The sequence below is a fragment of the Haliotis rubra genome, unplaced genomic scaffold (genome assembly GCF_003918875.1).
Source record: "Haliotis rubra isolate DU_JTF1 unplaced genomic scaffold, ASM391887v1 Scf762, whole genome shotgun sequence".
Lineage (NCBI taxonomy): Eukaryota > Metazoa > Mollusca > Gastropoda > Lepetellida > Haliotidae > Haliotis > Haliotis rubra.
In genome coordinates this window covers 788-72876 of record NW_025767482.1, presented here as the reverse complement: position 1 = coordinate 72876, position 72089 = coordinate 788, and the positions used below count along the sequence as shown (strand labels likewise).

General features: G+C 44.4%; 1 protein-coding gene and 2 long non-coding RNA genes across 3 annotated transcripts; 2 read left to right on the top strand and 1 right to left on the bottom strand.

Annotated features, from left to right (window-relative positions):
* Positions 1 to 28925: 28925 nt before the first annotated feature.
* On the bottom strand, positions 28926 to 29426 carry LOC124260420. The gene is made up of 3 exons (XR_006894068.1): positions 29312 to 29426; positions 29252 to 29253; positions 28926 to 28982 (listed from the first exon to the last, which is right to left on the bottom strand). It is a non-coding gene; the product is annotated as an uncharacterized LOC124260420 (long non-coding RNA).
* Positions 29427 to 31720: 2294 nt separating this feature from the next.
* On the top strand, positions 31721 to 57308 carry LOC124260431. Its single transcript, XR_006894078.1, has 3 exons — positions 31721 to 32044; positions 46260 to 46266; positions 57298 to 57308. It is a non-coding gene; the product is annotated as an uncharacterized LOC124260431 (long non-coding RNA).
* Positions 57309 to 58645: 1337 nt separating this feature from the next.
* LOC124260432 lies at positions 58646 to 60399 on the top strand. Its single transcript, XM_046694745.1, has 3 exons — positions 58646 to 58733; positions 59619 to 59906; positions 60114 to 60399. Exons 1-3 carry the CDS (start codon positions 58671 to 58673, stop codon positions 60231 to 60233), a joined length of 471 nt encoding a protein of 156 aa, XP_046550701.1. The 5' UTR covers positions 58646 to 58670; the 3' UTR covers positions 60234 to 60399.
* Positions 60400 to 72089: the final 11690 nt, after the last annotated feature.

The window sequence follows — 72089 nt, the reverse complement described above, 5'->3', positions numbered from 1 at the left end:
TGATTTTACATTGAAGGGAGCTTCAATTAGGGAGATACAAGTGTTCCACTATGTTCGCAAGAAGAAGAAGACAAGCAAAAGAGCATGAGTCAGGATAAGGAAAAATATTAAAAATTTAAAACAATTTACTTACCAGTATTGCTTCACTCTCTCTTTCAGAGAGCTTTTCTTCTACCTGTGTGAACTCATCTTCAGTCCTCATTGGGAGATGAAAGTTCTCCCTTACATGGCCCGGAGACAAGACTGCACTCTGCTTGGCATGTAGGCTCTTTAATATAATGTAATATAATATAATTTAATATAATAAATGTCCCGTGAAATTTTAGTTGACTGGTCATGTAATCTAAATATAGTTATCCTGCCTAGTTGCTCATCTGACAAGATACTGGCCGATAAGTTCAAGGACGTCTTTACTGACAACGTGGAAACTATCAGGAACAGTATTCAGTCTGATTCTTCAAATCTTGTCTTACATGACTTGGAAGGAGCTTTCATGATGATATTGCAAATTTCTGATTCAGTAGTAGGTGAAAAATCAGACTGACATTCTCCTTGGAATTCAACATCGGCACTCAAGGTAGAAAGATTTGAAGAATCAGACAGACATTCTCCTTGGAATTCAACATCGGCACTCAAGGTAGAAAGATTTGAAGAATCAGACAGACATTCTCCTTGGAATTCAACATCGGCACTCAAGGTAGAAAGATTTGAAGAAACAGACTGACATTCTGCTTGGAATTCAACATCGGCACTAAAGGTAGAAAGATTTGAAGAATCAGACAGACATTCTCCTTGGAATTCAACATCGGCACTCAAGGTAGAAAGATTTGAAGAATCAGACTGACATTCTCCTTGGAATTCAACATCGGCACTCAAGGTAGAAAGATTTGAAGAATCAGACTGACATTCTCCTTGGAATTCAACATCGGCACTCAAGGTAGAAAGATTTGAAGAATCAGACTGACATTCTCCTTGGAATTCAACATCGGCACTCAAGGTAGAAAGATTTGAAGAATCAGACTGACATTCTCCTTGGAATTCAACATCGGCACTCAAGGTAGAAAGATTTGAAGAATCAGACTGACATTCTCCTTGAATTCAACATCGGCACTCAAGGTAGAAAGATTTGAAGAATCAGACTGACATTCTCCTTGGAATTCAACATCGGCACTCAAGGTAGAAAGATTTGAAGAATCAGACAGACATTCTCCTTGGAATTCAACAGCACTCAAAGGTAGAAAGATTTGAAGAATCAGACAGACATTCTCCTTTGGAATTCAACATCGGCACTCAAGGTAGAAAGATTTGAAGAATCAGACAGACATTCTCCTTGGAATTCAACATCGGCACTCAAGGTAGAAAGATTTGAAGAATCAGACAGACATTCTCCTTGGAATTCAACATCGGCACTCAAGGTAGAAAGATTTGAAGAATCAGACTGACATTCTCCTTGGAATTCAACATCGGCACTCAAGGTAGAAAGATTTGAAGAATCAGACAGACATTCTCCTTGGAATTCAACATCGGCACTCAAGGTAGAAAGATTTGAAGAATCAGACAGACATTCTCCTTGGAATTCAACATCGGCACTCAAGGTAGAAAGATTTGAAGAATCAGACAGACATTCTCCTTGGAATTCAACATCGGCACTCAAGGTAGAAAGATTTGAAGAATCAGACAGACATTCTCCTTGGAATTCAACATCGGCACTCAAGGTAGAAAGATTTGAAGAATCAGACAGACATTCTCCTTGGAATTAAACATCGGCACTCAAGGTAGAAAGATTTGAAGAATCAGACTGACATTCTCCTTGGAATTCAACATCGGCACTCAAGGTAGAAAGATTTGAAGAATCAGACAGACATTCTCCTTGGAATTCAACATCGGCACTCAAGGTAGAAAGATTTGAAGAATCAGACAGACATTCTCCTTGGAATTCAACATCGGCACTCAAGGTAGAAAGATTTGAAGAATCAGACAGACATTCTCCTTGGAATTCAACATGGCACTCAAGGTAGAAAGATTTGAAGAATCAGACAGACATTCTCCTTGGAATTCAACATCGGCACTCAAGGTAGAAAGATTTGAAGAATCAGACAGACATTCTCCTTGGAATTCAACATCGGCACTCAAGGTAGAAAGATTTGAAGAATCAGACAGACAGGAATTCAACATCGGCACTCAAGGTAGAAAGATTTGAAGAATCAGACAGACATTCTCCTTGGAATTCAACATCGGCACTCAAGGTAGAAAGATTTGAAGAATCAGACAGACATTCTCCTTGGAATTCAACATCGGCACTCAAGGTAGAAAGATTTGAAGAATCAGACTGACATTCTCCTTGAATTCAACATCGGCACTCAAGGTAGAAAGATTTGAAGAATCAGACAGACATTCTCCTTGGAATTCAACATCGGCACTCAAGGTAGAAAGATTTGAAGAATCAGACAGACATTCTCCTTGGAATTCAACATCGCACTCAAGGTAGAAAGATTTGAAGAATCAGACAGACATTCTCCTTGGAATTCAACATCGGCACTCAAGGTAGAAAGATTTGAAGAATCAGACAGACATTCTCCTTGGAATTCAACATCGGCACTCAAGGTAGAAAGATTTGAAGAATCAGACAGACATTCTCCTTGGAATTCAACATCGGCACTCAAGGTAGAAAGATTTGAAGAATCAGACAGACATTCTCCTTGGAATTCAACATCGGCACTCAAGGTAGAAAGATTTGAAGAATCAGACAGACATTCTCCTTGGAATTCAACATCGGCACTCAAGGTAGAAAGATTTGAAGAATCAGACAGACATTCTCCTTGGAATTCAACATCGGCACTCAAGGTAGAAAGATTTGAAGAATCAGACAGACATTCTCCTTGGAATTCAACATCGGCACTCAAGGTAGAAAGATTTGAAGAATCAGACAGACATTCTCCTTGGAATTCAACATCGGCACTCAAGGTAGAAAGATTTGAAGAATCAGACAGACATTCTCCTTGGAATTCAACATCGGCACTCAAGGTAGAAAGATTTGAAGAATCAGACTGACATTCTCCTTGGAATTCAACATGGCACACAAGGTAGAAAGATTTGAAGAATCAGACAGACATTCTCCTTGGAATTCAACATCGGCACTCAAGGTAGAAAGATTTGAAGAATCAGACAGACATTCTCCTTGGAATTCAACATCGGCACTCAAGGTAGAAAGATTTGAAGAATCAGACAGACATTCTCCTTGGAATTCAACATCGGCACTCAAGGTAGAAAGATTTGAAGAATCAGACAGACATTCTCCTTGGAATTCAACATCGGCACTCAAGGTAGAAAGATTTGAAGAATCAGACAGACATTCTCCTTGGAATTAAACATCGGCACACAAGGTAGAAAGATTTGAAGAATCAGACTGACATTCTCCTTGGAATTCAACATCGGCACTCAAGGTAGAAAGATTTGAAGAATCAGACAGACATTCTCCTTTGGAATTCAACATCGGCACTCAAGGTAGAAAGATTTGAAGAATCAGACAGACATTCTCCTTGGAATTCTCGGCACTCAAGGTAGAAAGATTTGAAGAATTCACAGACATTCTCTTGGAATTAAACACTCAAGGTAGAAAGATTTGAAGAATCAGACAGACATTCTCCTTGGAATTCAACATCGGCACTCAAGGTAGAAAGATTTGAAGAATCAGACAGACATTCTCCTTGGAATTCAACATCGGCACTCAAGGTAGAAAGATTTGAAGAATCAGACAGACATTCTCCTTGGAATTCAACATCGGCACTCAAGGTAGAAAGATTTGAAGAATCAGACAGACATTCTCCTTGGAATTCAACATCGGCACTCAAGGTAGAAAGATTTGAAGAATCAGACAGACATTCTCCTTGGAATTCAACATCGGCACTCAAGGTAGAAAGATTTGAAGAATCAGACAGACATTCTCCTTGGAATTCAACATCGGCACTCAAGGTAGAAAGATTTGAAGAATCAGACAGACATTCTCCTTGGAATTCAACATCGGCACTCAAGGTAGAAAGATTTGAAGAATCAGACAGACATTCTCCTTGGAATTCAACATCGGCACTCAAGGTAGAAAGATTTGAAGAATCAGACAGACATTCTCCTTGGAATTCAACATCGGCACTCAAGGTAGAAAGATTTGAAGAATCAGACAGACATTCTCCTTGGAATTCAACATCGTCTGATTCTTCAAATCCTTCTACCTTGAGTGCCGATGGTGAATTCCAAGGAGAATGTCCCTATCATGGCCCTATCATGGGTTCAGTCCTATATGTTAAACAGAACACAGAGTGTGGCAATAAGATCTACAGTGTCTGAGTGTGCAGATATTCATTTCGGTGTACCCCAGGGCTCCGTTTTGGGACCTGTTTTGTACTGTCTGTGTTCAAAGCCGATGAGCAACATCTGCCAACAACATGATCTCTCCTATATGGTTGATGCGGATGATCAGCAGATGATCAGCAGATGTACAGAGTGTTCAACCTGGGATTTCTTGGACGCCCACTTCGAGAGCATTGGAGGCCTGTGTGTCAGATGTCATCGACTCGACAAGCAACAATATGCTTAAAGTCAATCAGGAAAAAACTGAATTTATTATTTGTCAGTCCCAAGAACCCTAAAGTTGACACTAGTGACATGCAAGTACAAGTTGGAGACAGCTCTGTTAAATCAGCTGATTCTGTGAAGAACTTTGGTGTTCACTTCGACTATTGTGGATAGCGAACCCTTTTATTTGCAAGATGTTAATATTTAGCACCAAAGGTAGGTGGAGGAGGTGGTGGTGAAGGTTGAGGGTGAAAAACTGAAAAGTACAAAAGGCCAAATTAGTCTAAACTGACCTGAATATGGTAAGTATTACATTCCATAGCACTAAGTCATTAGCCTAGGTATGCCTAAATATGATATCCAAAACTGTCACAATGATAACCTAAACTGGACATGCAACTACAAAATACATTGGCAATAGTATATGTCCTCAAATATTCCTGAAAGTCCACCCAGTACCTACACCAAGTATTATCCTGAATATTCTGCCACAATCCTAAACATCAATACAATGTCAGAAAACAACACAATTTCCCAAATATTAAATAATGAAATGCACACTGAAATAGGCTACACAAGCTCTATAAATTTCAGATAGATTAACAGTTAAAGGGAAGCAACTCCGTATGGCTTATTCTGCATGTAAACTGCACATTATTTTATGAGTGCTTCAATAGAGCAACTTGAACATGAAAGTTTGGCAAACTTACACCTAAATGACTTATGCATTTAACACGAGTGCAAACTGTGTTTCTACGATACCTAAATCATAAAGGACTTAAAATATCACATGCTGTCATAGAAGTCTAAGGCAATATACGCCATAAAGTGCTGTACGTGAATTATGCCTGATCGAAAGCTGAACAGCGCTACTTCTTAGATTACAATAACAAACTTATAATCGCTTAACATGCCTCAACTGATACTTATGCATCTAGATTTACATGAAATACAAAATAAAAGACTTAATACATACTCGCTCGTTGCTGTGTTACTCCTATATAACTCAAAATGATGAGGATTCCTGAATATTCCTGAAATCTGCAAACTGGTCCAAACCGGATAATAGTTTTTAGACTGGTCATTTATATAGATTACGCAAGAAAATAAACCACCAGACTAGGTTTAGTCTATAGATGGGTAAGAAATAAAGAGCTGTTTCGCACATGAAACAGAACACTCCCCCCGAATATCTTACAAAGATATTACAAACTCGAGATGTAAATCTTAACCAAAATCTAATAAAAGATTCTAAATTCTAGGTTTAAACACAACATTCATCAACTAAGTCCACATACAAATATACAAGAAGGAAGACTGAGCGTTAGTCTATGGGTAAGAGTTCACAATGCAATATAAGATTGTCTGTTCAAGATTCAACTAGTCCTTAGAACTTTCCGCTGCTAGCAGCAGAACCAAGTCGGTCACTGGACGTGTGTAGTGAACAGTCTTTCCATCACAAAAAACCTTGAGAATACATTTTCTGACCTTTCCATCTCTGCACTTGAGAGCATCTACAACAACGCCTAAAGGCCAGTCATTCCTGTGAACATCCTTGTCCTTCATCATACCAAAATCACCAATATCCATGTTCGGTTGATCCACCTGCCACTTTGTCCTAACTGTGAGTGTATGTAGGTATTCCTGTCTCCAGCGACGCCAGAATGTGTCAGCCAAGGCTTGAACTTGTTTCCATCCTGACTTGTACAAATCAGTAATATTAGCGTCTACTCTGTCCCATTCCACCACATGGTTGGATTTCTGTGTCAACAAAGTAGAGGGAGAAAGAACGAATGGTTCCTCTGGATCCGTCAACAAGGGTACAATTGGCCTGCCGTTCACAACTGTACAAACCTCTGCTAGAAGAGTGGTCAGAACTTCATGTGTGAACTTTCTGGTCGACACATCAGACAACATACTGTCCAGGATCCTCCGCACAATCCCTATCATTCTCTCCCAAACGCCGCCCATGTGCAATGCATGAGGAGGGTTAAAGATCCATTTGGTTTGATTGTTCGATAAGAACGCTTCAATTTTCACATCCTCCACATTTATAGCATGAAATCCAAGACTTTCTGAAGATCCAACAAAGTTTGTTCCGCGGTCTGAACGGAATTCCTGCACATTTCCATGAATGGAAATAAAACGGCGCAAGTCGTAAATGAATGATGAAGAGCTCATCTTTCCGATCACCTCAATATGAATGGCTCTACAAACCAAACATGTGAAAAGCAATCCCCACCTCTTACTGTGAGTTATTCCACCTCTAGTTTTCATTGAAGCTACAGTCCATGGTCCAAACATGTCAACTCCGACAAGGTGAATGCAGGTGACGGAGTTAACCGATCAATGGGAAGGTCTGCCATTTTCTGTGTTTGAACTTTCCTCGTAATTTCCTACATTTCACACATCTGTGAATGATGGCAGACACCAGTCTCTTTCCGCCGATAATCCAATATCCCGCTGCTCTCACGGCCCCTTCTGTGAATAAACGTCCCTGATGTTTCACACATTCATGGTGATACCTTACCAAGAGAACTGCGATGTGGTGCTTTCTGGGTATGATAAGTGGAGTCCTCTGATTAGTGTTAATTGGTGCATTCTTGAGTCTACCTCCCACACGTAACATGCCATTTTCATCAATGACTGGATTGAGAGGCAGCAACTTACTATCCTTGTGTAAGGGAGTCCCGGTCTGAATACATCTTATCTCTTCACTGAAGTGTTCATCCTGAACAGTCCTGATGATGAGTTGCTCAGCCACTGTGTGACGATCTACACTGATGGGTTTAGACTTGTCTGGTTTGAAAGAGTCCATGTTCTTTCCATGATATGACTTTGTGAAATCCTTGAGTACTGCAACTGCTGCGACCAGTCTTTTCCAATCTGAGAATCGTTCAAATCTCTCAGAACCCAGTCCAGTCTTTTCCTTCACTTTAAAACAGATTGAAGTCACACATTCTTCCAAGCTGACGTCCGAGTATTCTGCACAGTCCGTATAGTTCCATCAAGTTCGGAGCTGGTGGGCCACTTAGCCAACTGCTTTGACCCATCTTCACGGCAGACACTGGTCTAGTGGCTGCATCTGCCAGGTTTCTACCTGTAACGATGTAACTCCATTGTTCTGGTTTGGATACATTCCTGATTTTCTGCACTCTATTTGACACATATACAGAAAATCTCTTAGTTGTGTTCTTGAGGTACCCCAGCACTATTCTGCTGTCTGTATGAAAATACATAATGTCCATGGGCACTTTCAAGTGATCATTTATGAGAGCGGCAATTTCTGTTGCCAGTCCTGCTCCACACAACTCTAAATGAGGAATTGTGTGTCCGTGTTTTGGTGCAAGCTTCGCCTTTACCTATGATGAATCCAAAATGACACTGTCTTTGATCGACCGTCGTCTTGAGGTAAGCTGACGAGGCAATGGCTTGTTCTGAAGCACCAGAAAAAATGTGAATCTCCTTGTTTGTAGATTCCTGAAATGACATAGGTACAAACATCCTTGGAATATGTACACTTGACAAAGAAGCCAGAGAGTCCCTCCATTGTTCCCAGTCATGCCGTTTATCTTCCTCCAATGGCTCGTCCCAATCAACTTTGTCCAACATCAGATCACGAAGGATAATCTTTCCTTGCACAACCACTGGGGCGACTACTCCCATAGGATCGTAGATACTGTTTATCGTCGATAACATGCCACAACGTGTGTAAGGTTTTTCGTCCATGCATGTACAGAAAGTGAACGTGTGAATATTCCACCACATGCCCAAGCTTCTCTGTACAGTGAAGGGATCTACATTTAGATCCAAGTCCTTGAGATCCTCAGCTAGATCCTCAGCTAGATCCTCTTCTGGGAAAGATTGTATAACCGCAGCACTATTTGACACAACCTTGTGGAGTCTGAGTTTGCCATTGCACTCAAGTGTATCCTGTGTTCTCTTCAAAAGATCAACTGCTTGTGAAACTGATGCGCATGATGTCAGCCCATCATCAACATAAAAGTTCTCCTCTATGAAAGTGCATGTGTCGCTGCCAAAAACTGCTTCGCCCCTTTGTGCTGCTCGATTCAACCCATACGTTGCAACCGCAGGTGAAGGCTTGTTGCCAAAAACGTGTACTCTCATCCTGTATTCAACGAGATTCTTCAAAGGGTCATTGTCTTTGTACCATAGAAATCTAAGGAAATTTCTATGGTCCTCTCTCACCTGGAAGCAGTGAAACATGCTCTGAATGTCCGCCATCACAGCTACTGCTTCTTTCCTGAAACGCAGTAGAACGCCAAGCAAACTGTTATTGAGGTCCGGTCCTTGAAGCATAACGTCATTCAAAGATATGCCATCAAATTCTGCTGAAGAATCAAAGAGAGCTCTCAGCTGGTCAGGCTTCTTGGGATGGTAAACCCCAAATATAGGTTAGTACCAACCGACAGGCTGGTTTGTCATCATGTTTTGACAAGGCAAAGATAGGATCTGCCTCATCTACATGTAGATAGTTCGGGCACGTCTTAAACAATGACGGCTGTCCATCTTTGGATAGGTAAGTCTTATTCACTTTCACAAGGTCAGGCTTGTGAATCTTTCCGAGGCAAATCTCTCCAATTATTGTCCACCCTAGAGGCAGTCTCTGGGCATATGGAGATCCTGTAGGTCCAATTCTCGGATCCAACACATAGTGTGCTTCAATCACATCTCTCCAATTATTGCCAACCCTAGAGGCAGTCTCTGGGCATATGGAGATCCTGTAGGTCCAATTCTCGGATCCAACACATGATGTGCTTCAATCACATCTCTACCAAGAAGCAAAAGAATACTTGCATCATTGTCCATTGGTGGTATGAAAACATCCTTGAGGTGGTCATAATACCTAACAACCTCTGGTGTTGGGATTTTATCCCTTAGGTCTGGCACCTGATTACACTCGATCAGGTTGGATAGTTCAAGTTTGTGACTCGTATCAAAAGATTCCACTACGAGACCAGTCGCTTTACTCCGGTACATGAAGAAATGGTATATGGCGCACGGTCGCCACCAACTGCCAAAATGTCAAACAGTTCTGAGCGAGCGAGGGATGCGTTGCTCTGATCATCCAGAATGGCATATAACTTCACCGCCAATCGAGGATAGTCCTTTGAATAAACCTTCACTAGCACCGTTTCAGCACATGATTTACCTTTCCATGATTTGTCCTGTCCACATATTTGAGTACACTTACTCGCCACTGGTTCAGTAGGTCCCGATTTGTCCATATGTAGAAACGTTGGGTGTCTGTACCCACATATATCACACTTCAGTTTCCTCACAGCACTTAGCCAAGTGCTTATTTCTTGTACAACACTTATAGCAATATCCATTCTTCATCAAAAACTCCTTCTGTTCCTCATATGACTCGGAATGGAACCCGTTGCACTGGTTTAGTGTATGTCCACCTTTATGTAGGGGACACAACTGCACATTAGAAGACTGTTCATTCCTACCAGTTCTATCTACGTCGGTTTTCTTTGCGAAGACTCTTGTCTTGGGATGCATAGTTGGAGATTTGTCCATCTTCTCCGGGGTTATATTCTGTGATTCATACATGAAACTGGGGTCATTCCTGATACGACTCATGTCCCGCACAAATTGTACGAAGTAACCAAAAGGAGGAAATGGAACCTGATATCTGTCCTTGTGTTTAGAAGCATGTGTTCTCCATTTCTCCTGTAAGCCATATGGGAGTGTAGTAATGTAACACGTAACGCTCCCTTAACTACCGGAGGTAAACAACTCCTCCCTGTGTACCCCAATGCATGATGGGACCATACGTCATCGGGCCACGCGCTTCCCGCCCAAGTTTGTATGCTTCAGCAGACCGAAATAAAGCCGCTGTTCTCCAAGTCGTGTCGTGTGCTTTTCAAAGGATGTTAGTCACGATACCACATTTTGGCGACGAGGATACAAGGTTATAAGGCTGTGGAATTTCGCATCCAGGTGCGAGAAAAACTCATCAGGAAATCTCCCGGGACCCTGATTGAAGAGAACGGAAAGCGAGTAAGTGAAAATCAAACAAAATGGCGGTGTTTGGGAAAGTAGAGGAATTTGATCCCGATAGTGACGATTGGGGCGAATATACTGAGAGATTGGGACATTATTTCACTGCAAAGATGTAGGAAAGCAAAGAGCAATTCTTTTGAGTGTGATTGGAAGTAAATCTTATAAACTTTTGAGGAATCTGACCATACCGTCGAAACCGGGCGATCTCTCTTACGAGGCAATAGTCAAGTTAATGAAGAATCACATTAGTCCAAAGCGAACTGTCATGGTGGAGCGGCGACGCTTCAATATGAGAGACAGACTGCAGAATGAGAGTGTTTCGGCTTACGTAGTGGAACTGAGGCGCCTTGCGTCGACATGTGATTATCCAGATATTGAGGCACAACTCAGAGACAGGTTGGTGTGTGGAATCAATAATGATCAAATGCAAAAGAGGCTTTTGACAGAAAAGACTTTAGATTATAATATAGCCTATGCACTTTCTGTTGGAATGGAAATGGCAGCTAAAGAAGTTCAAACCATTAAAGAAGAAACTCAACCACCTAGGACTGTGAATAAAACTTTTGTGCTTGGTGAAGGTCGATCGGCAAAGTGTGACCGGTGTGGGGGCATGTTTCAGACAGGGTCACAGTGTTTCCATAGGAACAGTGACTGTCACAGGTGTGGAAGACGTGGTCACCTTTCGAGAGTTTGTCATTCTACACCGAATTACCCTTCACATCAGCGTGGGCATGGGTTTAGAGGTAATCGTCGAGGTAGGGGACATGGTCATGGTCAGCGTGGTCATTCCAGTGGCAAGGGAAGAGGAGTTCAAGCTCATCACATTGAAGAGAAGCCAGTTGAGGAAAAAGTTGAATATGAAATGTACAGAACTGAATGCAATCCAGACAGGAGACGATCAGTTAGAGCAGAACCCTACATGATCGAGGTAACTGTTAATGGGAAAAAGGTAACCTTAGAATTGGATACAGGGGCAGCTACCACGGTGATCAACGAACGAACATACAGCTCTCTATGGAAGGAAAAGCCAGCTCTGAGAGAGGCAAGGGAAATTCTGAGGAGTTATAATAGGGAGACAATTCCAGTTCTTGGAATCACTGAAGTGGAAGTCTGCTATGGGGGTCAAACTGCAAGGTTACCCTTGACTGTTGTTGAAGGAGATAGAGAGAATCTCTTGGGCCGAGACTGGTTACAAGTGATCAAGATAGACTGGGGGAGAATCATGAACATAAGGAATGAAGGTTTGCAGGACATTATATAAACATATGAGAAGTCTTTCAAGAAGATTTGGGAGAACTCAAGGGACAGACAGTGCAGATTCAGATAACAGCAGATGTGCCAAGATTTTACAAACATAGGAATGTGGCCTACGCATTGAGAGAAAAGGTAGAAAATGAACTTGATAGGTTGGAAAAGCAAGGAGTTATAAGACCTGTGCAGTTCTCAAAGTGGGCGGCACCTATTGTGCCCGTTGTCAAGATTTGTTTGCTTCACTATCAGGTGGTCAGAGTTTTACCAAACTTGACCTCAGTCAGGCATATCAGCAGTTGACGTTAGATGAAGAATCCAAGAAGCTCACAACTATAAACACTCACCGTGGACTGTACCAGTATCAACGTTTACCGTTTGGGATCTCTGCCGCTCCGGCTATTTTTCAGCGTACAATCGAGTGTTTGTTGAAGGGCATTCCTCACGTCTGCGTTTACCTTGATGACATCCTGGTGACCGGAGACACTGAAGGTGAACATCTGGACAACATACGAGCTGTTCTAGACAGATTGAAGAAGGCTGGACTGCAACTCAACGGTCAGAAGTGCAAGTTTTTGGCCAAATCAGTGGAATATCTAGGACACCGAATCGACAAGGATGGGTTACATCCCCTGAATGAGAAGGTCGAAGCAGTTGTGTCGGCTCCAGCACCGCGTAACGTCAGTGAACTGAAATCTTTCTTGGGCTTGGTACAATATTTCTCCCAAACCTGTCCACAACATTGGCTCCCCTGCATCATCTCCTCGGGAAAAGAAGTAAAATGGAAGTGGGAAAACCGAGAAGAGACAACTTTCAACAAAGTGAAAGACCACTTGTCATTGTGTAAGCTTCTTACACATTATGACCAAAAAAAGAAGCTTCTCCTAGCCTGTGATGCCTCTCCATATGGCATAGGAGCGGTTCTGTCGCACATCATGGAAGACGGGAATGAACGACCTGTCGCATTTGCCTCTCGATCCTTGTCTCAAGCTGAGAAGAATTATTCTCAACTAGACCGTGAAGCTCTGGCAATCATTTTTGGAACAAAGAAATTCCATCAATATATATATGGAAGAACGTTCACACTAGTGTCTGACCACAAACCTCTTGAGAGCATTTTCAGTCCAGACAAGGCTATCTCACTAATGGCATCTAGCAGAATTCAATGCTGGGCTCTGACTTTATCAGCGTACAGCTACACCATTGAGTACAGGAAAGGAACCATATTAGCAAATGCAGACTGCATGAGTCGCCTTCCCTTGTCGAGGGCCGTTTGTGATCCACCGCTACCTGGAGACACAATTCTGCTGTTGGAGAGTTTGGAGGCATCCCCAGTGAAGACACATCAGATCAAGCAGTGGACAGACAGAGACAGCACACTATCTCGTGTAAGATCACTTCTACTGTGTGGCTGGTCTGATGAAATCACCTTAGGAGAAGAATTTTGTCCTTATGAGAAGAGGAAGAATGAACTGAGTGTACAATCTGAATGTATACTTTGGGGAAATCGTATTGTTGTGCCACCCCAGGGGCGACGAGTGATGGACACTCTACATGAAGCTCGCCCAGGCATAACACTATGAAGTCGGTAGCACGCGGAATGGTGTGGTGGCCGAATATGGATCTTGATTTGGAAGAAAAGGTCAAGACATGTGAAATCTGTCAGCAGAGTCGTCCAGTTCCTCCCGAATCGACACTACATCCTTGGGAATGGCCAGAGAAACCATGGAGTCGTCTACACTTAGACTATGCAGACCCATTCCTTGGAAAGATGTTCCTTGTTTGCACAGACGCTCAATCTAAGTGGTTAGAAGTTGTTCCACTTAACAGTTCGACATCGACTGTAACCACTGAGTGTCTGAGACAGATGTTTGCTACTCATGGGCTACCGGAGACAGTTGTCACAGATAATGGGACTTGTTTCACAAGTGACGAAGTTCACAGTCTTCATGAAGAAAAATGGTATCCACCACCTCTGTGTCGCACCTTATCATCCAGCATCGAATGGCTTAGCAGAAAGGGCTGTTCAAACATTCAAGAATGGAATGAAGAGAATGACAGAAGGCAACATCGAGACAGAAGCAAGAAAAGCAGAAAATAACCCATGATGTTCATGCCAAGTATAGTGAGATTCAAGTTGGTGATCTTGTGTATGTGTTAAATTTCCGCCCTGGTGGAAAGTGGTTACCTGGTGTTGCCGTAGAGCAAACAGGTCCTGTCATATAAAATCCGCCTAACAGAGGGTGGTGTTGTGCGTCGTCATCTCGACCATGTGAGGTTGAGATGGGAGATGAGTTGCGAGACGAAAGGAAGTGTGGTAAAGTCTGATGTGCCAAATGTTACAGAGGTGATAACCCCTCTTGTGCCAAATCAATCTCAACCTGTGATGTCAGCCTTAGGTGATGATTCAATATCTAGGCCTGACTCGAAGGCCACACCAGAAGTTGAAACCCAGGTAGATAGTCCGCAGATCCCCAAATCTACTATGACTGGGCTGTCAGTGTCTGAGGGACTGTGTCGCTCAAGCCGTGTGACCAGAGCACCAGATAGACTAAATCTAAAGACTGAACTTGTTTAAAGGGAAGTGTATTGAACTCTAAAGTTACAAGTCATCATTGTAGTTTCAAGTACTACATATTCACATAATGTGGACTGGAAACAGTATTAGTCTTAGAGACATGTCAGAAGTAACAACAGTGTTCAGATACATTTACATTTATTGAGATCAGCATATGTAAACTAGTTTTCATGCAGCTGAATGAATCAGTAGTGAAGTCTCAAGTTTCTACAGTTTAGTTTAAGTAGTTGTTTAAGTTACAATTGTCTGAGGTTATCATTAATAATGTAATTGCATCAGTAAGGTAACAGTAAAATGACCTTGACGAAATAAGAGCATGTACTTGCTTTCACTTTTAAGAATATATATGATAATCTCAGGATAAGTATGTTAATGTTTTAAAGATTATTAATCACAAGTATTGTTGAGATTTTGTTTATGGAAACAAAAAAAATCTGAGAGGTGTAGTCATGTAACACGTAACGCTCCCTTAACTACCGGAGGTAAACAACTCCTCCCTGTGTACCCCAATGCATGATGGGACCATACGTCATCGGGCCACGCGCTTCCCGCCCAAGTTTGTATGCTTCAGCAGACCGAAATAAAGCCGCTGTTCTCCAAGTCGTGTCGTGTGCTTTTCAAAGGATGTTAGTCACGATACCACAGGGAGCTTTTCTACTATGGGCCCTACTCCAGAAGAAGAGTCAAAACTAGCAAACACAGATTTCAAAGATTCATTTTCTTTTGCTGATTCTACTTCAGACAACAGGTCAGATAGGTCATAGGTCATCGTAGGTTGTAAGTCGAGACAAGAGAATATCCTTCATCAGTAGAAACCTTCCAAGCTCTGTGGATGGATAGAAAGTTGGAGAGTTAGGATTAAGTGTATGACTGTTCACTTGGGTTGCTGCTGATGCGATGGTTGTGTTGGCCTATAGTCCTGATCACCAGTTCCACCTATCACATCTCCTGTATGACTGTTCACTTCAGGTTGCTGCTGATGTGATGGTTGTGTTGGCCTATAGTCCTGATCACCAGTTCCACCTATCACATCTCCTGTATGACTGTTCACTTCAGGTTGCTGCTGATGTGATGGTTGTGTTGGCCTATAGTCCTGATCACCAGTTCCACCTATCACATCTCCTGTATGACTGTTCACTTCAGGTTGCTGCTGATGCGACGTGTGGTTGTGTTGGCCTATAGTCCTGATCACCAGTTCCACCTATCACATCTCCTGTATGACTGTTCACTTCAGGTTGCTGCTGATGTGATGGTTGTGTTGGCCTATAGTCCTGATCACCAGTTCCACCCACATCTCCTGTATGACTGTTCACTTCAGGTTGCTGCTGATGTGATGGTTGTGTTCCTGTATGACTGACTGGCCTATAGTCCTGATCAGTTCCACCTATCACATCTCCTGTATGACTGTTCACTTCAGGTTGCTGCTGATGTGATGGTTGTGTTGGCCTATAGTCCTGATCACCAGTTCCACCTATCACATCTCCTGTATGACTGTTCACTTCAGGTTGCTGCTGATGATGATGGTTGTGAGTCCTGATCACCAGTTCCACCTATCACATCTCCTGTGGTTGTGTTGTTCCCTATAGTCCTGATCACCAGTTCCACCTATCACATCTCCTGTATGACTGTTCACTTCAGGTTGCTGCTGATGCGATGGTTGTGTTGGCCTATAGTCCTGATCACCAGTTCCACCTATCACATCTCCTGTATGACTGTTCACTTCAGGTTGCTGCTGATGTGATGGTTGTGTTGGCCTATAGTCCTGATCACCAGTTCCACCTATCACATCTCCTGTATGACTGTTCACTTCAGGTTGCTGCTGATGCGATGGTTGTGTTGGCCTATAGTCCTGATCACCAGTTCCACCTATCACATCTCCTGTATGACTGTTCACTTGGTTGCTGCTGATGATGGCCTATAGTTGTTGGCCTATAGTCCTGATCACCAGTTCCACCTATCACATCTCCTGTATGACTGTTCACTTGGCAAATGTGATGGAAGCCCTTGACTTGACTGATTCATTTCCCTCCTCTTCAAGTAGCAATGCCGCTTCAGCTATAGCAGTGTCTCTTTCCTGTTTGATAAGTGCCATCTCGGCTTCTACTTCTATGAGTTTCCTTCTAGCCTGTGCTGCAGCTACTTGCTTTTCTTCCTCTATCATAGCTTGTTGCTTCCTCAGAAATGCTTCTTTCTTGATATACTGTGGATTCTCCTTTACCACGGTAGCCTCCGCACGCAATGAAGATGCCTTACTGCTACAAGACTTCCTGCTGTAGACAGTCCTCCCTGATCTAGAGCTGACACTCCTGGTCTCAGTCATCTGATCTGCCGTCCATCGGCTCCGTCTTGATGTCCGTAACTTGTTTGTGCTTTACATACATCCTTTATTTCCTTCCGTCGAGTGATTTTTTACTATTGTGGATAGCGAACCCTTTTATTTGCAAGATGTTAATATTTAGCACCAATGGTAGGTGGAGGAGGTGGCGAAGGTTGAGGATAAAAAACTGAAAAGTACAAAAGGCCAAAATAGTCTGAACTGACCTGAATATGGTAAGTATTACATTCCATAGCACTAAGTCATTAGCCTAGGTATGCCTAAATATGATATCCAAAATGTCACAATGATAACCTAAACTGGACATGCAACTACAAAATACATTGGCAATAGTATATGTCCTCAAATATTCCTGAAAGTCCACCCAGTACCTACACCAAGTATTATCCTGAATATTCTGCCACAATCCTAAACATCAATACAATGTCAGAAAACAACACAATTTCCCAAATATTAAATAATGAAATGCACACTGAAATAGGCTACACAAGCTCTATAAATTTCAGATAGATTAACAGTTAAAGGGAAGCAACTCTGTATGGCTTATTCTGCATGTAAACTGCACATTATTTTATGAGCGCTTCAATAGAGCAACTTGAACATGAAAGTTTGGGAAACTTACACCTAAATGACTTACGCATTTAACAAGAGTGCAAACTGTGTTTCTACGATACCTAAATCATAAAGGACTTAAAATATCACATGCTGTCATAGAAGTCTAAGGCAATATACGCCATAAAGTGCTGTACGTGAATTATGCCTGATATAACCAGGATATTTAGAGTTGAAAACATTATATACATTTTATAAATATTTAAGGAAAATTTAAGTCAAGTTAAGAAGGGTGTACTGGGAAAGTGCATTGACCAAGCTAACAAAACTCTTATTGATTCACCTTTCTTGGGGAATAACAATTTCTCTGAATTGACATCAATGAGGGTGAAAGGTTCAAACTGGTGTTTCTACAGAATTGGGTGGATGGACATTTGGCATACAGATGGTTTGGTCAGTTTGTCAATAAAGGGGCACACATAGGATCTGAAATGATTTGATTAAGTATCTTCTGGCGCCTACCAGTCTGAAATATTAGTTAGATATGTCATGGTTTGGTTGATGTATGGCTTAAGGATAACTAGCAATGTCATTTTATAACTGGAAGAATTTGATGGTACCAAATAAAGTCTCCGAAAGGGACTAATGAAAGTAACTAATTATCAAGATTGGATATGAGTCATTTTTGTATGAGGTAGGACATTATTTCGGGGGGAGGAGCCTAAAATTGTCAGAGAACAGTTTTGTCACATGTCGAGGGAGCAGAGCGTGATTCTGGGCCCCACCATTGACTTGAGAGGTTCTCTCTGTATATTGGGAGAATGGCTCAGATGAACTTGTAACATTAGGAGTTGTACAAGAATCCAACAAGTTCTTCCATGAAGTTTGTGAATCAGTGTTGTGTGTAGACCAGGAAAGCTAGGCAATATCTGAGGACCTTTGTGTGAGAATTCATTCCAAAATAAATTGACTTGAACACCATACCGGACTTATCTTTGACTATCCATCTTAGCTACATTATCCCCAGAACAAGAGTGGATAGACAGATTGCCTAGGGAGAAGGGTAGAACACCCCGACACCCTCAGGTAACACTGATCGAAAGCTGAACAGCGCTACTTCTTAGATTACAATAACAAACTTATAATCGCTTAACATGCCCCAACTGATACTTATGCATCTAGATTTACAAGAAATACAAAATAAAAGACTTAATACATACTCGCTCGTTGCTGTGTTACTCCTATATAACTCAAAATGATGAGGATTCCTGAATATTCGGCCATGCCACCTGAAACCTGCAAACTGGTCCAAACCAGATAATAGTTTTTAGACTGGTCATTTATACAGATTATGCAAGAAAATATACCACCAGACTAGGCTTAGTCTATAGTTGAGTAAGAAATAAAGAGCTGTTTCGCACATGAAACAGAACATCAACCACAAACTGACAATGGAGAGACAAGTCAATGCCATCGCCAAGTCATGCTACTATTATGATAATGGCCTTGGGTCCAAGTGATGGTTCCGGTGAAACCCTTTATCTAACTGGCGTGCTGGTCTGCTTGGGGGAATGAGCTCAGCAAAGAGTCCGAAGTCACAAGAAGCTAATTACAATTTTATGAACAAGAACAAAAATAACATGGGGTGGCCACAGAGAGTCGGTACAACCCTCTGGGCTGAGGGCTAGAGCTGACCTGTGTTGGGAGTCTAAACCCTACTGATGGACAGGTGGTGGTGGGTTAGGTGCTTTGAAGGTCGGCTTCGCTGGCTGGCATGTCAGCAGACCTATCCCTCTTTGGGATGCATGGGGCTGGACCGGGTGGTCTTCGTGGCGTTGGGTCTGGGCGTCTCTCTTTTGGCGCTTGGGTCGGAGTATCCCTCCTTGGGACTCTTTGGACTGGACTAGCAAGTGGCAGAGGCAATGGGACACCTCAGACAAAGGCAGATGGTATCATGGACTCCGCCCCAGTGTGATTTCTTTGATGCATTGATGAAGATGACATTTTTCACTGATACATATGATGGAGACTCACTTCCAGCCCGAGTGATACTATGTGATTCTAATGTTATCAAATTCAGTCATGACAATCTGAACCAAAACACACTTTCGAACTGAAACAATGTTAAACATGGTACGTTTTGCAAGGCTTTATGAGTGCAAATGGCGTGACACGTCCGTTCTGTTCAATCGAACATGTACAGGAACGGTTGATCTACACATAAGTCATTGCTCAAGATATTCCTCTGACGCATGATAATGAAAAGTTTATGTCTTGATAACTTACAGGATGTAATCAACTCACATTTCATACTGAAAACTCCGTGCAAACTCCATTACATTCCAAGTGGCAGTTTCTGGCTCGAAAAAGCAGAAGAAGGATGGCGAAGAAGAGTAGTCCCCATTGACAGTGAGCGTAACCTCAGCAATGTCACATTCAAGCACACTGGGTGCACCTAATTACACACACTCAAAAAGAGCTGTTTCAAGACATGAAACAGAACATCGACCACAAACTGACAATGGAGAGACAAGTCAATGCCATCGCCAAGTCATGCTACTATTATGATAATGGTCTTGGGTCCAAGTGATGGTTCCGGTGAAACCCCTTATCTAACTGGCGTGCTGGTCTGCTTGGGGGAATTAGCTCAGCAAAGAATCCGAAGTCAAAAGAAGCTAATTACAATTTTATGAACAAGAACAAAAATAACATGGGGTGGCCACAGAGAGTCGGTACAACCCTCTGGGCTGAGGGCTAGAGCTGACCTGTGTTGGGAGTCTAAACCCTACTGATGGACAGGTGGTGGTGGGTTAGGTGCTGGCTGGCATGTCGGCAGACCTATCCCTCCTTGGGATGCATGGGGCTGGACCGGGTGGTCTTCGTGGCATTGGGTCTGGGCGTCTCTCTTTTGGCGCTTGGGTCGGAGTATCCCTCCTTGGGACTCTTTGGACTGGACTAGCAAGTGGCAGAGGCAATGGGACACCTCAGACAAAGGCAGATGGTATCATGGACTCCGCCCCAGTGTGAAAGGGACGCGAACTACTCCCTCACAAAACAGGCGAGTCGACATCATGATCACCCGCCTAAGACTAGGTTCCACCAAAACCTCATATAAAACCTGTCAAACATGCCACACCAAAGCTACAGTCCCTCACATTATGCTGGATTGCCAACGGTTTGACACAACCAGGCAAACACTCAGAGAGGAAACAGGGCTAGGTACATTGACAGCCATGCGGCTGCTGGCTCCCACAGAGCACCTTGCAATGTACAGACCGCTAGCCAATTTCCTCTTGGAAAGTGAACTATGTCAGTATATCTAAAAAGAAATTATATCAATCAAGCCAGTCTTCAGTTTGCTCGAGGGCCAAGGAGATTATACCACCCAAGCTCCTGACCTCAGAGGACCAGCCCAGCCAAACAGGGAGACAATATCACCCAGGCTCCCCCCACCACGCTCACGCCGGTCGCACAGCCTGTCATCATGCCCGGTTGCCAGACTGGTCCACCAGTCCACCAGGCGTCCCAAAGAGGGACAACACATGCGTCCCAAACAGGGTCTTGAAACAGGGTGTGTCCGTGTCCACCCCCTAGGTTAACAGCAGGGGAGTGGCCATGTCCGCTCCCCAGGGTGAGTGAGCAGAATGAGAGCAAGGGAGTGGCCATGTCCACCTTCCAAGGTGAGAGCAAGGGAATGGCCATGTCCGCTCCCCAGAGTGGAAGAAGGAGTTATAGCAGGGGAGTGGCCGTGTCCGCTCCCCAGAGTGATAGTAGTGACAGCAGGGGAGCGGCCGTGTCTGCTCCCCAGAGTGAGAGTAGGGGAGTGGCCGTGTCTGCTCCCCAGAGTGATAGCAGGGGAGTGGCCGTGTCTGCTCCCCAGAGTGACAGTAGGGGAGTGGCCGTGTGGCCTCCCCCCAGAGTGACAGCAGGGGAGTGGCCGTGTCTGCTCCCCAGAGTGAAAGCAGGGGAGCGGCCGTGTCCGCTCCCCAGAGTGACAGCAGGGGAGCGGCCGTGTCTGCTCCCCAGAGTGTATAGTGTATGTACACACAACACTCGTCTACTTACACCCACGCGTCCCAAAGAGGGACAACCATGCGACCCAAAGAGGGTCAACACAAGCTGGGACAGCCATGTCCAGCCATGCGTCCCGAGGTGGGACACACCAGACCAGGCCCAAGCGTCCCAAGGAGGCACACTCCAGTCCAAGCCCAAGAGGCCCAAGAAGGGACACTCCACACCCAAGCCCCAAGGAGAGACGCCCACCCAACGCGCGACCTCCAAAGACTAAACCCGTCCAGCCCCAAGAGTCCCAAGGAGGGACACTGCCACCACAGCCACGAGTCATTTTTTATTATGATTTGGGGAGGGACACTCCACGCCATCTTTGCTCACTCTGGGAGGGATAGGTCTGCCGACATGCCATGCTATCACTCTGGGGAGCAGACACGGCCCTCCTTTGCTCATCACTGCTGGGGAGCAGACACGGCCTCCTTTGCTCTCCACTTTCTCACTTTCTGTCCTTTCACAGCAGACACGGCCTTGCTTCCCTGCTATCACCTCTGGGGAGCAGACACGGCCACTCCTTTGCTCTCACTCTGGGGAGCAGACACGGCCTCTCCTTTGCTCTCACTCTGGGGAGCAGACACGGCCGCTCCTTTGCTCTCACTCTGGGGAGCAGACACGGACGCTTTCCTGCTATCACTCTGGGGAGCAGACACGGCCACTCCTTTGCTCTCACTCTGGGGAGCAGACACGGCCACTCCTTTGCTCTCACTCTGGGGAGCAGACACGGCCGCTCCCCTGCTATCACTCTGGGGAGCAGACACGGCCGCTCCTTTGCTCTCACTCTGGGGAGCAGACACGGCCGCTCCTTTGCTCTCACTCTGGGGAGCAGACACGGCCACTCCTTTGCTCTCACTCTGGGGAGCAGACACGCCACCACGGCCAGCACCCTTTGCTCTCACTCTGGGGCAGAGCAGACACGGACCGGCCTCCCTGCTATCACTCTGGGGAGCAGACACGGCCGCCCTCCTTTGCTCTCACTCTGGGGAGCAGACACGGCCCCTCCCCTGCTATCACTCTGGGGAGCAGACACGGCCGCCCCTTTGCTCTCACTCTGGGAGCAGACACACACGGCCTGCTCCCCTGCTATCACCTGGGGAGCACACGGCCACTCCCCTGCTCTCACTCTGGGGAGCAGACACGGCCACTCCCCTGCTCTCACTCTGGGGAGCAGACACGGCCAGCTCCTTTGCTCTCACTCTGGGGAGCAGACACGGCCACCTCTTTGCTCTCACTCTGGGGAGCAGACACGGCCACACTTTTGCTCTCACTCTGGGGAGAAGACACGGCCGCTCCCCTGCTATCACTCTGGGGAGCAGACAAGGCCACTCCTTTGCTCTCACTCTGGGGAGCAGACACGGCCACTCCTTGGCTCTCACTCTGGGGAGCAGACACGGCCACTCCCCTGCTATCACTCTGGGGAGCAGACACGGCCACTCCCCTGCTATCACTCTGGGGAGCAGACACGGCCACTCCTTTGCTCTCACTCTGGGGAGCAGACACGGCCACTCCTTTGCTCTCACTCTGGGGAGCAGACACGGCCACTCCCCTGCTATCACTCTGGGGAGCAGACACGGCCACTCCTTTGCTCTCACTCTGGGGAGCAGACACGGCCACTCCTTTGCTCTCACTCTGGGGAGCAGACACGGCCACTCCTTTGCTCTCACTCCGGGGAGCAGACACGGCCGCTCCCCTGCTATCACTCTGGGGAGCAGACACGGCCACTCCCCTGCTATCACCCTGGGAAGTGGACACGGCCACACCCTGTTTTAAGACCCTCTTTGGGACGCATGGTGGTTTGGTGGACCAGTCTTAGGGGTCTGAGTGCAATGAGCCCTTTGGCAACCGGGCATGATGACAGGCTGTGCGACCGGCATGAGCGTCGCGGGGAGCCTGGGTGATATTGTCTCCCTGTTTGGCTGGGCTGGTCCTCCGAGGTCAGGAGCTTGGGTGGTATAATCTCCTTGGCGCCCTCGAGCAAACTGAAGGCTGGCTGATTGATATAATTTCTTTTTAGATATACTGACATAGTTCACTTTCCAAGAGGAAATTGGCTAGAGGTCTGTACATTGCAAGGTGCTCTGTGGGAGCCAGCAGCTGCTTGGCTGTTAATGCTTCTGGATACCATAGGCAGTTCTATTTCTCACAGGATCCTTGGATCCGTCAGTATAGATGTGAGCCGAGTCTTCATAAAGTGAGTCAATCCTACTAAGCGTAATGCTTCGTAGCAACATTGGGTTCTCACTTTTAGGCACTTCATTTGTGAGAGTGGTATCGACATTGGGTGATTTTAATTCCTATGGGGGACATTGCACTGTCATTTGACATGTTGGAGGCTCTACCGGTCACATCCGTGTTCTCGCCTAAGCTGAATGACTCTGAGCCGCCTGGTGTTGTGTCAGGTCTTTTTTGGAGCCATGCTTTCATGCGTTCGGGGTAGAGTTTCTCTTCCCATAGTCTAGTGACAAGTGGATTGGAGCAGCAACTCCAATGGTTCAATGTCATCTTCTCACGTCTGAGTTTGAGTGGTAGCTCCCCAGTTTCCACTAATAGGGCCTGGTGGGAGGTGCAGGCCGCCGCGCCCGTAACCAGTTTAAGAGCACGATATTGAATCGTTTCAAGCCGGTTAAGAACCGGTTGGGAGGCGCTGTGGTATGCTTCACACCCATAGTCTATTTTGCTTCTGATGAGGGACTTATAGAAGGTCAGGGGCGTTTCGCTGTTAGCTCCCCAAGAGCTGCCGGATGCAGCTCTTATTGCATTGAGGTCTTTCTGACACCTATGGGCTATGCTGTCTATGTGTTTTGCCCATGTGAGGTGTTGGTCGAAAGTAACCCGAGGAACTTTGCTGATTTCTCAAATTTGACCGTTTTGCCCTTCAGTTTGAGACTAGGTGTGTTGCATATTCTGCTACCCTTCCGCTTGAATACCACTCCGATTGTTTTCTCAGGTGAGATGGTAAATCCCCATTTATCGCACCATTTTTCCACACCGTCAAGGGTTTTCTGGATCAGAGCCTGGATCTTGAGAACCTCTCGATGTCTGACCCAAACAGCCCCATTGTCAGCGAACTTAGAGGTGTTGTTATGTTATCGTCCTTTCGGACATGTTCAAATAGGTCGTCAGTCATGATGTTGAAGAGTGTCGGACTGATAATGCTTCCTTGCGGCGTGCCATTATCTAACCTGTGTCGATCAGACAGGTGGTCTCCAACTAAGACTGATATTGACCTTTCTTGCAGAAAACTTTGAACATAATTTGCCAATTTCCCTTGTACACCAACATTCTCTAGTTTTTGGAGGAGTCCATCAGGCCATACCATGTCAAAGGCTTTGCTGAAGTCTAAAAAGACAGCAGCTAGGTACTGTTTCTTGACCTGGGCTAATCTGATATCATTTTCCATTCGGAAAATGTGGTTAAGACATGAGCGGTTTGATCTGTAACCGCTCTGGTCATGAGATAAGAGTGTGTTTGTCTCAAGGTGGTGCTTTAAGCGTATGTTCACCATTGCCTCCATACTCTTGCACAGATTTGATGTGAGGGGTATTGGGCGATATGAGTTGGCCGATGCCTCCTCCTTGCCTGGTTTGAGCCTGGTTTCCATGCTGCAGGTACCTCCCCCTGATCCCATATCAAATTGTACAATTGTACGATGACGCTGGCGATGCTGTCTGGCAACCTTTTGAGCATCTCATAGCTGACCATGTCCTCCCCTGGACAAGTACCCTTTTTGTTGTGTATAGCAGTTCTGAACTCCTCCACACTGAAACCATGGTTGTATGCGTGCTGATCGCACGGGGGCTGTTTGGGCTGTGGTAGCAATTTTTCTGTCTTTGTAAACTCTTCAGAAAAATTGTTGTTGCTACTGACAGAGGCAAAGTGGGTGGCTAAGATACTTGCTTTATCCGTGACTTTGGTAGCCCCCGTTAGTTTGGGAATGCAAGCGGACTTGCGTTTCCCCCGGATAGCATGTTTCTTTTGCCAGACTGCTTTACTGTTTGTTTTGTGGTTGAGGGAACCACAGAACTCTTGCCATGAGTCAGACCTGGACTGATCGATGAGATCTTTCACTTGTTTCCTAGCTACACGAACTTCTCCTATGACAGCCTTGTCTCGTTTTAACCTATTTAATGCCTTTTTCCTAATGCGTCGAGCTTTGGCTATTCCCTCGTTCCACCATGGGATGGCTCGGGCGCCGACCTTTGCTTTGGTGAGTGGGATTGAGGCCAGTGCTGCCTTGTATATGGCCGACGTTAGGTTTAGGCAAAAGGTATCAACGTCGTCAGAGACGACTTCAGTCGGTTCGATTTTATTGCATTCCATTCTGAATTTTGACCAGCCTGCTTTGGAGAAGTTCCACCGCTCTCTAGGGTTTGAGATTTCATCGCATAGAGGTGGGATACCGAGAAAAGTGAAGCACGGAGAGTGTTCACTTCCCCAACTGTCATGATGAACCTGCCACTGGCAATCACGGGCTAGGTTTTTGGTGGCAATAGCAAGATCTATGCTGGTCCAAACTCCTCGGGTAGGACAATGTCTTGTAGGAGAGCCATCATTCAGTATAACGAGTCCCTGTGACTCTAACCAATCCTCCACTTATTTGTAGCTTAAATGTTTATTTCAAGCTGAGTATGTTTATCTGCTGTTGGTGGGATCGGCAGATAGGAAGCAGATTGATCTCTTTGCTATGCCATGGACTGGATGCTGGTAGCCAACTCTGCTTTGAGTCATGGTGAGTTTTGTCCCTTCATCACTGTCCTTATGTGTGTCTAGTTTGAATCTCCCAGGCGCATTCATGAATTCAACCAGCTGTTGTCTGGGGCTATGAGTCTGGTTGTGGGCATTTGTAGCTCATGACAGTTGTGTCCTTATTATTTGTAGTTTAAATGTTTATTTCAGCATGCCTGTTTGTCTGTTCCTGATTTTGTATGGTGGTTTCATCATTGCCTTATGTGGTGTTTGCCACCTTCTTTGGACCCTTTTTGCCCCTTTTCCTCTCTTGCCTTTACGCCTCTTTGGTTTGGCGCCACTGCCCATATGGTTGCCTGCGAGTCTTTTTTTGCCCGTGTCTCAGCATTGACCTTGCCCTTGGTCGCCACCTGTTTATCGCCCTGAACAGTTTGAGGCCAAGAGTCTCCGTGTTTAGACTCTGTTTTTTAAGCTGCCTGCTCCTGCAGAAGTTGGATAAGGACGAGTGTCCCTTAACTTTGCTGTTTGTGCAATAGAGTGAACAGTTGCCCTTGCAGTTTTTGGCTGGTTTAGAGCAAGTTCAGCATTTTACCTCGCTGAGGCAGTTTGCCTTAACATGCCCGTAATTTAAACAGTTGACTCACTGTTTTGGTCGCCTGAGGTAGGGAAGTGTCGCTACTACTTCGCCTGCCACTTTGATGGTCTCTGGGACTGTGGTTCCCAATATTGTGAGTATTACTACTCTGGTATTCCTGCCTTGGCTTTTAATCCTATACATGTCAGTTATAGTAGGATCGTGTTGCTGCTGGGTTTGTCACTGATACCCTTATCAAGATGCACCGCGCATCTCGTGTGTGAGACCCAGCCTGGCACTTTCCAAACTATAACCTGGTCAAGGACTTTTGTGGGGAGCTTGGCGCAATGATTTATGTTGTCACCTCTGACTACATATCCCCGATTTGCTTTGTGAATTTTTGTCACAGAGATTGACTTAGCTAGTTCCTCCCGTAAAGCTTGGGCCGAGACCCTGCTGGAGAGGGTGAGGTTGTAGTCTGTGCAGTAGACTAGCCTCTCCCACCCCTGCTGCTTTGTTTGGGGGGCAGCCTTAGTTGTAGCTTTGGCTTGTTTAAGAAGTCCAATGACAAAGCTAATGTTCCTGGTCCAAAGCTTTTGAACTAGTACCAGGTCTGACTGGCTGATTTCCTGTTTTGTCTTACCGGGACCGTTCTCAGGCACTTTCATTTCTGAGCTTTCTCTACTGGGGCTGGGCATTCCCCTTACGATATTTTGAGGGCTAGGCACTCCCTCTTCGGATTCAGAGTCCATTTCTATGTTTATATAGGGGTCATCAGTCCCATATCTGTGCCAACCCTACCAGCGGTTGGTGTGGAGGTAGACATGGCTACTTCCTTGCATGTTGTCACGGCTACATTTCTTGACACGGCTATTCCATTTTTCAAGCACTGGGGACCAGGCACGGCTGTTCCCCTTACTTTCTCAATGCAGGGGGCAGTCACGGCAGCTCCTTTCCTCTCTCTAGCTGGGGTGTAGACACAGCTACACCCTTGCTTTCCCCTGGGGGATCGGACACGGCCTTTCCCCCTTGCTTTCCGTTGGGAGTGGGCACGGCCACTCCCCCTTTCACTAATTGGTTGGTGGTTGCGGCAACCACCTTTCTCTCTCCTTGGGGGATGGTCACAGCCGCTTCCCTATTCTCACCTTTGGGAGCGGGCACGGCCACTCCCCCTTTCACTCCATGCAACCACCTTTCTCTCTCCTTGGGGGGTGGTCACGGCCTCTCTCCCCTACTCTCTCTCCGGGGAGTGGGCACGGCCACTCCCCCTTCACTCCTTGGTTGGTGGTTGCGGCAACCACCTTTCTCTCTCCCTTGGGGGTGGTCACGGCCACTCCCCTACTCTCTCTCCGGGGAGTGGGCACGGCCACTCCCCCTTTCACTCCTTGGTTGGTGGTTGCGGCAACCACCTTTCTCTCTCCTTGGGGGGTGGTCACGGCCACTCCCCTACTCTCTCTCTTTGGGGAGTGGGCACGGCCGCTCCCCCTTTCACTCCTTGGTTGGTGGTTGCGGCAACCACCTTTCTCTCTCCTTGGGGGGTGGTCACGCCACTCCCTTGCGGCAGCCACCTCTCTCCTTGGGGGGTGGTCCGCGGCCACTCCCTACTCCCCTTTCCCTTTCCTCCTTGGTTGGTGGTTGCGGCAACCACCTTTCTCTCTCCTTGGGGGGTGGTCACGGCCACTCCCCTACTCTCTCTCCGGGGAGTGGGCACGGCCACTCCCCCTTTCACTCCTTGGTTGGTGGTTGCGGCAACCACCTTTCTCTCCTTGGGGGTGGTCACGGCCCCTCCCCTACTCTCTCTCTTGGGGAGTGGGAGCGGCCGCTCCCCTTTCCTCCTTGGTTGGTGGTTGCGGCAGCCACCTTTCTCTCTCTTGGGGGGTGGTCGGGGGTGGTCACGGGGGTGGGCGGCCACTCCCCTTCTCTCTCTTGGTTGGTGGGCGGCCACTCCCCTTTCTCTCCTTGGTTGGTGGTTGCGGCAACCACCTTTCTCTCTCCTTGGGGGTGGTCACGGCCACTCCCCTACTCTCTCTCTGGGGGTGGGCACGGCCGCTCCCCCTTTCACTCCTTGGTTGGTGGTTGCGGCAACCACCTTTCTCTCTCCTTGGGGGGTGGTCACGGCCACTCCCCTACTCTCTCTCCGGGGAGTGGCACGGCCGCTCCCCCTTTCACTCCTTGGTTGGTGGTTGCGGCAGCCACCTCTCTCTTCTCTCTCCTTGGGGGTGGTCCACGGCCACTCCCCTACTCTCTACTCTCTCTCGGGGGAGTGGGCGGCCGCTCCCCTTTCCTCCTTGGTTGGTGGTTGCGGCAGCCACCTTTCTCTCTCCTTGGGGGTGGTCACGGCCCTCCCCTCTCTCTCTGGGGGAGTGGGCGGGGGTGGGCACGGCCCCCCTTTCCTCCTTGGTTGGTGGTTGCGGCAACCACCTTTCTCTCTCCTTGGGGGGTGGTCACGGCCACTCCCCTACTCTCTCTCCGGGGAGTGGGCACGGCCGCTCCCCCTTTCACTCCTTGGTTGGTGGTTGCGGCAACCACCTTTCTCTCTCCTTGGGGGGGGGTGGTCGCGGCCACTCCCTACTCTCTCTCCGGGGAGTGGGCACGGCCCTCCCCCTTTCACTCCTTGGTTGGTGGTTGCGGCAACCACCTTTCTCTCTCCTTGGGGGGTGGTCACGGCCACTCCCCTACTCTCTCTCCGGGGAGTGGGCACGGCCGCTCCCCCTTTCACTCCTTGGTTGGTGGTTGCGGCAACCACCTTTCTCTCTCCTTGGGGGGTGGTCACGGCCTCTCCCTACTCTCTCTCGGGGGGTGGGCACGGCCACTCCCCTTTCCTCCTTGGTTGGCAGCCACCTTTGCGGCAACCACCCCCCTCTCTCTCTCTGGGGGTGGGTGGTCACGGCCTCCCCTACTCTCTCTCGGGGGGTGGGCGCGGCGCCTCCCCCCTTTCCTCCTTGGTTGGTGGGTTGCGGCAGCCACCTTTCTCTCTCCTTGGGGGGTGGTCACGGCCACTCCCCCTCTCTCTCGGGGAGTGGGCGCGGCCGGCTCCCCTTTCCTCCTTGGTTGGTGGTTGCGGCAGCCACCTTTCTCTCTCCTTGGGGGGTGGTCACGGCCACTCCCCTACTCCCCTACTCTCTCTCTTCGGGGAGTGGGCTGCGGCCGCTCCCCTTTCCTCCTTGGTTGGTGGTTGCGGCAGCCACCTTTCTCTCTCCTTGGGGGGTGGTCACGGCGGCTCCCCTACTCTCTCTCGGGGGAGTGGGCGGCGCCTCCCCCTTTCCTCCTTGGTTGGTGGTTTGGCAACCACCTTTCTCTCTCCTTGGGTGGTGGTCACGGCCACTCCCCTCTCTCCCGTGGTTGCGGGGGAGTGGCCATGGGGGCTCCCCTCCTCTCCTTGGTTGGTGGTTGCGGCAACCTCCTTTCTCTCCTTGGGGGGTGGTCACGGCCACTCCCCTACTCTCTCCCGTTGGGGAGTGGACATGGCCACGGCTACTCCCCCTACTTCACATTCCTGCTTTCTGTGTACCTGCGGCAACCACCTTTCTCTAACTTGAAGGTGTCAGAGAAGCCAGTGATACTCCGCCATGAGTGGCTGGGAACAGTTCCCCGTGAGTAGAACCCACAGTGTCTTGAGTCTTGCTTGGCTGCTTCCCTCTAAGCTCCTTCCCCTTCGCAGCCAGGCTGCAGATGACTGATGGACAAATGCAGTTAGACTTTTTATCTAAAATTGAAACAATAAAAACATTATGATTCATTGAATGATACAAAATGGGTGTTCCCTATACTAACCAATGAAATACAGAATATGCGGTATTGGGTGTGTCCTACAAATGAAATGACCAGACAGGGAGAGTACTTAATCCTGCTAATCCTATTTCACCTGGCACTAATTGTGCTGACATGTTGCTTGGATGGTTATGGTGTTATAATAGATGGCTTAATGACCCTAATTTGAAGTGTTTGCACAATATATGTTAATGGAGGTGATGACATGTTTACTTTATCAAAGCAGTTCATTAAATCATATAGACATTACTTTGTCTTACTGAAAGGTTGGAGTCCTTGAAACCTTAGGCTAGGATTTATCTTGAACATCTGTGAAATTGTGCAGCCGTAACTTATACCTTTTTCAATAGTATGTCTGTGAGATGAGTTTTATTTCTTTTGACCTGAGTCTTTCTCTAAGCTATTACTGATACCTGATGAAACTAATATTCTATATTTATATTTTCCTAATATCTGAATCCTAATATATCACTTGTAGTGGTGGTTATAATTAATAATGAATTTCCGTATGAATTATTATTCCATGATACTACTTCCAGATCAGAAAAGTATTTCAGCCATACGCAGATACATCACAGAAGACTGTTGTAAGACTCTAGTACATGCTTTAGTAACATCTAGACTGGATTATGGAAATGGTCTTCTCTGTGGACAACCTGAAAGTCTCACCAGTCGTTTACAGAAGGTGCAGAACTGTGCGGCTAGACTCATTACCAAGACTGGCCGACATGAGGAGATGACGCCTGTGAGAGAGAAGCTGCACTGGCTCCCAGTCAGACAGAGATGCCAGTATAAGATCCTGATGTATGCCTGTAAATGTCTCCACGGTTTGGCCCCATACTATCTTCAGGAACGTGTTGTGCCATATCATCCAGCCATCACTCAGATCAGAATCTGAATCCCGTCTCTGTCAACCAAAGACAGTAACGTATGGCCACAGATGTTTTGACAGCATTTCAGCTAATCTTTGGAACAGTCTACCAGTTAGCCTACGAAATTCATCCTCACTGAACATTTTTAAGAAAGCTCTTAAAATTCTTCTTTTTAAAGCTGCTTATTCCACAAAATGTATCATTGGTTTTATCACTGTGTACAATTTTACTCCTTGTATGTGTTTTACCATGCTTTTAATATTTTATCTTTTAGCATCACTTGTATACCACCTGTATATCACCATACAGTATTGTATATGTCAAGAGCCTTAGAGTGTTTTTAAATAAGCAAATAAGGCGCTATAGAAATCTTGTGTATTATTTTTATTATTATTATTTATTAAAATGAAACAATACTAGAATATATTTCTCTTTATAAAATAAGTTTCAGATACTATATTTTCCTGATCACTGCATCAGAATTCGTCTTGTTATATTATCAGGTACGTTTTAACTAAATCACCGGTTTGCTATTTCCAGCACTTTATATGAGACAAATACACACGGTAATCTTAATCCCTGCATATAACTCAATCTTGCTGTTATCTTTACACTTGTGTCTGTACCTTGACTTCTGTTGTCCTTGGATATGTACCTATACGTTTCACTCGGATGTTGTTTTATCTTCTGGCCTTTTTCCTTGTATCTTGACTTATGGATCTCAATTCTGAGTAAGAATATAGTCTCTTGACCTGAAACATGTGTTGGAATAAATAACTTGCAGATAACATGGTGACAATACTGACCAAACCTATTGTGGAAAGGTTTGGATGGTAGTACTGGTGACAATACTGACCAAACCTATTGTGGAAAGGTTTGGATGGCAGTACCAAAGGTAAAAACCTGAAAAATACAAAGCCCAAATTTAGTCCCAATGGACCTGAATATGGTAAGTACCACAATCCATAGCACTAAGTCATATAGTCTAGGTATGCCTAAATATGATATCCAAAACTGTCACAATGATAACCTAAACTGAATGTGCAACTACAAAATACATTGGCAATAATGTATATGTCCTGAAATATCACTTAAAGTCCACACAGTACTTAAAGCAAGTATTTTCCTGAATATTCTGCCATAATCATAAAGATTAATACAATGTCCTAAAATTACACAATTTACCAAATATTGACAATGAAATAGACACTAAAATAGGCTACACAAGCTACACAAATGTCATTATAGATTAACAGTTGAAGGGAAGCAACTCTGTATGGCTTATACTGCATGTAAACTGTATATTTCATGAGCAAGTCACTTGAGCGACTTGAACATGAAAGCTTGGCAAATTTACACCTAAATGACTTACACATTTAAGAGTGCTAACTGTGTCTCTGTAACAAGTACAAAACAAGTGTGTAACAAATACAAGTGTGAAACAAGTACAAAATATACAAATAGTAAAATTTCTGGAAAAGCAATCTATTTTAATATGTCTTGTCTTATGGTCCTGTTTGGAATCAGTTCATAACACCTTAAACAATAATACAATTGTCAGTGAAAAGGTTTACATTTTCACAAGTCCATGATTTATTTATAGTCACCACTGGGTCAAGGGTTGAAAGTAGTTCCTATGCAAATTAGCCAAGTCTTAATGAGGTCAGGTCTGCTGTCTTGTCCTTGGTTTTTATTGGCTGAAGATGTGCAGCATCTTGATTGGATGTTGAATTTAGTTGCATTTGGAAAGTGTGAAGTTTGTTCACTTGCTGTCTTTCTCCCAACCTGGCAAGGTGGTTTGAAAGTCATGGATGGAGGATTGTGACTTTGGTGAATTACAGGTTAGTTACACTTGGTTTTATTTAAAAGGAATAAACTACAAAAATATGTTAAATTGTTGAAAGGTTAATTCAGTATTTATTGTAACTGAATTTATGCATTTGGTGGAGGTATATTTTGACCTATGGTTAGAAATTGTTGGTGTCAATAATTTCACTTACAATATACATATACATTGTTTCAGACTTGTATTATTTATACAAACTACCGTAATAAATCCGGACCACAGCCTCAACGGAGTTGTGTCATTGAGTCAGAGCCATCCCCGTTACATTTCTACGATACCTAAATCATAAAGGACTTAAAATATCACAAGCTGTCATAGAAGTCTAAGGCAATATATGCCATAAAGTGCTGTACGTGAATTATGCCTGATCGAAAGCTGAACAGCGCTACTTCTTAGATTACAATAACAAACTTATAATCGCTTAACATGCCTCAACTGATACTTATGCATCTAGATTTACATGAAATACAAAATAACAGACTTAATACACACTCGCTCGTTGCTTTGTATGTCCTATTTTTCCTAAAAATTGAAGTTTTCAAAGACTGTAAACGCCATTCGGCCATGCCGCCTAAAACCTAAAAACTGGTCCAAACCGGATAATAGTGCTAGACTGGTACTTTGTATAGATTGCACAAGAAATGAAGTACCAGACTTGTTTTAGTCTATAGATTGCTTAAGAAATAAAGCAGTGTTAACTGGAGTCTTAACCGGAATGCAATTCCTGGATCAAACCTTATCAATTAAGATGATTGCTCAAGAAATAAAGCGCTGTTTGGCACATGAAACAGAACAAAGCCTGTTAACGAATAAACGCCACACTCAGCAGTATTACAGCTATGTGTATATACCAGTACTTGAGCCCGATTTATACCAGTACTTGAGCCCGATTTATACCAGTACTTGAGCCCGATTTATACCAGTACTTGAGCCCGATTTATACCAGTACTTGAGCCCGATTTACACCAGCACTTGAGCCCGATTTACACCAGTACTTGAGCCTGATTTATACCAGTACTTGAGCCTGAGTTATACCAGTACTTGAGCCTGAGTTATACCAGTACTTGAGCCCGATTTATACCAGTACTTGAGCCAGAGTTATACCAGCACTTGAGCCCGATTTATACCAGCACTTGAGCCAGATTTACACCAGCACTTGAGCCAGATTTACACCAGTACTTGAGCCCGATTTATACCAGTACTTGAGCCCGATTTATACCAGTACTTGAGCCCGATTTATACCAGTACTTGAGCCAGATTTATACCAGTACTTGAGCCAGATCTATACTACTTGAGCCAGATTTATACCAGTACTTGAACCAGATTTATACCAGTACTTGAGCCCGATTTACACCAGTACTTGAGCCAGATATACACCAGTAATTGAGCCTTAGCCATACCAGTACTTGAGCCAGATTTATACCAGTACTTGAGCCTGAGCTATACCAGTACTTGAGCCAGATTTATACCAGTACTTGAGCCAGATCTATACCAGTACTTGAGCCAGATTTATACCAGAGCCAGATTTATACCAGTACTTGAGCCAGATTTATACCAGTACTTGAGCCAGATCTATACTACTTGAGCCAGATTTATACCAGTACTTGAGCCAGATTTATACCAGTACTTGAGCCAGATTTATACCAGTACTTGAGCCTGATTTATACCAGTACCAGTATTTTGAGATTTATACCAGTACTTGAGCCCAGATATTATACCAGTACTTGAGTTATACCCAGTACTTGAGATTTATACCCTTGAGCCTGATTTATACCAGTACTTGAGCCTGAGTTATACCAGTACTTGAGCCTGAGAGTACTTTTATACCAGTACTTGAGCCTGATTTATACCAGTACTTGAGCCAGATTTATACCAGTACTTGAGCCAGATTTATACCAGTACTTGAGCCAGATTTATACCAGTACTTGAGCCCGATTTATACCAGTACTTGAGCCCGATTTATACCAGTACTTGAGCCCGATTTATACCAGTACTTGAGCCAGATTTATACCAGTACTTGAGCCAGATTTATACCAGTACTTGAGCCAGATCTATACTACTTGAGCCAGATTTATACCAGTACTTGAGCAAGATTTATACCAGTACTTGAGCCCGATTTATACCAGTACTTGAGCCCGAGTTATACCAGTACTTGAGCCCGAGTTATACCAGTACTTGAGCCCGATTTATACCAGTACTTGAGCCAGATTTATACCAGTACTTGAGCCCGATTTATACCAGTACTTGAGCCCGAGTTATACCAGTACTTGAGCCCGATTTATACCAGTACTTGAGCCCAGTACTTGAGCCTGATTAATACCAGTACATGAGCCTGATTTAATGAGCACCAATACACACCATCACACAGGGAAATGCTGTTAACCTCGTCACTGAATCTGAACACATAATTCACTTACTCAGTTCTCACAACCAGCGCAGGTTGCTAGGAACCTGTTATGTCCAAGAATACCCATCAGTTCTCACAACCAGCGCAGGTTGCTAGGAACCTGTTATGTCCAAGAATACCCATCAGTTCTGAATTAAAGCATCAAACTTCACATTATTAACTATCACATAGTGATGACCATCTGACTGAGATAATATGCATGTATAGTGCATAAATACAGCGCCCTTCACAAACACAAGGAAAATTCCATTCTTCAATCAAAAAATGCAGGAAGATATGGTACAAGTCAAGGTAGTGAATGGCATCACTAATCAGTTTTGTCAGTGATGAGTTACATGTGTAATGAGCTTGACAAGATAAGACCAAATACACTTAACAAGGAGGAAATCAACATTATGGTTTTACTGTCCCAAAATGAAAAACTGTGGTACATATAGTATTCCCAGAAATTATTGAGAAGATATTTCCGGCAAATATCTAATACATGTATAATCTATCTAATACACTATAGAAGTTTTATTTAAATGAATATGTTGAGATATGATTCTCTTACAGTCTAAGTGTCTTTTCAGTACTTTGTGAGACCTCCTTGCCCTGCAATACACGACTGAATGCACCCAGGTACACTACCGATCATAGGTTGTAGGAAATCGTGTGACAGCGTATCCCAATATTCGACCACTTCAATCTTCATATCCTCCATATTTCTAAGTCCATTTGGGTTTATTCTGTGCTTCATCAACATATTGGTCCTTCTTGTAGAAATACACAATGCCGTCACTCCACGTGATGATCTCCCACACCGTTCACTTCTTGTATATCTCCAGTAGAAATACACAACACCATCACATCCTCCCCACGTGATGATCTCCCCATCAACATATTGTTCCTTCTTGTACATCTCCAGTAGAATTACACAACGCCGATGACTCCCACACCGCCGCCACTGATGATCTCCCGCCGTCACTGATGATCTCCCACACACACGCCGCGTCACTCCACGTGATGATCTCCCACACACACCGCCACTCCATGTGATGATCTCCCACACACGCCGCCACTCCATGCGTGATGATCTCCCACACACCGCCGTCACTCCACGTGATGATCTCCCACACACCGCCGTCACTCCACGTGATGATCTCCCACACACGCCGTCACTCCACGTGATGATCTCCCATCAACATATTGTTCCTCCTGTATATGATGATCTCCCCCACACCGCCCGCCACTCCACGTGATGATCTCCCCCCGCCACGCCACTCCACGATGATCTCCTGCCACTCCCACGGATGACCTCACATACACACCGCCGCCACTCCACGCGATGATCTCCCACACACCGCCGCCACTCCACGTGATGATCTCCCACACACCGCCCATCACCCACGTGATGATCTCCCACACACGCCGCCACTCCACGTGATGATCTCCCCACAACGCCATCACTCCACGTGATGATCTCCCATCAACATACACCGTCCTCCAGTAGAAATATATCGCCCACTCCAGAATGACACCCACCGCCTCACTACCACGTGATGATCTCCCACACACCGCCGTCACTCCACGTGATGATCTCCCACACAACGCCATCACTCCACGTGATGATCTCCCATCAACATATTGTTCCTCCTTGTATATCTCCAGTAGAAATACACACCGCCCCTCACTCCGCGGATGATCTCCCCACACCGCCGTCACTCCACGTGATGATCTCCCCACACATATTGTTCTACCCGCGGATGATCTCCCACACACCGCCGCCACTCCACGTGATGATCTCCCACACACCGCCGCCCACGATGATCTCCCTAGAAATACACACCGCCGCCACTCCACGTGATGATCGCCCACACACACGCCGCCACTCCACGCGGATGATCTCCCACACACCGCCGCCACTCCACCGTGATGATCTCCACACAACGATCACCCATGTGATGATCTCCCCATCAGCCACCGTCACCCACGCGGATGATCTCTCCCACACACCGCCACTCCACGTGATGATCTCCCCACACACCGCCACTCCACGTGATGATCTCCCACACACACCGCCACTCCACGTGATGATCTCCCATCAACATATTGTTCCTCCTTGTATATCTCCAGTAGAAATACACACCGCCTCACTCCACGTGATGATCTCCCACACACCGCCGTCACTCCACGTGATGATCTCCCACACACCGCCCACTCCACGTGATGATCTCCCCACACACCGCCTCCACTCCACATTGATGATCTCCCACGCCGTCCTCCGATGATGATCTCCACCCATGTGATGATCTCCCACACAACGCCGCCACTCCACGTGATGACCTCCTCCCACACCCGTCACCCACGTGATGATCTCCCCACACACCGCCGTCACTCCATGTGATGATCTCCCACACGTGATGCCGCCACTCCACGTGATGATCTCCCACACACCGCCGTCACTCCACGTGATGATCTCCCACACACCGCCGTCACTCCACGTGATGATCTCCCACACAACGCCGTCACTCCACGTGATGATCTCCCATCAACATATTGTTCCTCCTTGTATATCTCCAGTAGAAATACACAACGCCGTCACTCCACGTGATGATCTCCCACACACCGCCGTCACTCCACGTGATGATCTCCCACACACCGCCGTCACCCACGTGATGATCTCCATCAACATACCGTTCCTCCTTGTGATATCTCCAGTAGAAATACACAACGCCGCCACTCCATGATGATCTCCCACACACCGCCGCCACTCCACGTGATGATCTCCCACACACCGCCGCCACCCACGTGATGATCTCCCCACACACCGTCACCCATGTGATGATCTCCCCATCAACATATTGTTCCTCCTTGTATATCTCCAGTAGAAATACACACCGCCGTCACTCCACGTGATGATCTCCCACACACCGCCGTCACTCCACGTGATGATCTCCCACACAACGCCGTCACTCCATGTGATGATCTCCCATCAACATATTGTTCCTCCTTGTATATCTCCAGTAGAAATACACACCGCCGTCACTCCACGTGATGATCTCCACACACCGCCGCCACTCCACGTGATGATCTCCCACACACCGCCGCCGTCACTCCCGTGATGATCTCCCACACACCGATCTCCCACACGACCGTGATGACTCACACGCCGTCACTCCACGTGATGATCTCCCACACAACGCCATCACTCCACGTGATGATCTCCCATCAACATATTGTTCCTCCTTGTATATCTCCAGTAGAAATACACAACGCCATCACTCCACGTGATGATCTCCCACACACCGCCGTCACTCCACGTGATGATCTCCGCCACACACCCACATGATCACGATGATCTCCACACAACGCCGCCACTCCACGCGTGATGATCTCCCATCAACATATTGTTCCTCCTTGTATATCTCCAGTAGAAATACACAACGCCGCCACTCCACGCGTGATGATCTCCTCCCACACACCGCCATCACCCACGCCATGATGATCTCCATCAACATATTGTTCCTTCTTGTATATCTCCAGTAGAAATACACAAGCCGCCACGCCCCGTTGATGATCTCCCACACAACGCCGCCACTCCCCGCGGATGATCTCCCATCAACATATTGTTCCTCCTTGTATATCTCCAGTAGAAATCCACAACACCATCACTCCGCGTGATGATCTCCCATCAACATATTGTTCCTGTACATCTCCAGTAGAAATACACAACGCCGCCACTCCACATGATGATCTCCCACACAACGCCGTCACTCCACGTGATGATCTCCCCACACACACCGCCACTCCACGTGATGATCTCCCACACACCGCCGCTCACTCCATGTGATGATCTCCCCACACACCGCCACTCCATTGATGATCTCCCACACACCGCCGCCACTCCATGTGATGATCTCCCATCAACATAACGCCGCCACCTTGTGATGATCTCCCACACACAACGCCGCCATCACTCCACGTGATGATCTCCCACACGCCGCCACTCCACGGATGATCTCCCCACACACCGTCACCCACGTGATGATCTCCCACACACCGCCGTCACTCCACGTGATGATCTCCCACACAACGCCGTCACTCCATGTGATGATCTCCCATCAACATATTGTTCCTCCTTGTATATCTCCAGTAGAAATACAACGCCGCCACCCACGTGATGATCTCCCACACACCGTGCCACTCCACGCGTGATGATCTCCACACACCGCCGCCACGTCCCACGTGATGATCTCCCACACACCGCCCCACACAACGATGATGATCTCCCACACGTGATGATGATCTCCCACACACATCAACATATTGTTCCTCCACGTGATGATCTCCCCACACAACGCCGCCACTCCACGTGATGATCTCCCCACTCGCCGCCACCACCACGCGGATGATCTCCCCACACACCGCCGCCACTCACGCGGATGATCTCCCCACACCGCCGCCACCCACGCGGATGATCTCCCACACAACGCCGTCACTCCACGTGATGATCTCCCATCACTCATATTGATGATCTCCCCACACACCGCCGCTGCACTCCACGTGATGATCTCCCACACACCGCCGCCACTCCACGTGATGATCTCCCCACACACCGCCGTCTCCACGTGATGATCTCCCACACACCGCCGTCACTCCACGGATGATCTCCCCACACACGCCGTCACTCCACGTGATGATGATCTCCACACACCGCCGCCACTCCACGTGATGATCTCCCACACAACGCCATCACTCCCATGTGATGATCTCCCATCAACATATTGTTCCTATTTGTATATCTCCAGTAGAAATACACAACGCCGTCACTCCACGTGATGATCTCCCACACACCGCCGTCACTCCACGTGATGATCTCCCACACACCGCCGTCACTCCACGTGATGATCTCCCACACACCGCCGTCACTCCACGTGATGATCTCCCACACAACGCCGTCACTCCATGTGATGATCTCCCACACAACGCCGTCACTCCACGTGATGATCTCCCACACACCGCCGCCACTCCACGTGATGATCTCCCACACACCGCCGCTACTCCACGTGATGATCGCCTCCACACATGATCGCCGTCACTCCACATGATGACCTCCCACACAACGATCGTGATGATCTCCATCAACATATTGTTCCTTCTTGTATATCTCCAGTAGATCTCCACACAAGCCGTCACTCCACGTGATGATCTCCCACACAACGCCGTCACTCCCCGTGATGATCTCCCATCAACATATTGTTCCTCCTTGTATATCTCCAGTAGAAATACACAACGCCATCACTCCACGTGATGATCTCCCATCAACATATTGTTCCTTCCTTGTACATCTCCAGTAGAAATACACAACGCCGTCACTCCACATGATGATCTCCCACACACCGCCGTCACTCCACGTGATGATCTCCCACACAACGCCATCACTCCACGTGATGATCTCCCATCAACATATTGTTCCTCCTTGTATATCTCCAGTAGAAATACACAACGCCGTCACTCCACGTGATGATCTCCCACACACCGCCGTCACTCCACGTGATGATCTCCCACACACCGCCGTCACTCCACGTGATGATCTCCCACACAACGCCGTCACTCCACGTGATGATCTCCCACACACCGCCGTCACTCCACGTGATGATCTCCCACACAACGCCGTCACTCCACGTGATGACCTCCCACACAACGCCGTCACTCCACGTGATGATCTCCCATCAACATATTGTTCCTTCTTGTATATCTCCAGTAGAAATATACAACGCCGTCACTCCACGTGATGATCTCCCATCCCACATGTGAAATTGTAGGCTATGTTTTGGGTGTTGCTAGGTAGGTTTCACGGTATATTTTGTGCACATTTTCACACAGTTTGGAAAAAGTCAGACAGACTATGGTTAGGGAATTCGGCTTTTTCATCCAGTTAAGTCTTCCTAATTCTTGTCTAAGGGTTTCATTATATACCTGAGGACTTCTTCTGTTAATCATCTCATTTCTGATATTCTCATCACTTTTCAGTTTTCCTCTACTCACAATCTGACCAAGTTGTGGGCGATCCGTAGTCCTGAACTATCTTGGTCTCCCTGCCCCTGTCTTGTGTTCAATCCCAACTCCTGACTGAATATTCTTAAGTTCTGTAGACAGAGGAATGTCATGTCTACCAGCTAACTCTTTTGCATTAGTCACACCCCTTTCAAAATCATCTAGAACCAGCTTTCTTTTCTCTTCTGCTGTAAAACCTGCTATGTCAACAAAGCAAGCTGTCTGCTACACCAGGGGAGATAACTCTTGATGCAGTTCTTAAGCGTACAAGATTAGCCTCCCATATTAACTACCTTAATACAGAATGTAAGACCTTTTCAATAATGTTTGGAAAATCTGTAAAAGTGAAATGGGCTATGGACAAGAATGATTGTATGAATTACAAAAACTACTTGTTTATATATATATATAACACAATATTTAATAATTTTTCCTTATCCTGACTTATGCTAAATGCTTGTCTCCTCATTCTTGCTAATGATAGTGGAACACTTAAAATCCCTTTAAGTTCCCTTCTAAAAAGCGGACGTAAAATCTTCACTCACCCACGAGTAGTCTCCCTTGCCTCCTTTGGCGCCTTTTTGGTTACATGACCAGCTATGTTTGTCACTCTCTCCTTCTTCGCCCTTGAGGACGGTTGTGAGAGCACCTGGGTCCCTATACGGCACATATCCTTTTCTATTTTGGACCTTTTACATCTAAATGGCAGCTGTATACGGTTTTTGGATTGTATATTATCAAATGTTTTGATATTATGTCTAAATTATACGTTGTTTGCCATGTTTGTCATCTGGTTTACAATTGATGTAAACTTGTAGTCGTTGTAAATACCGGCTGTCCCGCATATATTATGTCCTTATTGCACTACTACATGTTCTTCCAGCTTTCGCTGTAAACATTGTCAGAAACTACTTTTGAATTTAATAACTACCTTTTTTTCTCTTCATAGAAACAGCTACATCGGCAACTATATCAGCGCAGACATTGACAGGAGACCTATCAATGCAGACATCGGGTACCAGAGATAGCAGCAGCGTCAACTCTTCACAAGTGCAGCGTACCTTAGAAGAGGCCTCAACGTTCTCAGAAGCATCATCAACCCTGCAGCAGTCTCAACATACGTCACAGAACTTCAACCTGGGGCTGTTTATGCAACAGTTTACAGATCAGATGATGTCGATGATGGAACGTCGCTTCCGCAGGAGGAAGCTTCTACTAAGACCACTACGACAACTACAAGCCTGCGCCAAGGTTCAGCAGCCTCTCCAACGCACCTGGATGAAGAGGAAAGCCTGCGCGAAGGCCCACGCACCTGACGATCGTCAACATCTGAAGCTAGAAGTCTGGACAACGCTACCAACGTCAGCTCAGCCTTAGACGTCCCCGAAGGAGCCTTTAAGAATTCTCCACACAGAAGCAGATTGAAGCATTCTCCAGAACCCAACAGACACCGCAGATAGTTAAATGGATCGTCATCACCGTCGGACTTAGACTCACATCGGGAACCTGCGCGCAGGCACTCCACATCTCACAGAGGGGAGATTACGTCAATCAGCCTTCGTGAAAGCTTAGAGAGATATCTCAAGACTCCAGGAGGAATACACGGTCACACCGGGACCATTCACCTGCACGCAGCTCTACATACAGATCTACATGCAGAGACTCGCGTCATTATGGATCTTCAGATAGGGAAATGTCCAACTTCACCGTCTGAAGTTAGAAGTCTGGAGAACTCTACTAACGTCAGCTCAGCATAGCAGACCCCTCCGATGACAGTCGCCCTGCGCGAAGGAATATTAGCTATGCGCTCTCTTGGATGAAGGCCTGCACGAACAGTTATGTTCACGAAGATCTTTACTGTCAGAAGTATCAGCAGTTAGAAGCCTGGAGGATTCAACGAACACCAGCTTAGCGTTAGCAGTCCACGATGGAGCCTCCACGCAGTTTCAGCGTCTCAGCAGGAAGGATTCTAACACAGAAGAAAATCCAGTCATTCTCCAGGATTCTACAGACTGCGCAGATACTGATCTTCCAACTTGGACCTTCATCAACCTGCGCGCAGGCACTCATGGGGAGGATTATAATCAGTCAGCATGTCCCGCCGTTCAACGATAGCAGATTTCCCCTTCATCATACAGAGCCCTTCATGCTAACATCAGGGTTTGAGATTACAAGATCATCAGTGAATCCCGTAATAGATCTTCAAGATGGAAGATAAGAAGATAACGCAACTGCACACTACAACTAGATGTTGGCTATGTTGGATCAACACGTGGCTGAAGGAAGAGACACACACCTGAAGTAACGATGTCAGATAACATCCGATGAAACACTGAAGATGAATTTTCATCACATGGGCTTACAAGATATCAAGGGGACAGTTAACAGCATTGTCGCAGTTCCTCAGCGAGACATCGGTTACGGTCAACTTTACAGAACATCTGTATAAGATGACGACTGCAGTAAAGATTATAAAGTTGAAGAATACAGTGAAAACAGACAGGTAACAGTCTGCTTACATCGGTATTACGCGGCGAAGTTTTCGCCCGCTTCCACTCAGCCATCTATACACATGTTGACTCGTGTAACTCCGGCACAAGCCGAACACAGAGGTTATGGACAAGGCTGAGTGTTGATGAAGAAATCAACGACTGCACAAGATTCTACAAGGATCATTTACCTGCAACACCGGTGACGTCACATCTGTAATCTGATTGGTCCATGATAGACAACGCCCTCCACAGAACTCAGTCATAGTCACGTGCCAGGAAGTCGTCTACAGTTGTAAACAACTCTTTCAATGTGGGAAAGGCTCCATTTACAGTCCAGTTAGCAGGGTACAGCATGGTTTGACTATCTTCACGGGTCATAGAGGACTTCCCCTGTCAGCAGATTTAATATTGGTTATCTGGGGACTTGCAGCGACAAGCGTGAGACAGTTTCTGCTCGCGGCAGCCGGTCGACTATAAATAGACTTCACATTGATGGCAGGCCCAGTACATCATAGATTTTTGCTGATTTAGAGATGACGTATTATGCATCATCACTGCACATTGTTAGGATTCTAGTGACATCTTCATTACATATTACTGGAAGATTGATGAGACAAGCTTCAAGCCATTATTCCAGAATCGATCATCTCTCCGGTTCCAATATTGACAGACATGGCAAGGGCTCCTAGATCCACGTACCTACAACGGAGGACATGATGGCAATAGATGGCTAGTAATCTCCTAATCGGAGTTGGAACCAAAACAGGATCTTCAATTTCTGGGAATATGGCTCATCACACCACAGAATCAGGAACAATTACATGTATTGTTAGTAATTGTTAGTAAACTTACCTCTGGATTATGGTTGCCTTATTCCTGTGGATTCCACAGATACATACAGAATGGAAATGAAAATTTTAACTAAGTCATAGCTATCCCTAGTGGTATGCTTAAAAGAGTTACGCAGTTATCTCCCTTAGGCTAGCTGTGACGTCACAACGTAGTTGTTGAAAACCTCTCATGATTTTTCTGAAGAAAACTGACCTCTTCTGCATCTCCTCGTGGGGAGGTCGGGTGGGCAATAGACTCCATAATCCAGAGGTAAGTTTACTAACAATTACTAACAATACATGTAATTGTTCCTAATTATAGGCGTAAACATTCCCTCTGGATTATGGTTGCCAGAATCACACATACGGAAGGAGGGTTTATGCAGATGATGAATACAGCAATACCACTAATTATCCCGTTATAGTCTATGACATAACAATTAGGATAACTATGACTTAAGTGATGAAATGTAATATATATATCGATTACCTAGATCATTCCCTGGATATTTCAGTATATAATTACCTAAAGGGAAGGATCATCCTTGTGAGGGAGAAATATATGGTGTTTGGAGAAGACTGTGACGTCACTTCCGGTCCCAGACGTCATATCCGGTTCTGTAATAGTCTATTGACTGATTCTCATTTTAACCGGTTTCTGTGACGTCACTTCCTGTTTGATGACGTCACTTCCTGTTCATTGACGTCACTTCCGTTTATTGACGTCACTTCCGGTTTGTGATTTCAAGTCTTCTTGTGGATTATTTAACTGGAGTAATAAACTGCAGCGGATATAATAATTCCACTTTCTTGTGATAAACATTAGTAGATACGGTTCTTCAAAGATCCCCATCCTTCCGTTTACTGTTAACCTGTTTCCTCCCACACAGTCCAAAGACAGTGAACCACTGCTGAGTTTGGATATATATATATATGCACCCCCTTTTTTTCCCCTTCAAGGGAAAAACAAGAGGAGGAGAGGCGCTGTCTGTAGGCTCTCTTAGGATGGAATGACGTTTTGCAAAAACAAATTGGTGTGGGGATTAGAGATCTTCCACTGGCATGCAGCAACAATCTGATCTATTGAAATGGACCCCCAAGCTGCAAGTGACGACGTCCAGGCCCTGGTCTCATGCAGGGAAAACTATTCTTCACTAAGTTGGGGTCAAAATCCTGGTAAACAAGAAAATGATTGTCTTCCTAAGCCAAGACGATATAATATTCAATCAAGAACTCCAAATCAACAATTGTCTTGCATGAGATAATAAAACAAAACAAAAACAAACAAACAAAACAGCGGCAACTATGTCTGATATTGAGAGCATGCTGGATATACCTTCTCAGAGCTCGAATAGGGCATAGGAGTCTAGTTCTGTCTGATCTAGAGGCAGAGGTAGGGAATACTTGAATCTGGTATACTCTGTGGCCGAGAGACCATCAGCAGAAGCCTGATTCTTGGCAAGAACAAACTGGTAAAGTTCTACATGACAGCCATCTAGAGCCTCCTGTAAAGGTGATTGACTAAAGTCTATGGCCAAAAATTCTGGTATTCTGGAACCGGAAACTGTAGCAATGACAAGTAGAAAACCCAACTTTTTATGGAGAGGAAATGACAATGAATTTCCTACATAGGTTTGGAAGAAACAGGTGGTCAGGCTCGCTGACTTGGTTAGCACAATAAGTCATCGTATCCCAATTGTGTAGATCGATGCTCATGTTGTAGAACACTTGATTGTCTGGTCCAGACTCGATTAATTACAGATTGCCGCCATAAAGATGGAATATTGCCGAGTGAAGCGGAAAACTTAACTAGCTCACTGTGGTTGATACTCGACTACGCACGTATAAACTAAAGAGTACCTCAGCTGCCTAAACTATGGCTCTTGCCCGCGTCATACGAGTTACGATAGCCGACGATTCCGCGGATGGCACCCGGTCCCGTTCGGCTTGCGACTCCGACCGCACCATGCGGAAATAAATGATTGCCTGCCAAGCGGACTTACTAATAGTAGGGTCAAACACAAGCGGTTGAACCCCCGGAACTGACGGCAGGACCTCGTGCGGCTTGTGCCATGGGCATAAGCTACCGTCGGTCGACCTCGTCGACATAGACGGTGTCAACCTGAGCCGAGATATATCCCGTTATGCCATGCCACCGATCCGCCGGACTACCCGTGGCTATGGGAGATGGCAGCTGGTGGACAGCCGTGAAGCCCGTGTCTCCCGTAGCCGGTATGGTTGACTGGGACGATCCCATACGTGTGGGCCGCAAACGGTCCACGGGGATCAGCCCCGTTATGCTCGCTTGGCTCCAATCCGCTTGTGCGGGAAAGGGTGGCCGGCCGAGAGGGCTTTTATGGGTTGTAACCGTTGCCGGTTGAAACCCAGGGACTGAAGGCAGGGCCCGTGCAGCTTGCGCCATGGGCAAATCCTGCCTAATGTCGAACCGTCGACATAGTCCCTCCCGCTCGAAACCTTGGCTTCTCCCGCCGTGGGGATTGCTCATCAGTTTGTAGTTTGCGGGTGATACTACGGCTTCCCCGAGTAGAGCACCACAACGACCTACGGGTATAGACTCTAGACCTTGGTCTGGACCGTGGTCTTTTTGAGTCTGTATGGCACACGGCCGACAGGCTTCAGCCTGATCAAACTGCCTCTGCCTCGTTTTTTATCGAATTTGCAAAGAATAGATATATGGAAGAATGAATGTATCCCGTAAGGGATGAAACTAATGCCGTATATTGTCCATTTAATCCAATCATATTACAAAAAAAAAATTCTTGACACAATGAAAATCGGTTATAAAAAGAGTATGGAGGACCCGTGAGGCAGGAGGCAAATAGAAAAAGGGGATACAATTTGGCCATGAATTTTGAGATTGCAGACACGTGCTAGACATTATGATTTTTGGCGGGAAAATTAGATGAAAAGCAAGCAATATGCACAAAATATAGAATGCGATCGTCAGAAACATCAACCAATGCGACACTACTGACCAGGAGTCTTGAAGTTGTTGAAAATTTGAAGAAAAATTAAAAAACACTTCCACTCTGTAAATATGTCTTCTGTGTTGTCCATACAGAAAAATTATGAGAGGTTTTCAACAACTACGTTGTGACGTCACAGCTAGCCTAAGGGAGATAACTGCGTAGCTCTTTTAAGCATACCACTAGGGATAGCTATGACTTAGTTAAAATTTTCATTTCCATTCTGTATGTATCTGTGGAATCCACAGGAATAAGGCAACCATAATCCAGAGGGAATGTTTACGCCTATAATTACACAGTTGTCCCAGAGGATCGTTGGGTCAAGATACAACATATGTTATCTCAAGCAATGCTCTCTCCGTTGACACTACGTGCTTGGCAAAGCATGCTTGGTCTACTCACCTCAGCTCAAGACATGACTCGCAGAGGGAGATTACAGCTGCACCCACTACAATATTTGTGAACACCCATCTCGACAGTTTGGATCCACTGATACTACCGGACAGCCTGAAACCATAACTCCTATGGTGGACTGAGACATGAATGTTTTTGGAGGAATTTTTTGTCAGAGCCGGCTTGCAACACTCATCTCTACGTGGATCCATCACTACAAGGATGGGGTGCTCACCTCGACAATGAAGTGGCAGCAGGAAAGTGGTCGAGTCAGGATCAAATGCTGCACATCAACCTGTTGGAGATGAAAGCAGTGATCAACGCTTTACAACACTGTTCCAGCATACTAAGGAATGCAAGGCTCAATCCACACGGACAACTCCACAGTAGCGTTCTACATCAACAAACAAGGATCAACAAAGTCAACAAGTCTGCTAAAACTCAGCTTTCTCCTGTTCAGCATCGTCGACGACCTGAACATCTACATGAAGGCATGTCACATTCCAGGAGCAAAGAATGTCATAGCAGACGCCCTATCTCGTCCACTACACCCATCCCTGACTGAATGGATGTTACATCCAGAAGTGTTCCGGTTCGTCACACAGACAGTAAGATCTCCGCTGATAGACCTGTTTGCAACAAAGTTCAACAAACAACTACCAACATTCGTCTCACCGATTCTGGATACTCAGGCATGGGCAACAGATGCTTTAAGCATCTCATGGGAAGGACTAAACGCTTACGTGTTTCCACCTCCAGCACTATTACCACAAGTAATACAGAAAATCATGCAGACGACAACACTGCAACTGATTTTGGTCGTGCCCTATTGGCCAGCGAGGGTATGGTTTCCCGTCCTCCTACAAGAACTCGGAAGTCAAACCCTGAAACTACCAGAGTGGTCGAACCTGCTCGTCCATCCACACACCAAGCAAGCTCACGGGAATCCGGCATTGTTCCAGCTACACGAGTGGAGCGTATCAAAGCTTGCCTGCAGACTAGAGGGTACTCTGCCAGAGCACCGAAAACAGTGACACAAGCTCTACGCAGATCAACTCACAACTTGTACAACGATAAGTGGCAGACAAGTATGCAACGAGGAAAGGCTTTACGGCGGTGAAAACAAACCCATCCTCAAGTGGCGGAATACTTGTGTCATTTGCAACAGACGAAACACTTAAAAGGTTCAACACTCTCAACGTACCTGGCTGCTCTCAGCACAGTTATCACCATGAAGACGGGTGTCAAGTTGACCAAAGTACCAGAGATTCTGGCACTAATACGCTCGTTCAAGTTGGAAGACCAACAAAAGAAATTCAAGGCTCCTACCTGCGATCTCAACATAGTTCTACAACATCTCACCAGTAATGCCTACGAGCCTCTAGAACGGACATCCTTTGAACTACTGACACAGAAAACGCTGTTTCTGATTGCCCTAGCAACAGCAGCACGGATGTCAGAAATACATGCTCTGAACGAACACGATTTGAAGCAAGACATCGTACATCTTGGACTGATGGGACTTTATTGCCAAGAACCAACTGCCCGGCCAGCCTGACAGACAGTTCCACATCCCAGCACTTTCTACAGTCCTTGGGCCACAGGATACATAGGATTTATCCTTATGCCCTGTCAGAGCATTGAAAGTCTACCTACAAAGGACAAAAATAAGAAGACGAAACTTCAAGCACCTATTCATCCCCTTATCCACTGAGACGTCCATGGAAGTCTCTCGGACAACTACATCAGTTGGATGAGAGCCGTCATACTAAGGGCCTACATAGCAGCAGGACTTGAGCATCCACGAGCCTCCAATCCCAACAGGCGTCTACACTTGCTCTGCATGGAAACTGCTCAGTTACAACAATAATGGAGGGCTGCTTTTGCAAATCGGACACGGTGTTTGCCAACCACTACCTCAGAGACATTGCCACCGAAGACGTCTAAGGCATTCTCCAGTTTGGGCTACTTGTTGTAGCACAACAACTAACGGTTCCACAAAGGCGCTGAGAAAAATCTTGCCCTTTTTTCATGTGACTTGTCAAAACCAACGCTCCGGAAAGCAAATGGTTAAAGTCCATGCACACGTCTAGGAAAGACTAGCATGAGTGATAGACCCTGTACTTGTATAGGACTTGCTCGTACATGAAGAAAGGTCGCATCTCCACTTGATGCACGCATCAAGAGATGGAGTTGCAATAGCTAACTAATGGAACATTAGTATATCTAAAATCCACATGAAAATGTCAGGAGAAGTATCGGAAGAAATCTGACAAGTTGTGGTTCCCCCCGACTCATCAGATGGAACAGTGCCGTCATAAATTCCCGTGGGGGGGAATACAGGACGTAAAACAGCAGCCAGTGAATCCAGGAAGTGGCCTGACCCACCACCGATTCCGACGGATTCTGCAAGCATTTAGCATGAGTCAGGAATAAGGAAAAATATGTAATTTTGTGACTAAAATTGATATTTTATACTTATCCTGACTCATGAGGCCAGCCCTCCCAACCTCCCCTCTCAGGGCACTCTGGATTTCCCTGTAAATCTGGGTGTCAGGCGTACAAACGGAGAGAGTGACAAACATAGCTGGTCATGTGACCAAAAAGGTGCCAAAGGAGGCAAGTGAGACTACTCGTGGGTGAGTGATTTTACGTCCATTATTAGAAGGGAACTTAAAGGGATTTCAAGTGTTCCACTATCATTCGCAAGGAGACAAACATTTAGCATGAGTCAGGATAAGTATAAAATATCAATTTTGGTCAGAAAATTACATTTTCTATGGAAAAGTTGTATTGCTACAACATCATTTTGGTTGATAGCACTTGTTTTAAAAAGTTATTAAGAAGTCACAATTATGCCCTTTAGAAATGTACAACCATACCAGTGGATGGTTTCTATAGAATCAATGTATGGAATTAATAGTAACAAAATACATGTACTTAAGTGACATTGACCACTTGCAGGAGGAAGGCGAAACTAAAGATGACCTACCTGCTATGGCAAGTTTCATGGTAAGTATACTAGCCACATAAAGAAACTGTGCATTGTCAAAATATTTTCCCAGTTGATAAGTACGATAACAATGTCAAAGGTACATATAACCTTTAATGGAGGGATCATGAGACCATAACAAGTCGGGTGAATTTCAATTGAAAAGTCAATCACAATGACGTCACGAGTCCACAAGCGGGACAGGGGTCAAACGACCATGTCACAAGCTCAATAACGGGTATGTCTACCATCGGCATTGAGAACAGCAGTGCATCGACGACGCATAGCCTATCAAACGTGCAAGGAAGGCTTGTGGGATGTCACGCCAGATTCTCCCCAGTTCTGTTGCAAGGTGAAGATGTTATCTGGCAGATGAGGAAGACGGCGTAGACGTCGATCCATCTCGTCCCAAACATGCTCTATTGGGGAGAGATCCGGTGAATTTGCAGGCCAAGGCAGTAAGTCAATGTTGTGGTGTTGCAAGAAATCCATAGCAACACTTGCCGTATGAGGGCGGGCATTGTCCTGTTGGAATGTTAACCCAGTGCCATGACGTTGCAGAAAAGGAATTGCCACAGGTTGAAGAATCTGATCCCTGAACAATCACCAAAGGAGTTCTTTGGCGTGCTCTTATTCCACCCCAAATCATCACGGAACCACCACCAAAGCGATTCTTCTCCAAGACACAGGCCTGTGCATAACGTTCTCCCAAGCGTCTATAGGCACGTTGATGTCCATCACTATGGGAAATGTTAAACCTGGACACATCTGTAAAAACAACATTTCTCCACCAAAACAAGGGTCTGCGGACACGATTTCGGCACCACCACGTTCGGCGAGCTTGTCGATGACGTTGTGGTCTGATCCCGTGATGACGTAAACGTTGTCGAACTGTGTTGGGGTGCATATGGCGAAGTCCTGGGATGGTTCTGGCAGTCATCATTGCAGTCTGAAACCTGTGGCGAAGATGGGTCCCCCTTATCCATCTGTCCTGTTGTGGCGTTGTTACACGTGGACGTCCAGAACATGGCCTATCGATGACGTCATTTGTGTTCTGGCAGCGTCTCACCAGTGCAGAAATGGTGTTCCGGTGGCAGTGGCAATGTGCAGCCACTTATCGTTGAGACATTCCCCCACGGACCATCCTAATGGCCCCATGACATTGTGCAGACGTGAGCCTTGGCATGCTATGTGTTTCAATAGCCGTTTAATTTTTTGAATGATCGCAAGGGCAGGGGTTGAGCTTTCCAAAGTGACAGTATTGTGTGGCATTCATTTGTTCTGTTACTCTTTCCCGGACTGCACGTGCAACAACGTATTGCACGTCTCAAGGACAAACCCACTGACGTCGCGGAACGTGGCACGTGCATGCATGTTGGATACATGTCACTAATCTCTGAGTTTAAATCCTTATGTGTCTACACAGGTTTGATAAATTTAGATTTAAATTTTTGTATGCACAGTTTCTTTATGTGCCTAGTATATATAGAGAAAACAAGATAAATTAAGACATTGTTAGCTCTGTCTGGCATTGTTGGTGGAATCCATACATTACACTTACAATCCTACGCTATCTGTTACTACTAGCAAGGAGCCATGAAATTATAAATCTTTTTTTTTTTTTTTTTTTTTTTAAATATTTTTATTTCCCAAAGTACATTTGTTGTTGTTGTAGTACAAAAGCATCATACACAACACATCCTCGTCATCAAACATTGTGCAAACATCACCATCAATACAATCAATCAATACAAAACAATCATCGTATGTTCACTGTGGATTTACTATAATGTAATGAAATTATAAATCTTGGTCATACTATGCTGGTAAAGCTAGAATCCCCATTCTCTCAACCCAGGCAAGGTCAGCAGCATCATTTGAGGGAGGAAAGAGGAAAAGGACTGCAGTGAATCAGATGAGGACAACACAACCACAGTGGTATGTTAAATACACATTCTTGCAATGTAAAAAAATGATCATATATTTGTTTTACATAGAAGAAAACATATTACTTGACCCAAATGAAAGGTTTAATTGTATAGTGGTTGATTAGTAGCAAATTGAATATTCCTGTAATGTCCTCAAGAAAGAGGAAAAGAACTTTTGTAAAGCAAACAACAGATTGTAAGGAGCAAGTATAGTACCATGATGCTCACACAACTAAGGAGGCACCAAGTATAGTACCATGATACCATGATGCTCACACAACTAAGGAGGCAAGTATAGTACCATGATGCTCACACAACTAAGGAGGCAAGTATAGTACCATGATGCTCACACAACTAAGGAGGCAAGTATAGTACCATGATGCTCACACAACTAAGGAGGTAAGTATAGTACCATGATGCTCACACAACTAAGGAGGCAAGTATAGTACCATGATGCTCACACAACTAAGGAGGCAAGTATAGTACCATGATGCTCACACAACTAAGGAGGCAAGTATAGTACCATGATGCTCACACAACTAAGGAGGCAAGTATAGTACCATGATGCTCACACAACTAAGGAGGCAAGTATAGTACCATGATGCTCACACAACTAAGGAGGCAAGTATAGTACCATGATGCTCACACAACTAAGGAGGCAAGTATAGTACCATGATGCTCACACAACTAAGGAGGCAAGTATAGTACCATGATGCTCACACAACTAAGGAGGCAAGTATAGTACCATGATGCTCACACAACTAAGGAGGTAAGTATAGTACCATGCATATTAATAGTGACTCGAATATAGAAATGCTTTAACTGGATTTCAACATGAACTTGTAATGAACTAACTGTCCCACACTTTCCAGAACCAAGGAGATGAGACACGTCCGATCAACAGGAGACAGAGTGAACGTGTAAGTTAAAGAGCCAACACTGTAACAGGAATGTAGACATTTGGCTGGTTTACTTCATGTTGCCTGAAAACAGTCTAGGCTGGACGAGACACAAGTTTGTTTGATGTAAAATAAACTCCAGGCAATCCGGTTGTGATAACACAAAATTATAGTCAGTGAACATTACCTCAATTCATTGTGTTGCCTAACACTACCAAAATGACAAGGTGGCCAACACCAAGAATGAGAGAAATATATGCAGCATGAAGAGCCAAGTCTATCCCAAAGAGAACAACCATTAAATGTGAAGTTTTAACAATACAGAAATAACAGTTATTGTTCATGTTCATTTCAACGGTGTCGTCTCAGGACGCTGACCTTTCGATTTTCCACTAGTCTCAGGACGCCGACCTGCGGTTTCCTTTGAAGGTTAGGTTCTGATTAGGCGTAACTAGGGTTGTGGATAATCTACTCTAGATGTTTTGATAAGGTGAACTCATCGCACTTGGTGAACATATCGCAATGGAACCACCACAACTCAGATGGGCCAAGAACCAACAACCACCTGGAAGGGTGGCATTCACGTCTGAAGAGATACATCGGCAAGGCTCACCCAAACATCTTCCAGATCACACCGTTATTGTCACTAGAACAGACCAACACGGAAAACAAGCTGGTCCAGTATGTTGCTGGCCAGAAGCGTCCGTCCAAGAAGAAATACAGGGACTTGGAGCGACGACTGAATCACATCCGTCACCAGCTCAGACAAGGTACACTGTCCGTGAGACCGTTTGCTGATTCAGCATTCCACCTGTTGCTGTGGATCAATCTCTGTGAAAATATGTGTGCTATATGTATCATGAATATGCATCGCATATGCGATGTATTTATTAAAAATATCACATTTACTTATGTGACTCATTGTAAAAAAAACTGTAAAAATCTGTCGACTGAGTTTGTTAATGAGTGCTTCAAGTATGGGAATTAACTGATAAAAATATGGGAGTACTGCACTTTACCGAGCGCACTTTTTCAGATTTAATCAGCGCTGCTGGGGCTCGAACGCGTTCAGCAGGATTAGGGGGATTCCTGATGGGTGCTAATTACGCTAATTAGCCGACACGGTACCTCGGGACCACGGGTGCGATCACAGCCAGCATGTGCTCGTTTAACAGGTCATTACCACAGTAGCACTGCTAGCCCTGCGCATGCGTAATGGTTTGTTTTCATTTCTCGCGCATGCGCAGTGCTCAGTCTCCGCCTACCCATTCATCAACTCGAGAAGCCACACCTAGCTATTGTTATCAAGATGTCGCACCAACCAATCCGAAGAAGCCATGATTTATGACGACGTTTATCGTCTGACTTTCGATTCGCCGGTTCTTGTCGACTGGCTGACTACCAGCGGGGTCATAGGTGACTTCGGTGGAGCCTGCCCCGTTGTACTACCGGGTCAGCTGACTCGAAAAAGACTCCAGCTACGGTCGTGATGGTTTGGTCTGGCGATGCCGGGTCAAGACCCGCGGTCAGAAAGTTTCGATCCGGGGGGAGCTGGTTTGCCGGCTCTCATCTCACTCTGCCGCAATTGATGAAACACCTTTATTACTGGTGTACAAGACGCCGCCTCATGTGATCCAGCGACTAAGGAGGTAAGTATAGTACCATGATGCTCACACAACTAAGGAGGTAAGTATAGTACCATGATGCTCACACACAGCTAAGGAGGTAAGTATAGTACCATGATGCTCACACAACTAAGGAGTAAGTATAGTACCATGATGCTCACACAACTAAGGAGGTAAGTATAGTACCATGATGCTCACACAACTAAGGAGGTAAGTATAGTACCATGATGCTCACACATACCATGATGCTCACACAACTAAGGAGGTAAGTATAGTACCATGATGCTCACACAACTAAGGAGGTAAGTATAGTACCATGATGCTCACACAACTAAGGAGGTAAGTATAGTACCATGATGCTCACACAACTAAGGAGGTAAGTATAGTACCATGATGCTCACACAACTAAGGAGGTAAGTATAGTACCATGATGCTCACACAACTAAGGAGGTAAGTATAGTACCATGATGCTCACACAACAAAGGAGGTAAGTATAGTGCCATGATGCTCACACAACTAAGGAGGTAAGGAGGCTCACACAACAAAGGAGTAAGTATAGTACCATGATGCTCACACAACTAAGGAGGTAAGTATAGTACCATGATGCTCACACAACTAAGGAGGTAAGTATAGTACCATGATGCTCACACAACCAAGGAGGTAAGTATAGTACCATGATGCTCACACAACTAAGGAGGTAAGTATAGTACCATGATGCTCACACAACTAAGGAGTCAAGTATAGTACCATGATGCTCACACAACAAAGGAGGTAAGTATAGTACCATGATGCTCACACAACTAAGGAGGTAAGTATAGTACCATGATGCTCACACAACTAAGGAGGCAAGTATAGTACCATGATGCTCACACAACTAAGGAGGCAAGTATAGTACCATGATGCTCACACAACTAAGGAGGCAAGTATAGTACCATGATGCTCACACAACTAAGGAGGTAAGTATAGTACCATGTATATTAATAGTGACTCTAATATAGAAATGCTTTAACTGGATTTCAACATGAACTTGTAATGAACTAACTGTCCCACACTTTCCAGAACCAAGGAGATGAGACACGTCCGATCAACAGGAGACAGAGTGAACGTGTAAGTTAAAGAGCCAACACTGTAACAGGAATGTAGACATTTGGCTGGTTTACTTCATGTTGCCTGAAAACAGTCTAGGCTGGACGAGACACAAGTTTGTTTGATGTAAAATAAACTCCAGGCAATCGGGTTGTGATAACACAAAATTATAGTCAGTGAACATTACCTCAATTCATTGTGTTGCCTAACACTACCAAAATGACAAGGTGGCCAACACCAAGAATGAGAGAAATATATGCAGCATGAAGAGCCAAGTCTATCCCAAAGAGAACAACCATTAAATGTGAAGTTTTAACAATACAGAAATAACAGTTATTGTTCATGTTCATTTCAACGGTGTCGTCTCAGGACGCTGACCTTTTGATTTTCCACTAGTCTCAGGACGCCGACCTGCGGTTTCCTTTGAAGGTTAGGTTCTGATTAGGCGTAACTAGGGTTGTGGATAATCTACTCTAGATGTTTTGATAAGGTGAACTTGTCCACTTGGTGAACATATCGCAATGGAACCACCACAACTCAGATGGGCCAAGAACCAACAACCACCTGGAAGGGTGGCATTCACGTCTGAAGAGATACATCGGCAAGGCTCACCCAAACATCTTCCAGATCACACCGTTATTGTCACTAGAACAGACCAACACGGAAAACAAGCTGGTCCAGTATGTTGCTGGCCAGAAGCGTCCGTCCAAGAAGAAATACAGGGACTTGGAGCGACGACTGAATTATTCCGTCACCAGCTCAGACAAGGTACACTGTCCGTGAGACCGTTTGCTGATTCAGCATTCCACCTGTTGCATTTGGGTCAAAATCTGTGGATCAATATCTGTGAAAATATGTGTGCTATATGTATCATGAATATGCATCGCATATGCGATGTATTTATTAAAAATATCACATTTACTTATGTGACTCATTGTAAAAAAAACTGTAAAAATCTGTCAACTGAGTTTGTTAATGAGTGCTTCAAGTATGGACTGACTGCTTCAAGTATGGAAATTAACTGATAAAAATATAAACTGTTGTCGTCTTCTCATTAGGTGTGCTCTCATCTGCATAATCCGGATTCTCCTCTTCTAACAACTCGTTGATCCTTCATTGTCCTCATAATCCTATATTAACTGGCAAAATGAAACTGTCTCAGGACGCCGATATTTTCCACTCAACCATGAAGTTTGGTCGAAAGGTCGGCGTTACAAGCCTGAACCATTTCAGCTACCAATACCTTTGGATTATGAGTCCATATGGAGGTTACACTCAAACACAAATGCTGAGATGGCTGTAGTAGATGGACATAAACTGACAGGGAAGAGTTTCGGAGTACTGAGACCAGGGCATGAATTTACAGATGAGGTACTTCCATAACAACTAATTAATTTGAAATCTGATGATAGCAATAACTATTTGACAAAAAGTACACCTATTTATATCTGTTTTGGTTAGGTAATCTTCATGTTCATGTAACTAAAAACCGATGACCATGGATTAAAGAAGTTTCACACAAAATGTTTATGCTTGGCTTGGCATCACCCTTATGGAAGGGATTTTTTCAAGGAACATCAGTTTGGGCTTTCCTGATATACAAAAGCAAATTAACTTTGATGACATAGCTGAAGTTTTCACACCATGTATTTTAAATCGGTTTGCTAGTTGTTTAATGCCACATTCGACCATAGTCGAGGTGTCTAATGAAGGTCTATGAAGAAGTTGGGAACCAAATATACAATGGTGAATTGTGACAATGCAGCACATGTATTATTGTGTGAAATGATTGCTTAACATTTTTTACAGATACTCAACGCATACTGCAGTGTTAAATGTGGCGACCGAGATGTTGTATACCTGATGGACTGCCTTGCTGCAACTGATGTTATTCTTAAGCATGGACAACCACCAGTATTCAGGAATGTAAGAAATACAATTATTGTAAAATGTTTGCCTAAACTAACACTACACAAGTAGGATTACCTTTGGAGGACAAATACATACCACTAACAATTATTCAACATGTATAAATTAACATGTACGTCTCTCCACTCTTCAAGGCACATGCAAAGCAAGGGTTTCATATAACCATGTAAGCCTACTGGGTGATTACAGCTGACTTGCTATTGTAAGTTTTTGTTTGTTTGTTGCTTAACGCCGCACTCAACGATATTCCACCCATAACGATATTCCACCTGTACGATATTCCACCTGTACGATATTCCACCCATACGATATTCCACCTATACGGCAACTGTCTGTAAATAGTCAACTCTGGATCAAACAATTCAGTGATAAAACATAATGAGCATTGATATACACAATTGGGATACAATGACATGTGTCAACCAAGTCGGTGAGTCTGACAGCCTGATGGTGTTAGTTGACATGCATCGGTTGCTGAAGACCAATTCTAACCCTGGTCTTCTCTGGTCTTCACTTTCAAGAGTTGTGTACTTGATAACTGACTTGACCAAGACAGATCTTGTTGGGAACACATTTCTGCTCATTCATCAATGCATTGCATATGAGTTCTTAATACTAGAATAATTTGTAAGATGCTCTTAATGTTATAAAATTAGTGAAGAAATCATGAATTAAAGACACTGGTGTCCTTTTAAAGTGGTACTACACCGCTTTTAGCAATATTCCAGCAATATCACGGCGGGGGACACCAGAAATGGGCTTCACACAGAGTACCCATGTGGGGAATCGAACCCAGGTCTTCAGCATGACGAGCAGAGGTGTCCTTTTAAAAGAATAAAGCAAAGAATATTGTTTAAAAGACTGACTTTATTTCTGGAACAGGTGGATCTTCTTTCAAAAGAGATGATACTGGCACCATATGTCACAAGACAGCACTGGCAAATGTTTGTGGTATACCCCAAAAATTATGAGATTGTATATATAAACCTAATGGGTGAAGATACATCACATCAGAGTAAAGAGGCAGTTTTGTCAACTTGGCAGAGAATACTGAGCAGATGTAAAATGGGTCTACTCAACAAGGACACCCTTCAGAAGAGATGGAAGCTGACAACAGTAAAACATCAATTACAACAAGACTCCACAAGCTGTGGAATATATGTGATGAAGGTAGGACACATTTTTTAAATCTAACACACATTGGCAACAGATAAAGTTGCCTTCAACAACGAAAATCCAAACAATATTTCAGCATAAGTATTCAAAATGTATCATAATTGTTAATGTGTTAAAACCAGTTACCATAGTTTAACATAACTCCCCACAACATTTGTTAAAAAAAATTCCTACTAATGAACTGATAATCTCAAATTTCAGTTTGACTTTCTGCTTGATGGGGAGAACATGAGCACCCCATTTGATACAGTTGAGACCAGAATACACACAGCATCCCATTTGATACAGTTGAGACCAGAATACACACAGCATCCCATTTGATACAGTTGAGACCAGAATACACACAGCATCCCATTTGATACAGTTGAGACCAGAATACACACAGCATCCCATTTGATACAGTTGAGACCAGAATACACACAGCATCCCATTTGATACAGTTGAGACCAGAATACACACAGCATCCCATTTGATACAGTTGAGACCAGAATACACATAGCATCCCATTTGATACCAGAATACACATAGCATCCCATTTGATACAGTTGAGACCAGAATACACATAGCATCCCATTTGATACAGTTGAGACCAGAATACACATAGCATCCCATTTGATACAGTTGAGACCAGAATACACATAGCATCCCATTTGATACAGTTGAGACCAGAATACACATAGCATCCCATTTGATACAGTTGAGACCAGAATACACATAGCATCCCATTTGCTGCAAGAAACAGGTAAGTACAGATTACCAAAACAAAGTGAAACATGCTATTCTAAAGGCATTATAACTTAAGAGAAATATAGAGATATTAATTTTGCAAATGTCCATTGGTGTTACTAAGTAATTAAATGTAATGCATAATATTCTAAACAAATGTGAATGTGTTGTTTCAGATTTACATACAATGGCAGACATCTGTAGAGGCTGCTCAATGCCAACACGTATGGCGGACACTAAAACATCATGGCACCAAACAAAGTGTACAACATTGGGTAAGGATTCATGACCAGTTACAGCACAATTATACTGAGGAAATATATCTTATGAGTTTTTCTCACTTGTGCAATCACAAAAGTAATACATTACAAACTAAACTAATGAGAAAATATACACAACTGAATTGGCAAAGCAAACAATAATAAGAATAATGACTTTGTATTGCAGGTGCAGTGTGAGAGCTGCAGTGTGAGAGCTGCAGTGTGAGAGCTGCAGTGTGAGAGCTGCAAGTGCTGGTATCACCTTGAATGCTCTGGCAGCAGTGAATCCTTTACAACACTGCAAAATGAGACATTTGTGGGCTGTGTGTGCCAGGTAGATGGTGTAGAATATGAGGGCAACAGATCGGAACTTCATCTTTATTTCTAAGAAAAGGCACACGAGAACAAACAGTGTCTGTGGATACCACTCATGGAAGGCATACTGGGCTGGCTGGACACACAGAGCATAATTTCCAATTAATCGCATTAAATGGTCGCATAAAGAAATGTCAAGAATGCAAAAGAGAATTCAATCATCCACCAAGGGCACCATTTGACATAGTTGTGAGACACCAGTCAGAGGGCAAATAGGCAACAATCTTTTTGGACAAATTCTCACTATCACTGCAGGGCACAGTGCATACTCACCAAAACTACACAATTCACCCTCAGCAGGCTTGTAATTGATCCAAACATAATATTGACAGACAACCACATACAACATCTGGCACAAAATGGGATAGACATAATGTATGTTATAAATTCAAGTGTCCCTTATTTCTAATCTTCAAATTATAAACTTAAAGAACAGACAATAACTACAGATCAGATGCCAGTCAGTCTGGATAACATGACAATCAAGACCCTCACTACAGATCAGATGCCAGTCAGTCAGGATAACATGATAATCAAGACCCTCACAGCAACCCTCACTACAGATCAGATGCCAGTCAGTCAGGATAACATGACAATCAAGACCCTCACAGCAGCAGCCCAGTTAATGTCTATATGACAATTACAAGCCTTTACTACTGTTGATGCAATAAACTACAAATCTGACAAACTCACACCATTTAACAAAGTTTGTTCACTAGAGCATATTCGTCATGTTCATTTATTAATGGTGTGGCATTTGGTTGTACTGGTGACAATTTGGCAATATAGCCTTGACGACATTGAAGTCCACATGTCAAGGGACGGTTAGAAACTGTCGGCACAATACTACACAAATCCATGAATTGGTAACATTAAAGCTGGTGTCTTCCATTAGCCTTTTGATAGACCATTGTTCATTAAATGGCGGGGTTCAGAAACTAAAAAAGAAACAAAAGATACCTTACTAAATATGCTTTGACAAACGGTACCATAAAACAGTTTCTCACAATTAATTACTTACAGCAGCATAACTTTAAGGCATAATTACTGCTGTGTTAGTAGTTACATTGGCTGAATAATAATTCAAATGAAGCATGAATTGAGAATAGAATTATTTCTGCAATGAAATGCAAACATTACTTTAGAATTCAAATTCCTTTTCAATAACCATAAGCATGATAAAATACTATACTCAAAATAAGTCATTACTCAAACCTTCAGAATTGACAGATAACCTCAAATATACATGAAATAAACTTACATTTGTGTTCCAACACTCTTGTCATCATTCACACATCTGTACACCATGAGGCCTTCCACTGTTATGCCATGTGGCTGGATTGCATGAACTGCACATGCTTTGGGTCACATGACCGCACAATGCCCCAGCACCTCTCTAGACTTTCTGTTAGGCTCTTATGAAAACTGATTACATGATAAAGCCAATGAAATTGCTTCTTGCTTTTTGGTAACTTGTTAGAATATAATTGAAATATAATTCAAATGACAGAAAACTACTTTTGGAAAAGAAAATTATAAAAACAATTTGCAATTAGCATAGAAAACAAAATCTGCATTTACAACTACCAAAGATACAGTACAAACAGAAATTATTGAGAATTTAAAGATGGTAATTTTTTTTATTTGTTTCACTCATTACTCACGTATTAAATGTGAATATTAGCAGAACATAACTCCAGATTCAAAGACAGGTGAACAGTTAGTATTTTGTCAAGTCACCATGGGCAGCAATGCAGGCTTCAATGCGGCAGGGCATACTACTGATCAAAGAAGTTAAAGGTCGTGGTCCATGCTGTCATAATATCGGACCACCTCTTCTTTCATTTCAGCAATATTTGTCAGATTTTTCTTATTGACACTTTCCTTCATAAGTCCCCAAACATTTTCTATTGGATTGCGGTCAGGGCTATAGCTTGGCCAATCTAATAATGTCATATTTTGGGTCCGAAACTAGGCCTGTGAATGCTTTGAACGATGTTTTGGGTCGTTGTCCTACTAGAAAATCCAAAACTTTCCATAGAACATGTGAGCAGATGGAAGTAAATGTCCCTTGAGATTATTTGTGTACCGCTCACTGTTCATATTCCCTTCAAATACACAGAGGGGCGTTGCCCCTAACACAGATATGCCACCCCACACGATAAATTTCGGACTGTACTTTGGGCGCTGATACAAAGGTTTTTCAGTTTGTTTGGTCCAGAATTTCAGTGTATTAGGAAACAGCCACACAGAACTTTCATCTGAGAAAATCACATTGTCCCAGTTAAAATTTCTATGCTGTAAGCACCAGTTCAACCTTGCTCCTTTTGTTCAGGTTTCATGATCGGTGATGGACTTCCTCGACTTTTCTGCCAACCAATTGCATGCAGCTCAGTTCTAATTGTCTCCTTACAGACAGCCACAGTCCCTCTATCAATCACATCCAGCCTTAAGTTTTCTAAACTCCTTCGTTTGTTTTTAGAAACAAGAATACCAAGCCGCCTCCTGTCACCGACAGACAATTTTCTGGGCCTACCTGCGCCTCCCTGGTGCTCAATGCCATATCCATGTGCAATATTTTTCAAAACACGATAAACAGTGGACAAAGGGATGCCTGTTCTACTTGAAATCACTTTAGCTGATCTGATGTCCTTGTTATAATACTCTAAAATCAACTTCCTCTTCTCTAAATCATCCATACTGAGGATCACTGAAAATGTCGTCTGCTAGCAAGTAAACAAAGGGGGATAACTCTTCACAAACTAATGAAAAAGGATTAGCGAATGAAACAGAGCACTTGATAGCTGGTCAAGGTTGTTTACACTAGAAATCCAATTAAACATATTCCTAAAATTCTCAATAATTTCTGGTCATACTATATACCAGTCAGTGCTGATAACATCACAATCAAGAAGCTCAAAGCAGCCCTACAGATAACATGACAATTAAGAAACAATCAAGCATATCTTTGTGTGGTGTATTAATTTTCCTTGATGTAATAATTGGGCAGAGAGATGTTCTTCAGAAATGACACTTTTGAACCTTTTTTGGGCCAGATACCCTAGGCCTCCACGTGGCCTGGCCTGGCAACTATCCCAATCATGACTGAAATGCTGATGCCATTAGGCGAGAATAGGATAGGCTAACACAGGGTGATTCAAATTCTTTACCATGATATACCTCAAGACAATATGTAACCATTAGATGAGAATGGGATAGGCTAACACAGGGTGATTGAAATTCTTTACCATGATATAGCATAATGAGATATGTAAAGGGAATCCATAAAAACATTCAGAAAATAGTATGTTTACTTCCATGATGAGTATATAAAAATATATATGTGCAGTATTCCCAAACATATCTATAATCAGAAATGAACTTGCTCCTTTCTGTAAGTGTATGTACACTTTTAAAGATGAAATTAAATATCAAGTCAACTGCTTCATGCAAAATGTTCTTTTTAATAAAATGGAGTGACACCTAAGTGTTTCCCGGTATGACAAAACACATTGTATTACAAGTATTATAAGAACAAGTTAAATACTTGTATTAACCTCAATGTACATTCATATACATATCTTTCACATTGTTGTCATATTTTTTCTTAATTTTCTTAAACTTTATTCATATCTTTCACATAGTAGTTTGTTTTGAGATAAATAAATTTACATAAAATAAACATAATCATTTATTTGGATTAAAATGTAATTAAAACTTAATTTGATTCATGATTATATATACATATATACATCTTTCACACAGTCAACTACCACATTCATTAATAAAGTCATTGTGGTAACCACTAGTAATTTACATGTATACACACAGTTTCACATTCATCAACATAGTCATTTGGTTTTCAAGCTAGCTTGATCAAATATCCTGCAGCAGTCAGGAATTCCAGGGGTGTCTTGATACCAGATGTCAGCTGGGCCTTCAGGACGAGTGAGTCTCTGGTCAATTTCTGTGTGCGTCCCTCTTGGGGTGGGGGCCGAGCCATGAGCCATCTGCACCAGCTTATTTCTCTCAGCTTTCTCCAGCTTCTGCAGAACCTTCACAAGAGCGAAAATTTTCCGGATGGGCTCTGGGCCGGTCTTGTTGAGATCACGAATGCCAACCCTCGAGATGATTGTTAGATCCTTGGGCGCTGGTGTCGTGGTGATTCCATAGTCCGGCTCGGACTGTGCATGAGTCGTCTACCCTGGTGCATGTGATGTAGTCCTGGAACTCATCCTTCTGTCCAATGGCAGAGGCGTAGAGTCCATGACCTCTATCCAGGCATTTTGTACCATGGCCACTGGGAGGAGGGAGTGCTGCTGCTCGTCGGACCCATCTGTGGACCTCAGGATCCTGCTGGTAGGCTTCGCTGAAGCCGAGGTTCTGTACTTTCCTCCAGAGAGCCTGGCTGTAGTGGAAATAGCATCCACGGACGTCGCAGTTGGGGAAGACGGTCTCAACAGCGTTGATGGCAGCGATTTGAAATCCGTCTGGATGACATCAAGCTGAAGGGCGATCCCGTTGTCTGCTGGATCTTGTCGTTCAGGAGGCGTAGCAGGCGTTCACAGGTGCGGCGTTGACGATTGGCAGTAGACAGAAGACCAACTGGGTCATCTTCCCTCCGACTAGGCCATGGATGACGTACAGCTGATCCCAGAGAGGAAGACAGGAGTAGAAGGTGCCGTCCATGTAGAGGGTGTCCACTTCTTGCAGGCGGGTCAGGCGGTCACTTGTGGCGAAGCAGAGAATCTTGTCATCATCACCGTCATCAATGCAGAGGAAGGGCAGTCCATCTGTAGTCTCCTTGAAGAAGTCGAGTAGATTCACCTCACTGAGCAGCGTCTGAGGGGGCGGCATCATCTTCCGTCTCTGCTTGTAGAGTCCACTCTTCATAGAATGATTCGGGATTTGCCATGATTTGCAATGAAGATTTGTATCACAAGCATTTTAAAGCAATACATTTCCTTCTCCCTTTAATAATCTCTCAATTAATTACTCTATTCTTCAATTTTAAAGCAATACATTTCCTTCTCCTTTAATAATCTCTCTATTAATTACTTAAAATGGGTCTATGGGCTAACTGCCCCCAACAACTGTCCTCTGGTTATCTGCCCCCCCATCCATTGTGCCCCAGACAACAGCCCCACCCCCCCTTATCGAAAACACACAAAAATAAAGTAATAGTTTTAAATGTTTAGTTCATAGCACTATGTAATACAATGTACGACACAACATATCAATCTTCAGATTCACTTAGAGCTCATTTTTCATTTTAGTTTTGATGGGGGGCACTTGTCCTAGGGGGCAATTAGTCTGGGGGGCACAGTGGATGGGCAGATAGCCAGGGAGCATTGTCTGCAGGGCAGTTGTCTGCAGGGGCAGTTGTCCGGGGGGCAGTTAGCCTGATACCCGAACAAACGAAATTAATGGTTTAACGTCGGCTTTTAGCATAGCCAATGTCGCCGACGGGGTAGGTGGGGTTTGAAATAAATTAATTAATACTGTGTTAATAGGAATAAACCACCATACCCAAAAAAATGTAAATTTGGGGGCATTAAACTTAACTGAAGTTTAAATAAAACAGTTATAAATATAATAAAAATAAAATAAAAGCCGAAATTATAAAGAGAGAGAGAAAAATAAAGCAGTTGTTAATAATAAGAAGAGTTGAAATGAATATATAGTAGATGATTTAAACATATTTTTATTCATGAAGATGAATTGGGATTGGTGAACAAGCATTACTGCTTATATTAACACCGCTCCCATGCAACATATAATACAACATGAAAATGGAGGATTTGACGTCATCGATACTGACCATTGCATAAATATAATATTTTTAAAATATATAAATATATACAGATTACATGAAATACAACTATTCTCTAAGTAGTCATAAGTTAGAGAGTTACAGTTGTGTGTGTCCCACCAGCCATTGTAGAAATATAAATCAATCATGAGAAGGTTGTTGAGTAAATTTAATTTTTTCCCTGAGAAAATTTGAAGCGTTGTGTCTTGGTTATATAATCGTGGACGGATTCAACTATTTTCTGGTTTACACAGGGAGTAAGTTCTTTGTTTCCCTTAAGAATGGTATCCAGGGGTTGTATTCCATAACCCCTACATGCCACTACCCCTACAGCCCAGTACCCCTACAGTTAGTTAAAACAACACACAGCATTTACCTGTCTGGCATAATGAACTGACCCAGAGAGATTAGTGCATAGAGTATACAGATGAGATCAAGGGAGGGATTAAACTGTTCTTTAGTGTTTTGTGTCAAGGACATTTGGGATTAGCTAAAAGTTGTTTTAGTTTCATGATGAAAGATAAACCTCTAGTGAGTAGAACAATTTTACAAATTGGATAATGTGTAGGTTGTTAAATGTTGAAATTAAGTTGTTTTAGTGCCATGATAAAAGATACACAGTATTATTTCTGTCAAGCAATTTGGAGGAAGGTTCAGGATCTTGGACTGGCTGTTGCCTACAGAGAAAACCCCGAAGTCACCAAGTGGATCAGGAGAGCAGCTGGGCTACCTCTACTCCCTCAAGACACGGTCCAGGACACGTGGGTAGAAGCCATGGAGGACACTCCAGACGTCCCAAGAGCAGTCGACTTCAACGATTACATCGTGACAACCTGGGTCGACGACACAGCCAGATTTCTACTTCCCCTGTGGAACCACAACCTGACAACTGGGCCGAGGACAAACAACAATCTAGAAGGTTTTCACAACCGACTGAACCGTGAAATTCCACACAGGCATCCGAACATATACAGATTTGTAGAAGTCATTAGGAGAATTGAACATGCTGAGAGGGTGAAGATTTCACAAATAGACTTTGGTGCTGCGACAAGAAGCAGAAAGCGAGTCTTCAGGGAGATTGACAGTCGCCTGTGTAGACTCAAGGAGCAGCTTGAGCTTGGACAGAAATCACCTCTTCCGTTCTTGGACGCCGTCGGCTATCTGCTTAAGCTGGGATAGATTGAAACACTGAATGTTCATAGACTGAAACACTTGACACAAATGACTATGTTAACATTGAATGTTAACAATTAATTGTTAATGTCCATCAAAGAATCATGATGACGAATTATTGTTAATTCTTATTAAAATCTTGATGATGACAAATGATGATCACTTTTCATTAAAATCATTCTCTCAACCTTTAAGTTGTGTGTTGTTATGTCTCTTAAGTGGATTAGTCCATTTTGTGGAATAGGTAACAGGCAGTGGATTAACAGTGCAACAGACCGTAAACTATGTTGTTATAAGCTGTAGGGGTAGTGGCATGTAGGGGTAATGGGGGGTTACCTATCCAGGTTATATCCGGGAGTGTAAAAATACATATTAAGTCTTATCCGAGTATAGTTACGGCAAGTAAGGAAATAGTGTAGGGCATTTTCACTCTGATGTCCAAAAGAACAACAAGGGCTGTCTATTAAATGTCTGTTATACTTAACGGCGTTTGGGTCGCTACATCCGAGCCTGAGGCGGCAGTGAACGATTTGGCAAAAACAAGAGCCATAATTAAGATCAATATAAATCTTGTTTTCGGTTTTTGTAATTAGGTTTTTAAATTCTGTGGGATTACATGACGCTTTGGAATTTGGTAGGGCATTCCATAAATTTATTGTGGCAGGTAAAAAGGATTTAGCATAAGAGGCAGTGCGACTGTAAATTCCTTGTATTTGAGAGTTATTCCTCAAGCTGTAGTTTGTAGTTCCGGAGACAAAGTAGATAAAGTTGGGGTGGGGATGAGGGGGGGTGGGGGGTGTAGAGAATAACTGTACAGCATATTGGGGTTAAATTTGTAATAGTGCAGTTAAGCTGTACTGTTAGTAATAAGGGACCTAATAAAGAAAGAAAAACGGGTTTGTAATGGGGTGGGTGGGTGTGTGTGTGTGTGTGTGTTTGTGTTAGGAGCAAAGAAGGTGGTAAGTGATGCCGAGGGAGGCTGTATATGGTGGGTATAGGGCGATTGATGCTTAGTTGAGTTAGAGGTGTGACAGATGAATAAGGTTTGGGTATGGGGAGAGGTGGACGAGAGAAAAGTTGCTTGTATATATTGGTTTAGGTATGGGTTGTGGCGGTAGTAGACTGGTTTGAGTGGTGTCCTCCCATTTGTGAGAACTCCCAGTTGTGAGACACATTAATTAATGGTTCAGTGCACATAGGAGGTGTTTCCACATCCCTACAATGAAGGTGGGATCAGCCCAGCCCAGTACCCACAGGAGGCATAGTTCATTGATGAGTTGATTAATGAAATAGATTATCAAAGATTATATTTACACATTTCTTTGTTTCCGTTCAAAAATTTATCCAGGTTATAACGGGTAGTTGATATCCACAAGAGCAACATGCACTGTCTATTAAATGTCTGTGATACTTATCGGCGTTTGGGTCGCTACATCTGAGCCTGAGGCAGCAATGAACGATTTGACAAAAACAAGAGCCATAATTAAGATCAATATAAATCTTGTTTTCGGTTTTTGTAATTAGGTTTTAAAATTCTTTGAGACTGCTTGACACTTTGGAATTTGGTACGGCATTCCATAAATTTATTGTGTCAGGTAGAAAGGGTTTGGCATAAGGGGCATTTCGACTGTAAATTTCACAGTTATTTCAGAGTTATTTCTTAAACTATAGCTTGTAGTTTCAGAGACGGAGTAAACCTGAGTAGGTAAATTAATTTCTCTTTGATCACGAAGTTACCTACACAAAGTGTTTAATTATTAAAGACATTTACCTGAGTATGTTAATCAATTTATCTTATAAAGTTTCATTAAGTTACCTCCACAAGATTCAGTTACATAGCAAATCAGTAATTACCTAGGGTGAATCCACTCTATCAGACAGGGCTGTATGGTGCGTTTTCATTGTTGATTACCTACTCCACTGTCTCATAACTGGGAGTCTCACAACTGGGAGTTCTCACAAATGGGAGTAGACCGTTTGAGTGGGTGGGTGGAAGGGATGTTATGTAATGTTTACGGTTGCGGTGTTGGCTGTGAGCGGAGAGGGTTGAGCGTGCTTGCTATGTGTGGGAGACCGGATCGAAATGAGAGGAACGGGCGCGCGGACGTCGGGGAAAACGGCCGCGCTGGGGAATGTGACTTTGGATCCCTTTTCTAGATAGTGGGGGGGTAAGGTGAAAGATTTGATTAGGTTATGTTTATATAGAGGTTGTTTGGGATGGCCTAAATTGTACTTATTAGGTTGGAGTTAGTGAGAAAGGTGGCAAAAGCGTTGAAAATGTTGGGTGGGTTGTGTGGGTTGAGTAGGAGGTGTATGTTGTTGTGATATTTGCTGGGTATGGAGTTATGTAACTGATTGATGTTTGTTTGTTGCAGGTGGCAGTGTGTAAATGTGTGTTCAATTGTTTCGGGTAGTTTGCATTGTGTGCATAGTCCATCTGGGTGTCTATTTTGTTTGTACAATGCGTGGTCTAAGTTTGTTATGCCGGTGATTAGTCTAGTGATAAGTATGTCTATGTGTTTGGTGTTTGAGTAGGTGAGGGTTTTGGTGATAGGTTTGGTTATGATGGCTTTAACCCAGGTGGATTTGTTTGTATTGAAGTTGTGTTGGTAGTTTTGGTTGAGTGTGTGAGATTTGAGGAGTTGTTTGATTTCTGTTTTGGATGTGTGTAATTGTATGGCTGGAGAGTTTTGTGTGGTGGCTAGTTTGGCTGCTATGTCTGCTATGTTATTTCCTATGTTGTGAGTGTGAGCTGGTATCCACATTAATGTTATGTTTTTATTTAATTGTTGTAATGAGTGAATCTGTATTATTATGTTGTGTATTAGGTCGTTACGTGATTTCGAGTGCTTATGTTGGAGTTGTTTGACGGCGCTGAGGGAATCTGTGAGTATTAAGATGTTGGTGTGGTGCATAGTGGGGATTAGGTGGAGTGCAGTTAGGATGGCTGTTAATTCTGCTGTGTTAATGTTTGTGTGGTTTGTATAGTGGAGGTTTGTTGTTAAGGGGGGTGTTTGTTGTACGTGGATGCCTATGCCTGTGTGATTGTTTGTACCGATTGATGTGTCTGTATACATGTGGGTGTGGTTGGGGTAGTTTAGGTTGATGTGGGTTTGAATGAGGTTTGTTTTGGTGTGAATGTCAGTGTTTTTAGGGGAGATTTTGAAGTGTTTCTGCCAGGGTAGTATCTGTAGAGGGTGGAGGTTTGTCGTGGATGTAGCTTGTTATGGGAGGTGTGTGCTGGATGGTGTTTAGGTGTTGTGAATGAAGCAGATTGTTGAGGTGAGTGAGTAGGGGGGCTTTGTTTGGGTTGTTTTTAAATGTTTTGATAGTGGATTTTTTAGTGTTGGTGTATTTAGTTGAAATAAGTTTGTATATTGGGTTGTGTTGGGCCCCAGCCCAGTAATTGAGTGCAGTTTGATTTATTCGTGTTTTGATTGAAGGGATGCCTGTAAGTAGGAGAAGAGTGTTATGGGAGGTGCCAGTCCTAGTGCCTAGGGCTTGCTTAAGGGCTTTATACTGTATGGAATTAAGTTTTTGTAGGTTGGATGGGGAGTGGAGGACCGGAGCAGCGTAGTCAAATCTAGACTGTATAAGAGTTATGTATATGTTAATAAGTGTTTGTTTGTCAGCTCCCCAGTTGGTACCACTGATAGCTTTTTTGACGTGAGTTGACCAAATTATTAATGTGGGGTGTCCATGTCATGTGTTGGTCAAAAGTTACACCTAGGAATTTTGCCTCTTTTTTGAACTTGATTTCCTGGTTATTAAGGTGTAGTTTGGGTGTATAATTTTGCATTCTTTGCTTTTTGAATAAGATGCCCACAGGTT

Bases quoted from the DNA above. Each gene is read 5' to 3' on its own strand.
- LOC124260432 (XM_046694745.1), top strand. From the start codon at position 58,671: ATGGACTGCCTTGCTGCAACTGATGTTATTCTTAAGCATGGACAACCA. The intron at 58,734-59,618 runs GTAAGAAATACA...TTTCTGGAACAG, and splicing joins AACCACCAGTATTCAGGAAT to GTGGATCTTCTTTCAAAAGA. The intron at 59,907-60,113 runs GTAGGACACATT...CTCAAATTTCAG, and splicing joins GTGGAATATATGTGATGAAG to TTTGACTTTCTGCTTGATGG.